General features: G+C 37.0%; 1 long non-coding RNA gene across 1 annotated transcript; it reads left to right on the top strand.

Annotated features, from left to right (window-relative positions):
• Positions 1–24,893: 24,893 nt before the first annotated feature.
• On the top strand, positions 24,894–57,043 carry LOC115835912. Its single transcript, XR_004030869.1, has 3 exons — positions 24,894–24,941; positions 55,985–56,134; positions 56,723–57,043. It is a non-coding gene; the product is annotated as an uncharacterized LOC115835912 (long non-coding RNA).
• Positions 57,044–72,089: the final 15,046 nt, after the last annotated feature.

Consider the following 72,089-nt stretch of genomic DNA (forward strand, 5'->3'; position numbering starts at 1 on the left):
AATAAAATGTGTTATATATAAATATATATATTCAAAATATATTGATGATGTGATAAATTATGTGTATACACACATACAAACACACACACACACACAATGAAGTACTATTCAGCCATAAAATGAATGAAATTCTGTCATTTGCAACAACATGGAGGACATTATATTAAATGAAATAAGTCAGGTACGGAAAGACAAATTTTGCAGGTTCTCCCTCCTAAGTGGGAGCTTAAAAAAATTGAACTCCTAGAGATAGAAAGTAGAATAATAGTCACCAGAGGCTAGGAAGGATGGTGGGGAAGGGGGGATAAAGAGGGGACAGTTAATGAGTATAAAAATACAGTTAGACAGAAGGAACAAGATCTAGTAGTCAATAGCACAATAGGGTAATTATAGTTAACGATAATTTATTGTATATTTCCAAATAACTAAATCAGTGGAATCGGAATGTCCCTAATACAAAGAAATAATAAACGCTTGAGGTGATGAATATCCCAATTACCTTGATTTGATCATTACACATTGTATGTTTGTATCAAAGTATGACATGTACCCCATAAATACACACATATTGTATCCATAAAAATTAAAAATAAAAGAATTTAAAAATCCATAAATTAATTGTTGCATGTTTTATCAGAAAACATTATTTAGAGGATCTGTCGCTTTCTGTCTGTTTCCTAACTTTCTTTTTGGGAAGTGTAACAGTGTTTCCTAGTGCCCTTAAGGCCTCCGAATTTTTCCCTCTGGCTTCTGTTGAGTAAGAGTTTACCGTGTGCCTGACTGGGAGACTTGTAAGGTCTAGATACGGAAGAGCCTCCTCAGGTGAGTGTACAGCCCTCTTTGCCTTAAGTTTGAAGGCTTTTTGGATTTGTAGTTTTATACTCCCTTAAATCATTTTTTTAGAGTATGTAGTTTAACTTTACATTTTATTCTTATTTATTCATTATAAATTTATTGAATAAATATTTATTTGGTGCTACCTATGAGCCAAACTCTGCAAGATTCTGGGAAAACAACAATGAGAATAACACCAACACTGTCCCTTGCGGCATGCCAGGGAACTGACAAGCTAGTCAAGGAGAAGATGTGATTCAAATGAATGAAGGAGACCTTGAATCAGGAGTGTTCCTGTTTTCTTCACTGTTATATTCTCAGTGCATACGAGGGTATTGAGCAGCCAAATAATTGCTATAAGTCCATGTTTACTGAATGAAAAAAGGAATAGAATAGAATTGTGTTAGAACACATTAAAAAAGAAAGAAGAGGAAGAACAGGAGGAAGAAAAAGAAAGAAGAGGAACGGGAGAAGGAAGGAGAAGAAAAGTACTTGACCTAGGAGGTTTTTGTTTTGTTTTGTTTTGTTTTTCCTGATGATTTGCAAAAGACTTTCTTGAACAAGTGACACTTGAGCTGAGATCTGAAAGACTGACAGGGGACGGGAGAGGTAGGGAAAAAGAGTACTCCAAACAGAGGGAATAGTATGTTCAAGGGCCCTGTAGCTGGAAAGGGCCTCCAACTGAATGGTGGTTGCTATGGTGAGGCTGCAGGGGGTTGGGTGAGAAGGTGCTTAATGTGGCTATAGAGATTGCCAGGGCCAGGTCATGTCAGAACTTACTGGCTGTATGTTGGAATTTTGTTTGTATCCTGAAAGCAATGAGAACAATAAAAGACTCTATTTCCTTTAACAGTTTAATAATCTGGTTGCCAGTTATTGGGTCTGGTATAGTACTTACTTCATATTTACTAATTTAGTCATATCTACCAAAGAATGTGAGGACAATTATACAATTGTGAACCCTTCAAGCTAGAAAATTTTCTCAATTGTTAAATATTTGAAAACAGAGATTGTAATAAAAGTAAAAGACATTGTCATAAAGGCAAGTAAAAGATTGTCATAAAAGACAGTGGAATCTAAATGCTTTTACTATTAACATAATTTGCCTTTCAGATTACTTTAAACAGTATTTATTAGCACCAAGTAGAAAAGCATAAGAAGCCTGATTTTCTCTTTTCACATATATTTTTAAATTACCATATATATTACACATAAAAGAACTCATCTACAATGATAGGTGTATGTTTTTCAAATGCTACAAATTTTAGAAGAGAATTGCATTTTTCAGGTCCCATCTCTTGCTTCAGTAACATTCCAATGGCCCCAGAGAAAACATGGTCAGTACTGCAGGTGACTGCTGCCTTCAGTTACAGTTCCCAAAGCTGCAGTGACTTGGCCCGTCATGCACGAGCTGTGTTTGTGCCCTTGTCTGGCAAATATCCCCAGCTCCCCCTGTTCCCTCCAGGCAGTCCCTATGGAATCGAAAGCCCCTCTATTGCTTCACTCTTCAGCACGCCGGAACGCTCCTTTGCCCCACTCCTAAAGCAGTTAGAGCCGTGCATTCCTCTTTCTCTTTCTTGCCTTTCCTGCTAATCTACAGGCTCCTGGAGGGCAGAGATGCCCGGACCTCTGTCCTGTCATTTAATTCTGTGATTTGGAGCAAGTTTTAAAGCCTCTTTTAGCCTCTGTTTCATGGTCTGTAAAATAATAACAAAAAATACTTCTATAGAACATCTATATGCCAGCAATTGTATCTGTTCCTCACAACATCGCTCTGAGGGAGGCACTGATACCATTTCCATTTCAGAGATGGAAAAATCTGACATACTGAGAGGTTATTTAATCTGCCCAAGGCTAGATAGCTAATAAGTGGTAGTTGAAAGCATGGTAGCTGGCACCAAGGCTACACTATTAACTGCTCTACTGTGCAGGTATTACCCATCATATGGTCATAAGAACCCTTCCTTTTACTGGAATTTTTTTTGGAGATGGAATCTCACCCTGTCACCCAGGCTGGAGTGCAATGGCTCACTCTCAGCTCACTGCAACCTCCACCTTCCAGGTTTTAGTGATTCTCCTGCCTCAACCTCCTGAGTAGCTGGCATTACAGGCATGAGCCACCAGGCCGGGCTAATTTTGTGTTTTTAGTAGAGACAGAGTTTCACCATGTTGGCCAGGTGGTCTCAAACTCCTGATCTCTTGATCCATCCGCCTCGGTGTCCCAAAGTGCTGGGATTACAGGCATGAAGCATTGTGCTCAGCCTTTACTGGATTTTTATGAGATTATTTTTGTGAAAAGTTTCACACGATGCCAGGCACAAAATCAACTCTCAATAACAATTATTTATATTTAATTTTCAATTAAATTTAATTTTTCCTATTTTCAGAAGAAGAGACTAGAGAATTTATAAAAAGTTTTTCTTCTGATCTGTGCCTTTTATTCCTTTTTTAGTATTTTAACCTTAATACAATTAAATAAATGAAAAGCTATATGCAGAATTATTGTGTTGTATTTTGTTTTGTTTTTCTTTAGAGCCTCACACTATTTCTATGACCGAAAACTACATTCTGTGTAAATGTAAATTTCCATTTGAATGCATTACAAGTGGAACTGACTTTTCCAATTACCTACTCAATTGACCTGGTACAAAGAAGGTTAAAGTTCCCACCTAATATATGATCATTAAACCTTTTCATGTAGCTTTTCAGACAAGGCAGTCTGGGAAAATTCAGAGACAACATCATTTTTGGTGCCAGACTGATAAAGCATTTAGCATTTGTCAGTTTTAGGAGAAAGAGACATGTTGATATATTAATTAGACATAATCCCTCTCTTTGGACAAAATGATTGGTTCTGTTTTTTTTTAAAGTCTGATAATTAAAGGTACATGTAAGCTCAGATAATCTAACAAATCTTCTAAACAATACTAGAGCTTGGAAATATATATCATGTGTACACACACACACACACACATATGTATTTGGGAAACACGCACTGACAATATTTTGCACCATCACATTGTTAATTTCATGATTGATAATTTCACCAAGGATGATTTCCAATGCCTAGTACCAGTAAAGGTAAATTAAGAAGAGAAGTTTTTGAAAAAAAACATCACTTACCTAGGAAACAACTTCTTAGCTGCCACACGCCTCTTCGACTTTGTAAACATTTTTTTTTTTTTTTTTTTGCCCATTTCCGAAATGTTGCAAAAACAAACAGTGGTAAATCCAATAATTGTTCTTCAAGATTTGGGTCTTAGTTGAAATCAATCATGTAGGCCATTTATCTCCTCTTTTTCCTTTCCTCCCCCACCACCAGACTGGTGTGGGCTGGTGATATGAATGGCGTTTAGCCACATGTGTTTCAGTTTGGGGATCCTTAACCATAATTGATGAAAGACTGTTTTCTTTTCCTTTAAGACAGATAAACAGCATGCTTTAGGAACTGTGGATCATATCAGTTTATGTGAAAAGAACTTCAAATTCCATATTTTAAATATTTTACAAGTTTTAAAACATTGAGTTCTATGCATAAGTATTCAGAGACGGCAAATATCAGTATTTCATAGTTCAGAAAAAGACTGATCCATTTTTGTCAGTTTAGAGAATTATCTACTGTAAACATAACATATATGCTTTATAGTATATTATATTATTATGTAAGACTAAAATGCTTAGGAAAGTTGCATTTCTGTTAACTTACACTTTGGTGTAAACCAAACTAGATTTGGTTTCTTAATTTATTTCCTTTGATACAAATAAAAAAGAAATTTTTGTTTGTTTGTTTGTGTCCCTGGATTTTGCTACAGAGTATCTGATTTCAGTATATATAGATGGTGGAAATTTAGGTTTAATTCCAGCAATTCAAAGTAGCTATTGTTAATACCTCTCTCTGTTTGTCCCTCCTTCTCTCTTCATCTATCTGTCAGAGAAGAAAACTGAGGCATAGAACATTTGGGAATGCATCTAAGACTACACATCTAGAATAGCAGAGGTACATTAAAACCCAAATTTCCTATCTTTGATTAACACTCTGTTTTAATTGTAAAATAATTACATATTTATTTAATTATAATTAACTTAATAATTTGAACTTATGAACAAGATACAGATTATAGCATTTCCTTGTATTTAAAATCTCCATTTAAAACACATATTGGTGCCTTTGTCGGTTACATTAGGTAGCGACATTCACATGGTAATTAGATGTAGTATTTAATTATATCGCAGAATATATAATTATTTCTCTTCATTTTGAAAGGCAAAATCTCTCTTTCTGACTTTAGAAATAGGACTTGGAAACGAGGGGCAAAATACCTTGGACTATTATCCTTGACTTTCATTAAATTTTGCAGACCTCAGGATATTGCATGCCAAAGTGCTATGAAATATTTTATTTAAAATAGTCACAGCATATGTTCATGTTCATGTTAGCTCTGTATTCATTTGTTGGAATTATACAGTGCAAATACTTGGAGAAGCTGCATATGTGCTAAACTAGCTGTGAGTCATGAATCCTCCTAACTCTTGATCTCATCAGGACTTGTCTTATCAAAGTCAGTGGGAGTAAAGATTGTGCATCCCCTCCTACATGCATTCAGACACGCAGGGCTAGCTTTCTTGGCGCTGCTGATGCCCAAGATAAGAGGTGATGGTGAAAGCTTGTGGCTATCATGTGCTTTCTGGGGAAAAACACTGTAATGTGTTACACCCAACATCCACTTCTAGTGACGTCAAGATACACAGCTTTCTGTTAGAAGCAGGCTGTTACCAGTGCAGTTCAGATCTGGTCTAAAGACTTGATCACATCACGTTCTTATTCTAATAAGAATATTTCAATTTGAATATTCTAATTCTTAGACTACTTAAAAAGAATCCTGAGACAACTCAAATGACTCAAGACTATCTCTAATGTCCCAATGTTCCACATTTTCAATTGGTTCAGTATTAGGAATTGACACCCAGCCAGAAATGTTCAATGATTAGCTCTTTGTAAACTACACTGAAAGAGATCTTCAGCTTTACTCTACATGTTTACAATGTTTTCTTTTGCCAATTGGAGGAGACACTGGAGCTTAGGATAGACTCATGCACAGGGTTTATAGGATGTCAGACAAAATGATTTTTATTGAGGAAGGGTCAAGTTGTGTTTTTCGTTGTGTCACACTATACAATATGAGGGCCATGTTATAAAAATTCAGAGCTCCCACAAGAAGGCAAAGGCTAAAAATGGTGATTTAAGACTACATTATCCTGTTTCTAATTCCTTTTCTTTCTTCCTGCGGAAATGTAATTGCAGAAGCTGGGAGAAGGGATTGGAGGGTGGGCTTCTATATCTGTCTTGAAGAGAGTCGTAAAGCCTGTTTTATGAGTCTCTCTCTAGCCTCGTTCTAGTTTTCCAAATTAAAGGAGACAATATGACAATCTCACCAAGCTCTGATTTTACATCTTAATTTGCAAACTCAGCAGCACTATCAGTACCTGGTTTAAGTGGCTCAGACAAAACAGTGTTGAAACGGACTTATCCTTAGAAATTCAGTAAAAGGTCCTCTGTACTAATGCAAAGCCATTTTTTTTTTTAAAAAAGCAACTTACAAACATTACAAAATTTATTTTTATTTTTTATTTATTATTTCCTAAAATTAACATACTTAAAGTCAATTTCTTAGTTTTACAAATGTACTGTAGTAATGTAAGATGGCAACAATGGGAGGAACTTGGTGAAAGGAACTCTATGTACTCTATTTACAACATTTCTGTAAATCTACAACTAGTCTAAAACAAATTGAGGTACTATTAATAACTATATTGTTCTTGTCCAGATAAAATTATAATGGGATAGCCTAAAGACTGGGATAAAATTTGAAGGGTTTTTGTTTTTTTTTTTCTGCTTATGAATTAACAGAGTTTTCCGGGTGTCGTGGTTTTATCCATTTCAGTGATTTTAAGAACTTAGGGCATTTTTGTTTCTTAGCATATGTCAGGCAAAGGGACTTTATGAACTTGTCTGAAGCATTTTCACCAACTGTTTGTTTATAGTCAAGCCAAATAACCCTTCACTTACTATGTGAAGTCCCCTTCACCTGCACCAACTTTGTCAGAGAATTGAGACTAAACCTTCACCGACAGTGTACCTTGAGTATAGCTTCAAAGGACCACCCACTTCTGGGGGTGAGAGGCTAATTCCGCCTCTCTGTCAGGCCCATTTTAAGCCTTAGGAAAACAAGGATTTCATTTAAACCTTCTCAAACTAGAGAGCATTTATTAACAGCTATGGTTCTAACATTTGGAACAAAGTCAAGATCAAACCTTAGTACTATCTCAGCAGAAGAAAGATTAGAATTAGTAGTTAATCTCACTGAAAATCCTTTCAGTGAGAAAAAAAAATATGTGTGAGCTTTAACTACAAAGATTCTCTGGCTAACGAGATGCCATTGATCATGTGGAGAGGAAAGTAATATCCTTTGACATATAAAACTGTATACAGTGGTTATGGAATCTAAATCTATTCCTTTGCTAGAGTGAAACATTACTAATGAAAACAAAAAAAATGCATTAACCTGTAAAAAGAAACAAATTTATTGACAAGAGTTTGCAAATCACAGTTAATTGAGTCTCAGATGAAACTTCAAATAAAGGAAATAATGTGGTAATTGGGCCCCTCATCTTATATAATATACTTGTTGGCATACATTATGGGTTTGCTATCTTTTAAGAGTATTAAATCATTGTACAAAAACATTGCCAAAAAAACTCTTCATTTCCTTTTAGTGACTTCTTACTGCCCTCAGTGGAAGTTTAATAGAAAAGGAAGGACATGATGTAGTTTTAATGACAGGAAACCCATGGCCTTTCAAATGAATAAATTCCATCACTAGCTGCCACAAAGTGTGCTAATTATTTCCTTTGATAAATTAAAAGCTGTAAAAGTCCAAAGTATATAAGCATGTGGTTTACAGTTATAATCAACTTGTCTGCATTATTGAAAGTTCATATTATCTTCATTATTTAATAAAGCATTACTTTTTTATTCCAACAAATTGTATAGAAAGCATGTATATAAAGCATTAAACTTTTGCTGATTTGACAGATGATTAAATAACTAAACTTTGTGTTTCTGACCTTTAAGATGCTAAAATCAAGTATTGATTTATTCCCCTAACACTAAACCTTGAAGATGAAGATGAAGATCATTATGAAATGAAGAAACAAACCAAATCAAAAGCCAATCATGTCCAAAATGTGTAGAGGAATTAGAATGCTATACTTGATTTTTATTATTTTATTTTTAATATCAGCTAAATCACTTGGGAGTGAAATACAGCAATTCAATCATTCAACAAAATTTATGTGCCCCATGTGCTCTGTGTGAATTAATTTGTTAATTCCACAATCATTTATTTAACATATGCCATGTGTTCTGGGGGTACAATAGTAGTAAAAAATGGACTCCATCCTTGTCTTCATAGAGCTTGCAATATAGTGAGAGAGCCGTCAATCTAGTGATTGTACAATCATCAACCTGGAAATGTGACAGGGAGGTTTACGGTTTGATGAAAGCTTACTGACCATAGGAGCACTGTCCTACTTAGTCACAGACGTTAGGCTTCCCTGATGAAAAGGGGCTCAAATTGAAATATGAATAATGAGCTAAAGAGAACAAGGAGAATTCCAGGCAGAGGTACAGGCATACGTGAAAGGCTTTGTGGTGAGACTGAGAGAAGGTCCATGTGGCAACAGTACAGGAGGTGAAGTGAGTCAGAACCCGGCTTGCCTACTCAGTGTCTCTGTGCACCTTTTTGTCAAAGTGGGTGCAGACTGCACCAGGGCACATGGATTGTTGAATAGCATGTGGGCTGTATTTCGGCCCCATCACCTCCTTGGCTGAGTGCTCAAATGCATGACCTTCGCATTGTACATGGCAGCCGCGGGGACAGTGGAGCAAGGTAATGTAACAGTAAAGAGGTTGGTAGAGCTCAGGTGATGTGAGATCTCGCAATTTTGTAGCAAATAAAAAAGAGTGGCTTCTACTAAGTTTAATCCTGTTAAAATAATCCATCTTACTTTAATTTTGTACAATTTCTAGTATTTCTCCAGTTTTAACTCTAAGCTTTTCAACTAAGAAGAATAAAACGGTTCACTGTAGTCATCCTATTTTGTGCTTTGTCACAACAGAATGATATCTGTTGTGTTCTCAGCTGTTTATTCTAACTCCATTTAGACTGGTGAAAATGAAAAAAACATTTAATGTAACTTATCAGATATATGCCGTTAAATCAAGGCTTCACACCTTACATGAAGGTACTATGGTTCTGCTAGAATTTAAGTTATTTGGTAACATTTTACAAAAGAACTGATAATGGTTTCATTCTTTCATTCCTTCCATTTTTAGAAATTCTTAAAAATCCATCCAGCATCCACTTTACCAGGTAGTCTGAGAAGGGCTTAGGAGACCCAAGGAATGCATCCAAGTCCCTGTCCTCAAGGTACTCACTCACTATGTGAGATGGTCACACTAACAGGTGATTAAGAGACAGCGACCCATGGGCAGTAGAACCCCGACAGAGTATCTTAAGTCGGGGGGCCAGAGAAGACGTGCCAGGCAGAGACTGTAAGGATCCCTAAGAGCAAGCTGAGCAAAGAAAAGAAGAGCCTTTCAGGCTGAGGGGACTACAGGAACAAAAGTAGGGGATGGGAAAAACATGTTGCTGGAGAGTAAGTGTAAGAAAGAGAGAAGCAAGAGCTGAGAGCAGAGTGTTGGGAGGGGCCAGATCAAGGGGCTTGAACATCAAGAAGCTTGGATTTAATTTTGTTGGTGAAAGAGAGCTATTGAAGACTCTTGCTTCTTTTGGAATCCACCTAGAAAGGTCTTATCTGGGGTCTAGGCATCTAATTAGAGTTTTTTTTTTTTTTTTTTACACCTGTGCCAAGCATCCAGTTGTTTCATAAATGTTTCTCAGAATAACACAATCTGAACATGGTGGGAAGACTGTTTAATAATTCAGTTTAGTAGAGATTTACAGTTTCAATATATCACTGGGATGTGTAGATGGAAGAAAAGTTTGGGAGGGCCAGAACTCCAGGCACGTATACCAATTAGGAAGCAATTGCAGTGGTTTAGGTAAGAGTCAATAAGAACAATTAAGATTCTCTCAGTGCTGGAGAGAAGACAAAAACTTTTAAGAGGAATTTAGGAGGTAACCAAAAATAAGCTTCACGCTTAATTGAACATTTGGAGGAAAGTGGGAGGAAGAAACCAGTGATGTCTCTTAGGCTTCTGGCTTGGATAATGTAATAGAATATGGAAAAATCAGAAGAGATAAAGATATTGACAGCACTAAAGCATTCATAAGTTGTTAGGAAAAAAATTTGGGTGCAACAGAAAACTTCAATAAATGTAAACTTCATTGCTGTCGACGTGAAAGGGCACTTACTGAACACATAATTGTCCAGGATGCTGGTAACAAGAAGCCTCTCTTTGGCAAAATGGTGCAACTCTCACAATGCTCAGGCGGGCAGCTTCTTGGCATTGCCCAAGATAAACTCTTCCTGGACAGACACATGCATTTTCTCTTATTCTATCTATATGTTCTTTCCTGTAATTTTAGATACTTACTAATCTCACCCAACCTCCACATCCCTGCTTTCCCTTGCTCCACTCTAAATAAACCTAATCCTTTTAACTTTTACTCAGAGACCTTAGTTTGCAAACTATGAATCATTTCGCTTCTTCTCTTGGGATTCCATCCAGGGAGCCCATACTTCATTTTTAAGGCCTCAGATCAGACACATTTCTCTATGACTGTGCCTTGAATGCAGTAGGTATGTGATAAGTTTTTTTTTTTTCAAAATGATAAAATCCCAAGGATGGTGGGAAGATGGTCTAGTAACTCCCACTTGCTAAAATCCTAGTTATTTCACTTTATTATAAACACATTTTTAAACATTAACATGGCATTGGTGACTCATGTATGATCCTCTGTAATTCTGTCTTTTGTTTATGCTGTATTTGCCTGTAACCACGTCTTTAACAGCATTTCTGTATGGTTTGCTTTTCCTTTTTTCACTTGTTCTGATTAAATTTTTATTTCCATTAATTCTGTTTATTTTTCAAGGTCATTTAAAAGTATAATTATCTTCTCTAAGTTGCTAAGCTTGGAAAAGATAATTCAGCTTGGTGCCACTAGTAACTTAATGAGCTCCTCCCAAAATTCATCTGTGTCATTAAAGATGTTACTAAATACTTCTGACCCAGGATGATGCCTTTGAAAAAGCATTCATGTCCTTTAAGCTGAAATTGTATTGTTGATAATTGACTCTTCTTGAATATTTTCTAACAAGTTTGTATTCTCATCTAGTAGCAAAGAGTTTAAATAATAGCTAATAATATAATAACATACGCCGGTGTACTATTATGCTTACAAAACTTTCTCTCACCCCATATTACTTAATTTGCTGATTAGACATCCCTGTGAGACAGGAAGAAGAGAAGTTATCTTTAGTGCTATTTCAAAGGTATGGAAGCTGAGTCTCAGGGTAAGTGACTTAACGAGGTCACTCAGCCAGCAGTTAGTAGAACATAACTCTTAAGTGTGTATCTTCTGACTTCAAAGCCATTGTCCTTGCAACTCTACCATGCTGAACTGTTCCATTTTTATATTAATATGTGGCTTCAGCTAAATTGAAACCTTTATTAAAAATTGCTGACAAATCTCTTCCAAAGTTGATTTCACCACTCCTCTAAAAAAATATTTAAAATTCTAAAAATTTTTATATTTTATTTATTTATTTTTTAAGTTCCAGGATACATGTGCAGAATGTGCAGGTTTGTTACATAGGTGTATGTTGTGCCATGGTGGTTTGCTGGACCTATCAACTCACCACCTAGGTTTTAAGCCCGTCATGCATTAGCTATTTGTCCTGATTCTCTCCCTCCCCTCACCCTCCCTCTGTTAGGCTCCAGTGTGTATTGTTTCCCTCCATGTGTCCATGTGTTCTCGTTGTTCAACTTCCACTTACGAGTGAGAACATGCGGTGTTTGGTTTTCTGTTCCTGCGTTAGTTTGCTGAGGATGATGACTTCCAACTTCATCCATGTCCCTGCAAAGAGCATGATATCATTCCTTTTTGTGGCTGCATAGTATTCCATGGCATATATGTTTCAAATTTTCTTTATCCGGTCTATGATTGACAGGCATTTGGGTTGGTTCCATGTCTTCGCTATTGTGAATAGTGCTGCAAAAACATACGTGTGCATGTATCTTTATAATAGAATGATTTACATTCCTTTGGCCATATACCCATTTATGGAATTGCTGGGTCAAATGGTATTTCTGATTCTAAATCCTTGAGGAATTGCCTCACTGTCTTCCACAATGGTTGAACTAATTTACATTCCCACCAAATAATGCAAAAGTCTTCCTATTTCTCCACAGCTTCTCCAGCATCTATTGTTTCTTGACTTTTTAATAGTTGCCATTCTGACTGGTGTGAGATGGTATATCATTGTGGTTTTGACTTGCATTTCTCTAATAATCGTGCTGTTGAGCTTTTTTTCATATGTTTGTTGGCTGCATAAATGTCTTCTTTTGAGAAGTGTCTGTTCATATCCTTTGCCCACTTTTTGATAAGGTTGTTTTTTTCTTGTAAATTTGTTTAAATTCCTTGTAAATTCTGAATATTAGACCTTTGTCTGATGAATAAACTGCAAAAATTTTCACTCATTCTGTAGGTTGTTGGTTCACTCTGTAGATAGGTTTTTTTGCTGTGCAGAAATTCCTTAGTTTAATTAGATCCCATTTGTCAATTTTAGCTTTTGTTCAATTGCTTTTGGTGATTTCATCATAAAATCTTTGCCCATGCATATGTCCTGAATGGTATTGCCTAGGTTTTCTTCTAGGGTTTTTATGGTTTTGGGTTTTAGTCTTTATCCATCTTGAGTGAAGTTTTTACAAGGTGTATGGAAGGGGTCCAGTTTCAGTTTTCTGAATAAGGCTAGCCAGTTTATTAAATAGGGAATAAGGCCAGCACCATTTATTAAATAGGGAATCCTTTCCCCATTGCTTGTTTTTATCAGGTTTGTTGAAGATCAGATCATTGTAGATATGTGGTCTTATTTCTGAGGTCTCTATTTTGTTTCATTGGTCTGTATGTCTGTTTTGGTAGCAGTACCATGCTGTTTTGATTACTGTAGGCTTGTAGTATAGTTTGAAGTCAGGTAGTGTGATGCCTCCAACTTTGTTCCTTTTGCTTAGGATTGTCTTGGCTATAGGGGCTTTTTGTTGTTGTTGTTGTTCCATATGAATTTTAAAAAAGTTCTTTCTAATTCTGTGAAGAATGTCAATGGTAGTTTGATGGGACAGCATTGAATCTATAAATTACTTTGGGCAGTATGGCCATTTTCATGATACTGATTCTTCCTATCCATAAGGATGGAATGTTTTTCTATTTGTTTGTGTCTTCTCTGATTTCCTTGAGAAGTGGTTTGTAGTTCTCCTTAAAGAGGTCCTTCACATCCCTTGTTAGCTTTATTCCTAGGTATTTTATTCTTTTTGTAGCAATCGTGAATGGGAGTTCATTCATAATTTGGCTACCTGCTTGTCTATTGGTGTATAGGAATGCTTGTGATTTTTGCACATTGGCTTTGTATCCTGAGACTTTGCTGAAGGTGCTTACCAGCTTAAGGAGTTTTGGGGCTGAGAGGATGGGGTTTTCTAAATATAGGATTATGTCAATCTGCAAACAGAGAAAATTTGACTTCCTCTCTTCCTATATGAATACCTTTTCTTTCTTTCTCTTGCCTGATTGCCCTGGCCAGAACTTCCAATACTATGTTGAATAGGAGTGGTGAGAGAGGGCATCCTTGTCTTTGTCAGTTTTCAAAGGGAATGCTTCCAGCTTTTGCCCATTCAGTATGATAATGGCTGTGGGTTTGTCATACATAGCTCTTACTATTTTGAGATATGTTCCATGAATTCCTAGTTTATTGAGAGTTTTTAGCATAAAGGGATGTTGAATTTTATTGAAGGCCTTTTCTGCATGTATTGAGATAATTATGTGGTTTTGGTCATTGGTTCTGTTTATGTGATGGATTACGTTTATTGATTTGTGAATGTTGAACCAGTCTGGCATCCCAGTGATGAAGCCGACTTGATCATGGTGGATAACCTTTTTGATGTGCTGCTGGATTTGGTTTGCCAGTATTTTCCTAAGGATTTTTGCATCAATGTTCATCAGGGATATTGGCCTGAAGTTTTCTTTTTTTGTTGTATCTGTGCCAGATTTGGGTATCAGGATGATGCTGGCTTCATAAAATTAGTTAGGGAGGAGTCTCTCCTTTTCAACTGTTTGCAATAGTTTCTGAAAGAACAGTACCAGCTCCTCTTTGTACCTCTGATAGAATTAGGCTGTGCATCCATCTGGCCCTGGGGTTTTTTTAGTCGGTTGGCTATTAATTACTGCCTCAGTTTCGGAATTTGTTATTGGTCTCTTCAGGGATTCAACTTCTTCCTGGTTTAGTCATGCGTGGGAGTATGTGTCCAGGAATTTATCTATTTATTCTAGGTTTTCTAGTTCAGTTGCATAGAGGTGTTCATAGCATTCTCTGATGGCAGTTTGTATTTCTGTGTGGTGAGTGGTGATATCCCCTTGATTATTTTTACTGTGTCTATTTGATTCTTGTCTCTTCCTTATTAATTTTTTTTCCAAAAAACCAGCTCCTGGATTCATTGATTTTCTGAAGGGTTTTTCATATCTCTATCTCCTTCAGTTCTGCTCTGATCTTAGTTAATTTTTGTCTGCTGCTAACTTTTGGATTTGTTAGCTCTTGCTTCCCTAGTTCTTTAATTGTGATATTAGGATGTCAATTTGAGATATTTCTAGCTTTCTGATGTGGGCATGTAGTGCTATAACTTTCCCTCTTAACACTGCTTTAGCTGTCTCCCAGAGATTCTGGTATGTTGTCTCTTTGTTCTTATTGGTTTCAAAGAACTGCCTGATTTCTGCCTTAATTTCATTATTTACCCAGGAGTCATTCAGGAACAGGTTGTTCAATTCCCATGTAGTTGTGTGGTTTTGAATGAGTTTTTTAATCCTGAGTTCTAATTTGATTGCACTGTGGTCTGAGAGACTGTTATAATTTCAGTTCTTTTGCATTTGCTGAGGAGTGTTTTACTTCCATTTATGTGGTTGATTTTAGAGCAAGTGCCATGTAGCACTGAGAAGAATGTATATTCTGTTGTTTTGTGGTGGAGGGTTCTGTAGATATCTATCAGGTCTACTTGATTCAGAGCTGCATTCAAATCCTGAATATCCTTGTTAATTTTCTGTCTCATTGATCTGTCTAATATTAACGGTGGGGTGTTAAAGTCTCCCACTATTATTGTGTGGGAGTCTAAGTCTCTTTGTAAGTCTCTAAGAACTTGTTTTATGAATCTGGGTGCTCCTGTATTGGGTGCCTATATATTTTGGATAGTTAGCTCTTCTTGTATAATTGATCACTTTACCATTAGGTAATGCCTTACTTTGTCTTTTTGGATCTTCGTTGGTTTAAAGTCTGTTTTGTCAGAGACTAGGATTGCAACTGCAGCTTTTTTCTGCTTTCCATTTGCTTGGTAAATTTTCCTCCATCCCTTCATTTTGAGCCCATGTGTGCCTTTGCACATGAGGTTGGTCTCTTGAATACAGCACACCAATAGGTCTTGACTTCCTTTATCCAATTTGCCAGTCTCTGTCTTTTAATTGGGGCATTTAGCTCATTTATATTTAAGGTTAATATTGTTATGTGTGAATTTGATCCTGTCATCATGATGCTAGCTGGCTATTTTGTACAATAGTTGATGCCATTTCTTCATAGTGTTATTGATCTTTATATTTTCATGTGTTTTGCAGTGGCTGCTACAGGTTTTCCTTTCCATGTTTAGTGCTTCCTTCAGGAGCTCTTGCAAGGCAGGCCTGGTGGTTATGAATTCCCTCAACATTTTCTTGTCTGAAAAAGATTTTATTTATCTTTCCCTTATGAAGCTTAGTTTGGCTGGATATGAAATTCTGGGTTGAAAATTCTTTTCTTTTTTTTTTTTTGAGACAGAGTCTCGCTGTCACCCAGGCTGGAGTTCAATGGCGCGATCTTGGCTCACTGCAGGCTCCTCCCCCTGGGGTCTTTTCTTTAAGAATGTTGAATATTGGCCCTCACTCTCTTTTGGCTTGTAGAGTTTCTGCTGAGAAATATGCTGTTAGTTTGATTGGCTTCTTTTTTTAAGTGATCTGGCTTTTCTCTCTAACATTTTTTCCTTCACTTTGACCTTGGAGAATCTGATGATTATGTTTTTTGGGGTTGATCTTCTCATGGAGTATCTTAGTGGGGTTCTCTGTATTTCCTGAATTTGAATGTTGGCTTCTGTTGCTAGCTTGGGGAAGTTCTCCTGAAAAATATCCTGAAGTATTTTTTACAACTTGGTTCTATTCTTCCAATGTCTTTCGGGTACTCACACCCATCATACGTTCATTCTTTTTACGTAGTCCCATATTTCTCAGAGGTTTTGTTCATTCCTTTTTATTCTTTTTTCTCTAATCTTGTCCATCTGTCTTATTTCAAAAAGATAATCTTCCATCTCTGCTATTCTTTCTTCTGCTTGATTGATTTGGCTATTAACACTTGTGTATGCTTCTCGAAGTTCTTGTGCTGCATTTTTCAGCTCCATCAGATCATCTATATTCCTCTCCAAATTATTTATTCTAGTTAGCCACTCCTCTAAACTTTATCAAGTTCTTAGCTTCTTTGCAGTGGGTTAGAACATGCTCCTTTACCTCAGTGAAGTTTGTTATTACTCACCTTCTGAAGCTTACTTCTGTCCATTCGTCCATCTCATCATCTGTCCAGTTTTGTGCCCTTACTGAAAAGTTGTTGTGATCATTTGGAGGAGAAGAGACACTCTGTCGTTGGGTTTTCAGCGTTTTTTCATTGATTCTTTCTCATGTTCATGAGTTCGTCTAGTTTCAATCTTTGAGGCTGCTGACACTTGGATGAGATTTTTGTGGGGACTTTTTTTGTTGATGCTATTGTTGCTTTCTCTGTGTTTGTTTTTCTTTCAATAGTCAGTTCCCTCTTCTGTAGGGTGGCTGTGGTTTGCTGGGGGTTCAATTCAGACCCTATTCATCTGGTTCGCTCCCACACCTGGAGATGTCACTTGAGGAGGCTGAATGACAGCAAAGATGGGTGCCTGTTTTTCACTCTGGGATATCTGACTTCAAGGGGCACTGAGCTGATGCCAGCAGGAACGCTCCTGTATAGAATGTCTGACAATCACTGTTGGGAATCTCACTCAGTTGGGTGGCACAGCAAGCAGGGCCTGTTTAACGAGGCACTTTGGCTGTCCCTTGCTGGAGGGGGTATGCTGAGCTGGGGGGAAACCCATTCCTCTGGGCTGTCCTGATTCCTCAGAGCTAGCAAGAGAAAAGATAAAGTCTGCTGGTCCATGGAGACTGTGGCCAGCCATCCCTCTAGGGGCTCAGGCCCAGTGAGATCAGAGTTCTGTCCCTGAGCCCCCAGCTGGAATTGGAGTTCCTACAGTGATGCCCTGCAGCCTCAGTGTTGGCTGCCTCCCCCTCCCCCAAGGAGCTCAGATGGCTTAGACCACAGGCAGCTCCAGCAGTAGTTATGGCTGCCCCTCCTCCAGGGAAGTTGGTAGGCTTAGGCTAATCTTAGCTGAGTGGGTGTTGAAAATCTATGTGGCTCTATGGTTGGGGCCCAAGACCCTGGTGGCACTGGCTCTGGAGTGGGACCTTTTGATCTGTAGGTTGCACAGTTCTGTGGAAAAAGCACTGTTTCCCAGGCTGGGTAGCATGCTCACTCACCACCTCCCTTGGCTGGGGTTGGGGGCTCCCCTGTCCCATGTGGCTCTCAGGTGGGCTGCCACACCACATTGCTCTTCCTTCCTCTCTGTGGGTCATGCTAGCTGCCTAGTGAGTCCTAATGAGAGAACCTGGATACTTTGGTTGCCAGTGCAGATTTCACACGCTGTTTTGGATCTTTTCAGTGAGAACCTCTGATGGCTGCTGCTTCTAGTCGGCCATCTTGGGCCCGCCCCCAATTCACCACTCTTTAAATTCCTAATGCATAATTGGTCTGCACAACATAATTCAATTATGTGTGTAAGGTACTGGACCTAAATACTGATGGGTACATAAAATAATTGTGACACTGTTCCTGAAGAAGGAATAATCTTCTGATATGAAGCCAAGGACCACAAAAATTGAAAAAAAAATTGTATGATGATATCTAGCACTTATTTATGTGTTGTTTTGCATTTTACTGTTCATTGCTTTAAGACAAATAACTCACTTCTTGAGGATAGATTCTATGTAGTCTACATTTGAATCCTCAACCATACCTAGCAAGTTCTCAACAAATAGTACAGACTTTTGAGTACTTGTCAACTTATTTTGCTGGCTGAACTTCAATTATTTGTTTAATTCTTGCTATGTGTCCAGTGCTGTACTAGGCATAATATGAAATGCATACCTTTGTCTTTTGCAAAGGGAACACTAACGAACAGGGCAGTTTTGGCAGACACTAAGGATACTCCTTGACTAGACTGGAGTAACAGGCATTCAGGTGAGTAGGAAAAGGGAATACATTTGGAAACATCATGTTGGTCCATATTACAGAAGACCTTGAAAGCCAAGCAAAATAGGCTAGACTTGATGTGGTAAACAGGAAGTCTGATTTCAATATCAAATGAAGCCACTATCAAGGATGAAAAGAAATGTTAAGATTATGTCATCAATTGTTTTTTTAATCATCAATTGTTTTTATTGTGTAATAATTTCATTATTTCACTTCATATTACTTGAGAAATAATAAAATGAAGAAAGAAGCCCTTCTTACCTCTTTGAAGTGAAATATTTGTATTTGTTTTCCTTAATGAAATCCTTAATCTAGCACATTCATGGCATTACTTTTTTTTTTTTTTTTTTGCTTCTCTCCCACACATATATGTCTTCTGGATATAATAGACTCTTTCAGTCATTACTTGTGTTTGTAAACAGCTGTTAAATTCATCATGTCTTAAATTTAAATAATTATTTGAGTTCCATTTTGTCCTCTAATCAATTGACTCATCCATTCATTTGACAAGAATGTAGAGGGAAAATTACATGCAAGGAATCTGCGTTCTGTAGGCAATATTAACAACAACAAAAAAAGACAGTTGAGGACCCTGAGAAGCACCTGCACTGATAATGCATTAGAGGGTGATATATGCCAAGTCTTGTATAGTCTCAAATTTAAGAGTACCATCATAGCATATTGTTTACTCCATAAAATAAAGTAACATATAATTAAAAAGATTTAATCATCTCACTCCTGTATTCATGATTCTAGGTAGAGTTAGAGTTACTTTTTTCATGATACCAAACAAAGCCATTCACATGGATGTTGGGCAGTTGGCTAGGTTCACTCAGTGGTACGACTTTTGTTCTCAAATGGCCGCTCTGTTTTAAAGATTCTGCCACAATAACTTTCAAATGACCACATGTCATGGAACATTGCTATCACTGAATATAGTAAAACCCATAAAGGTGAAAGCTGAGAATTTTTAGGTCTACTGAAGTGAGGAATAAGGTTGTACTTGCACAGAATGACCCAATTATAATGGGCTCTAAAATGCATTCCAGGAAATTCGTATATAATGGGACAAGTAATGGGGAGCTACTGCTTGAGCAGAAGTAGAACATAGTCAATACATTTGGCAATTGCAGGCTAAATATTATTGAAGTAATATAGTCAAGAAGAGCAGGAAGAAGACTAACACAGTGGTTCTGGCATGATGTGGTTAGATAGCTATCAGAATATTAGCAGAGAAAATAGTAATGCAAACATAAAACAGTTGCAGTGCTGACCCTCCAGGGGCTTACAGTCCAGTGGGAGAGACAGGCACATAAATAACCTAGTACAACAAAAGAAATGATCAGTGAGAGATATAAACTGGAGCCCCTGGGAGCATAGAGTATGGCTGAATGTGGAGTAAGGAGCTCACAAGTCATCAAAGCAGTGCATGGTACAGATAGGGGATGGGGAGCATTCTGAGCAGAAGCTGCTAGTGGAATGCCGGTAGATAAGTCTAGGTGCAAGTCCTGATGGGACTGGTGTTTTTGCTAAGTAGCTTGTCCTATAAATCGAGCCATATCACAAATTAGAATCATGTGATTCCATTTGTATTTTAGAATCATCCTGAAAGTAGTATGGAGGGAGCACTGCCGAGAGCAGCTCTGTCAGGAGACCCTAACCCAGTGGCACTAGAGGAATTAAAGACACACACACAGAAAATAGAGGTGTGGAGTGGGAAATCAGGGGTCTCACAGCCTTCAGAGCTGAGAGCTGAGATCATCGAACAGAGATTTACACACATATTTATTAATAGCAAGCCAGTAATAAGCATTGTTTCCATAGATTATAGATTAAAAGTATTCCTTATGGGAAGCAAAGGGATGGGCCAAAATAAAGGGATGGGTTTGGCTAGTTATCTGCAGCAGGAGCATGTCCTTAAGGCACAGATCGCTCATGCTATTGTTTGTGGTTTAAGAACGCCTTTAAGTGGTTTTCTGCCCTGGGTGGGCCAGGTGTTCCTTGCCCTCATTCCAGTAAACCCACAACCTTCCAGCGTGGACATCATGGTCATCATGAACATGTCACAGTGCTGCAGAGATTTTGTTTATGGCCAGTTTTGGGGCCAGTTTATGGTGAGATTTTGGGGGGCCTGTTCCCAGCAAGCACAGATGGAAGAAAGAATCAGCATGTCTAGAGGCAAGAGGACCCATGTGGAGAGAATAGCCTAGGTTGTTGGGATTCAGTAAAGTGTTGCTGCATGAAGAGCTCCAAGAACAACCTCTGGTATGTAGTAGGCTCTTAATTAATGTAGGTTCTAGATTTACTATTATTAGCAATCGATTAGTCCTATTTGTACTATTACAACAATCTTGGTGAGAAATGAGAAATTATTAGAACATGTGTCAATGTTCCAGAGGTGGTGATGGGGAGGAAATCTAGATTCTGGAACTATCAGGGTGTGGGGTGGGAGAAACTTGAATTAGGAAGATTCTGCTTAGATGATGGGGCAAGGCAGGAGGGGTCTGGGATGTGCTTTGAGACTTTGAATCATGGCCCATTAGTGGGTTGTGAAATCAATCTAGAGGGTTATGACTGGAAATTTAAAAAAAAAAGAATAGAATTTTATTTATTATTATTATTATTTTTTTTTTGAGACGGAGCCTTGCACTCCAGGCTGGAGTGCAGTGGCGCAATCTGGGCTCACTGCAAGCTCTGCCTCCCGGGTTCATGCCATTCTCCCGCCTCAGCCTCCCGAGGAGCTGGGACTACAGGCACCCGCCACTGCGCCCAGCTAATTTTTTGTATTTTTAGTAGAGACGGGGTTTCACCATGGTCTCGATCTCCTGACCTCGTGATCCGCTAGCCTCGGCCTCCCAAAGTGCTGGGATTACAGGCGTGAGCCACTGCGCCCGGCTAAGAATAGAATTTTTAAAAATTTCACAGAGTCTCACACATTTTTTTAAAACTTTTATGTGAGTGGTATATGCAAAAATATTTTTGGTGTGTCTAGAGTGTATCCAGGCACACCCAATAGGCCCAGGTCTGCATCTGCCTGGATGACTACTGTCCTCTGCAAGGCAGATGGCTCAGAGCAGACCAGAGCTCATGATCCCAGCAGTCATGCTGATTTCAAATCAGAGAATGAGGCTCAGAAGCTGAGACAAAGCATTTTATCCCTTTCTTTCAAACTTGCATATTAGACAAAGCAATCTTCTTCATAGATTATAGGTAACAAAGAGAGGATAGAATTTTTTTGTGGGAAAGTTCATATGATACCAAGAGGAACTAGGAACATGCATTCTTCTCTAATAGATAATTTATCTTTCCCTGATTTTTGATGATTAAAAGACACTAGGGCAAATTCATTGTTAAAATTTTTATTTTTATGTAGATTGGCACTAAAATGGACTTATAATGGCAGTTTTGTGAGTTCAGAAATTCAACCCAACATCACTATTCTAAAACCTTGGGACAACATTTCCTTCCATGGTGCTATGGTTTGAATGTGTGTGTCCCTCCAAAATTCATGTGCTGGAACTTAGATCTCAAGATGATGGTGTTAAGAGGTGGGGACTTTTAAGAAAGATTAAGTCACAAGCGCTCTGCCCTTAGGAATGGATTAGTGATTTTATGAAAGAGGTTGAAGGAAATACCCTAATGTCTTAGACTTCTGCCTTCTGCCATGTGAGACACCTCACATGGCACCTTTTGGAAGCAGACATCAGCCCTCACAAGACTTTGAATCTGGCCAGAAGTGATGGCTCATGCCTGTAATGCCAGCACTTTGGGAGACCAAGGCGGGTGAATCACTTGAGGTCAGGGGTTCGGGACCAGCCTGGCCAACATGGTGAAACCTCACCTCTACTAAAAGAATACAACAATAACAAAAAATTAGCTGGGTGTGGTGGCACACGCCTATAATCCTAGCTACTTGGGAAGCCGAGGCAGGAGAATCACTTGAACCCAGGAGGCAGAGGTTACAGTGAGCCAAGATTGTGCCACCGCACTCCAGCCTCGGGGACAGAGTGAGACTCTGTCTCAAAAAAAAAAAAACCCAAAAAACATTGCATCTGCTGACACCTTGGTCTTGGATTTCCCAGCCTCTAGAATTGTGAGAAATAAATTTCTGTTCTTTATAAAATACCCAGTCTTCAGTATTTTGTTATATCAGTGAAAATATACTGAGATTCATAAGGAAGTAGTATTTTGTTTAAGAGTAAGAAATCAACAGCTTGTACAACTGTTGGCTTTCCTGTTGCTAAAGATATTGGTCCAATCACCATTTTACTGTTCTGAGATCAAACATCATTATGAGACTCAAAGAATAAAAACTGAACTTAACCATTTTAAAAATAACTTATGGCCAGGTGCTGTGGCTCATGCCTATAATACCAGCAATTTGAGAGGCTGAGATAGGAGGATCACTTGAGCCCAGGAAATTTGAGACCAGCCTGGGCAAGATAGAGAGACCCCATCTCTACAAAAACAACAAATTTATAATTGTATACTGTGACAGCATTTCCATGTCAATAGTACCAATTTACAACATAAACCCAGGTTCTAACTGAGGAAAGTCCAAAACTGTAACCTCACAGAGCCAGTAGGGTACTGGAGTGGGGGAAAGGAATGAAAGGACATGAGAACTGATTGACTCTAGCAAATGATTTCCAATTTCATAACCTGTACATAGCTCCAGGATTCTTTTTTGACTCTTTCTTCTTCTTAACCCCAAATGCAGCTGGTTTCCTATTGATTCTTTCTTTGAAACACCTCTTAATTTAGTCTCATTCTTCCTCTTCACGACAACATGGAGCCTAGGCATGAATTCTCCTGCGCTTGGATCATGCCTCCACTTTCTGCCTTTTCCGGGTAGTCCTTCGTCAGACCCACAGGCCCTCTTTTCAGGGGGCTATTTCAATGAGATTCTTTGCCTTGATCAAAATTTCTCAATGAATTTCCTTTGCCCACATCTCAAACTCCTAATTCTACCTTCAAGATCCTTCACAAGCTTTCTCCTTTCAAGACTCATTTCCAACCTCTTTTCCTGAGATCTCCATTACACTCAAACTTACCATCTCTCAAGTAAACCTTGTCTTTTCCTTCCTCCAAGCTTTTAAAAGCTGATATATATGTTGCAGCTCCTGGAATACCTCCCTGGTTGCAACCACGGATAAGCCATAAATCCTGTCTGGTACAAGGGAGGACATGCATTCATTCATTTGTTTTAAAGTGCCTCCTGTTCCTTGTATTCTTTCTCTTCTACCTCATGCTTTCTCTGTTCATCATCTGTCTCTCAACCAGGCTTTTAAACTCTTTGAGGTCAGACAGCATGTGTTCCTTCTTTTTAATTCTGCGCATTTTTTTTCTAGGATGTACTTTATATAGATAATTTTGATGGATGATAGTGCAAAAAGAAAGTCTTTTCTGGATATTTTCTTGGTGTAAATGAGGTCACCCTAATAGCATCTGTAATCACTCTGAAGTCCTTCAGCCCATTTAGTTTGAAAAATGTTTTCCTAAAATGAAAGTTCTTTCTTTCTTTTCTTATTTATTTTATTTTTTTTTTTAGTGCACATCATCGTCATTCATCTCGCTTTTCCTTCTAACATCAAGGATCTATACAAGGCTGTTGATCCCCACTGCTGCATATTTCTCAGATCTATCTGAGGTCCCAGATCCCACTGCCTCTTCATCCTCACAGCCACTGCTGGGTCTGGGTCCTCATAACTTCTATCTGGAAGTTTCAATACAGTCTTTCTCGATGTGCTCCACACTGTTATGGGAATGAATTTTCAAACACCCCTGTTTTGAAGATAGGGTGCTTCCAGGGTAAAGCATAAAGTTCTCCAGGGAGGCATCAGTGCAGTTGTATACAGACAGCACAGCGTTTCATTCCTGCGAGGCCACTTACACCCGACTGAAGATGGGAAGAAGAGAAGACAAGGACGAATGTAGGAAACTGTCAGTGAAATGACAATGTATGGATGGCAAGAGAGAAAGAATAGTCAGTGATGGAAAAATAATAACAGCTTTGGGCTTTTGAGTTTGAAAATGGTGTGTAGGGTGAGACAACAATAGGAGACTTCTAATAAAGAATGAACAAGTAGTTCTACTTGCTCAATGAATGTGAATCTGGTACATACATTTGATCCTTAAAATATTCTCACTAAACTGGTATCATTTAATGGAACTGTTTAATGTTATCCTGGGTAAGTTACTCAATTTGCCTTAGCATCTCATCTACAAAATGTGGATGAGTACCTACCCCCCAGGGTTATGTCAAAAATTAGATAAGACGAAAAGTAAGTTATAGTATTAGAATGGCACCCGATACATAGTTCGGAATTTTTTTAAATGCCAGCTATTATGATGATAACCGTGGTGGCTTACAAGACCTTTGACCATCTGGCTTCCCTCTCCAAGCATGCCAAATTAATCACACTTCTTAAACACATCTCTTGACCAGGGTGTTCTCACCATGCCCTTTCTACAAACAAAAAGTAAGTACTCTTCTCATTCTTTAGAACCAATTCTAAATTCTCCCTCATATGAGAATTTCCTTATTATTCCACCTGGTATGAATGATTTCCACTTCCAGGGTCCCCAAGACTTTAATATCATTTCTGGAGCATGTGTGATTGTATTGTAATAATTATAATGATACTATTATGCCATTACATGTTATGGTATTCAATACAAAGAATTTATTGATGACAAGAAAAATGCCCATTAGAAAATTAGCCTTATTGTTTTGTTTTCTCACTATAAAATATGCTCATTGTAAAAAAAAAGTTAAAAGAAATAAAATCAACTATAATGTGATGTTCTAAAGATAATCATCCTGATCATGGATGCATTTACCTAGGGTATTACGCATTTTTACACACATTAGTATTGTGTTCCATGCACAGTTTTCATTTTAGACTTTTTTTTAAGGCTTTTTTTTGTACAGTTTTGATTCTAGGCTTTTTTGTTTGGTTTTTTTGGGGTTTTTTTTTTTGCCTTAAGATCACATCATTTAAGGGTGTATGTCATAACCATTTTGTGTTAGCCACACTATCAAAGCCCTTCTCAGTCATGAAATCTCGAGTACTCTCCTCTTATCCTCATTCCTTCCTTCCTTCATTTAAAGAGGGACTTGAGGATGTTTTCTTTCATGAATTAAAATTTATTTAACCATTATGGTGTCAAATGTTACATTTTCTTTTCTGAAATGGAACAATTCATTGTGCTCACCTAATTGGCATTTCAAATTTTACCTTGGTATCATTTATAAAAGTTCTGCTTGACAGGTTTGACAATACTTAAAATCTGAAAAATCAGGTGGGTCTGGTGTTGCCTACACATGCCACCTTCCAATCATCATTCTTCATTGGTAAGAATAATTAGAGTAATACTGAGATTGAAAGAAAATGTAGCACATTTGTTCTTGGACATAGGACAAATATGCCTGGCAATTGGCTGTTAAAATGGCTACATTTAATGTCAACTGTGTCTTCAGCAGAGTTGAATTCAAATGGAATCACACATTTCTTGTTTCCTTTAATTATTAACTTCGCTTGGGAGTTTAGCCATACCTCTGAGGTGTTCTTTGGTAAGTGTATTCTCATTCTTTATTCTGGATGGGAAAAGTATAGTATCAATATATATATTTTTTAATTTCATAAAAGTAAGGGTATTATTCTTGCCTGCATCTAATAGTTTGTTTTTGGGCTTCTGGTTCATCAAAGAAAGATGTGTGGTCATAAGAGAAATCATGAAGATTAGTTTTATGAAGAATCCTTTAGAGAAAGAGAAAAAAATACTAATATTAATAATAAATTATGAAGGGCACTCTTGTCTGTTTTTGTTTATGTGTTTTAGCAACCCACAGGCATCAGCTGCATTTTTAATTATCTGGGAATATTTTACTCTTGGCTAGCTGAATGGTAGGAATGATTGATGCAACATTTTCTAATTTCCTAGTGTACAGCTGGGGCAAATGTAAGAGCTGATGGAAGAATATCCCCTCTGTAGGATCTGCTGGAGTAGAGAGGCCTCCCTGGGACAAAATAATTTTGCACACTTATCTTAAAGTTGCCACTATCATGAGTGGAAGGCATAACAATATTATGTTAAGATATATTTCCTTTTTCAGTCAATATGGGGACAAAGGAACAGAATAGAGATGAAAGTTTCCCTGTGGCTTTTGGAGTTAACTAAAAGATAGCCCTTAAATGATTGTTTGTGGCAGTGATGTTGTTCATGCTGCTTGGTTAAGGATCTGAACTTTTTTTTTCAAATGCTTATAACTTTTTTAGAAAAATTAACTACTGTCTGAAAATTGGCAAATTATACCTTAGTGTGAGAAAAGATAAGTTTGGAGGAAAAGGAAAGAAGCAGACATGTATGGGCTTTTAGAGGAGTGAATTCTTTTTAAAGAACTTTCTTCGTGCAGGGAGAATTTCTCCATTAAAACAAAATAGGACTAACTGTTAGAATTTCATACTTGCTTGTGCTAATCATGAGATAATGTGCACAGTAAAACTTAACCAGTGTTTGGATGTTAGGGGCCAAATTGCACTAGTTTATTGGAGGAAAATACCTTTACAGTGATTTTACTAACTTACATTTAAATATTTGCTAAAAGGAGGTACCTAGAGATGTTTTAAAAGACTGGAGAAATACAAAGAAATGATCAATTCAGGGTATGACCTTTGCTCTGGATACCTTGTTTTGTTGTGGTTGTCTCTCTCTTTCTTTCTCTTTCTTTCTTTCTTCTTTCTTTCTTCTTTCTTTCTTTCTTTCTTTCTTTCTTTCTTTCTTCTTTCTGCTTTCTTTCTGCATTTTAAAGAAAAGAGTGTTTAGCTGCTGGTTAGTGGATTATACTCTCCCTCTTTTTCAGGGAGGACCAGGGCAAAGGAATTATGATGTGTGCCATATTATAAAAGGAACATTTGCTTAGAAATCTGTAGCTGACATTTTTATGCAGGATCTTGTGCTTCCAAGGCAATGAAAAGCTGAACAATGTTTTCCTTTAGAGTGTAAGGAAAATCTCAGATTAAAATGAACCATACTTACTAGTTTCTAATTATTTTAATTTTATTTATTTATTTATTTACTTTTGAGGCAGGGGTCTTGCTCTGTTGCCCAGGCTGGAGTGTACTGGCACACTCATGGCTCACTGCAGCCTCAACCTCCCAGGCTCAAGCAATCCTCCCACCTCAGCCTCCCCAGTAGCTGGAACTACAGGTGCATGCCACCACACTCGACTCTGGTTTCTGATTTAAAACGACATTTTGGGTTTCTTTCTCCCATGAGGTATTAGTTGGCTACAATTGTATGATTTACATTGCTATAGACCTGGAGTTCACACTAAACACACTCTAGGATTTGGACATACAGGCTTTCTCCCTTTTCTAGAATTTTTTTAAAACATTTCTGGCACTGTTTTAGTAAAATATGAGTAAGTGGTAAGTTTTTTGAGAATTCTGTTAACTTAGTTCCATTAGCTCATGACTCACCTGAAATTGACATGCTTATCTTTAATCTAGATGATTTTAAATTGTCTTGTTTTCTTTTTTGCTCACTAAAGAATCTTATTTTTGTTGACAAATCCAACTCTTCATGCAAGGACCTTGTGGAACTGCCCTCACGTGTTCCACTTTCAATTTTTGCTCCTGCCAGCAAAGGGTTCTGTGGGTAAATGCTGCTGTCTTTTCTCCTCCTCACCCTGGCTTGCTGGTGGGTGGACAAGCAAAGGGCATGGAAGCATGAGGCCCTCAGCTACGGCACAACCCTGCCCATTTGAAGAATATCTCTTGAGGTTAGGATCAATCATCCAACTGGAGTAGTTAGGAATAAAATTTAAATCTCTTCTAAATAGTTTCTAAACACAAATTATTTAGAAATTTCTATTCATTTACAAGTTTTAAAATAATCAAAATGGTACAGATGCTGACATGATCAGTAATTACCACTATTATGAAGAACAAATGAATGTTATAAAATGTGTTTTCATGTTGTTCAAGTTTTTTTGTGTGTGTGTAACAAAAATTTCCATTTTCAGCTGGGTGTAGTGGCTCATGCCTGTAATCCCAGCACTTTGGGAGTATGAGGTAGGCGGATCACCTGAGGTCAGGAGTTCAAGACCAGCCTAGCTAACATGGTGAAACTAAACTATTTCTACTAAAAATACAAAAATACAAAAAATAAACTGAGCGTGGTGGCACGCGCCTATAATCCCAGCTACTCGGGAGGTTGAGGCAGGAGAATCGCTTGAACCCAGGAGGCGGAGGCTGCAGTGAGCAGAGATTTTGCCATTGAACTCCAGCTTGGGCAACAAGAGCGAAATTCCATCTCAAACAAAACAAAACAAAACAAAAAATCCCTTCCATTTTCTTTGTCACAAACATATTAATACCCCAGGTAATAATAGCTCCCTCATTGAATGTTAACTCCCTATAAGCAGGGATTATTATTATTTTTTGTTCCCTTAAGTGTCTTCAATACCTAACAATCACTTATTTATTCAAAAAGCATTTATTGAGAACTTAGTATGCACCAAACCTACCAAACACTGGTAGGTAAGTCTTTAGCAAAATATGAATGACTCCTGATTTCAAGGGTATATAATTTAGTGGGATAAACAGTCATTAAACACATTACCAAAAGAACAAGCAACAAACATACAAGCATTAAGAAGGAAAAAAATGTACAAGAGATTCTGAGAGACATGGTAATTTAGTTTGAGGGAATGGTGGTCAGAGAAGGCTTCTCTATGGCAATGACATTTGAGACTAAGACTAGATAATTATTAACGATTGGTTGGAGAGAAACAGCCCAGAGTGTGGTGAGTAGAAACGTAGCATGAGAAGTGGCTGGAGAGGTGAATGGGGTAATTCATCCAACATTGGGATAAGAACTGGAATGTATCCTAAGTACTAAGAAACTTCATTAAAGATTCTTAAGCAAGGAATGATCCAAGTTGCATTTCAAGAAGATCATCTGGCTGCTGCATGGAGAATGAGTAGGAAAGCAGTAAGAGTAAAATGGGGGAGGAAAATCAAGGGGCTATCACAGTACTTCAGGCAAGAAAACTGTTGACTTACTTCCAAGGGCAGCGGCAGTGAAAATGCCAAAGATGAGAGCGGATGGGTGCCATATGTTTTGGACGTCTCGTTCACAGATCTTGGTGATGGTTTAGATGGAGGAGTTAAGCATGAAAGAGGTGTCAATGATTGCTATAAGGTTTTTAGGTAACCAGGTGGATTCTAGTGTCATTTGTAGAGAAAAGAAAGACTGAAATAGGAGTAAATATGGGGCAGATAATCCTTAGATAAGTTTTAGACATGTTAAATTTGGGATGCATATAGGACATGTAAGCAATGTTGTCAAATAGATATATAAGAGATGTCTGGATAGGATCTGTAAATTTAAACATCCTCAGAATGTAGATGATTTCTAAAACCAGAGGGATGAGTAAGATGGCCTCGTGTAGTGCTTTCAAACTTGTTGGATTGTAGGGATCCCTGGGCAATTATTTAAAATATACATTCCTAAGCTCTACCCAAGACCTACTGAGTAAAAGTTTCCAGGGTTGAGAAGTGGCAATCTGTATTGTTTTGTTTTGTTTTGCTTTGTTTTGTTTTGTTTTGTTTTGTGACCAGTATCTCATTATGTTGCTTAGGCTGGAATACAGTGGTTATTCACAGGCACGATCATAATGTGCTACCGTCTCAAACTCCTGGGCTCAAGTGACCTTTCTGCCTCAACTTCCCAAATATCTGGGACTACAGGTGCCCATTACCATGCCCATCTCAATCTGTTTTTAATAAGCACTCTAGTTGCTTCGTATGGTCAGACAGATTTGAGTAAGATTAGAATATGGACCGAATTTGAAAGAATGCCAGCATTTAAAGGTGTGGGGAGAGGAATGGTGGGGGTGTGGAGACCAAGAAGGAGGATAAGAGCAGAAAGGGAACAACAGAAATTGCAGGGTCTGAATCAAAACTGATGCACTCTGCAAGATGTCTGTTTGCATGAAACAAACAAACAAACAAACAACAACAACAAAAACTGACGCTCTCAAACCCTCTCATACAGACTTAACAGACAGCCTCACTAAACAGCTTTATATTCCCACATTTCATATTACTTTTGGAGACATTAGTATCTTTATTCCATATAAATTATACACACAAGCCTTTGCCATACATTTTACCAAACTAAAATGTATTCAACAGTTAGAATTACTTTTGCTATTTCTGTATTTAAAATATTGTCTCCCTTAAGTAAAACAGTGCCCTGTGAGCCACATAAATACATTTTAACCAATTTGAGAGGCTAGAGATAAAAAAAAATCCTAGCCTCATAAATGGAAGCAGCCCCAGAACTCTTGTACTGACATGGCATTTGACCATCAGAAAGGGATAATTTCAAATCATAAGCAGCAAGTAAGACAAAGCTATGAAGATTTCACATAGGTTGAGACATTATTTTCTGTGAAGTTTAGTATTGTTTTTCGATTTTTGTTGTGGTTTACCTTATTTGCAGCAGTCTTATTAGGAAAACCTAAAAGAGTATGATTTAAAGCTCTTGTTCCTAGCCAAGCCCAGGTCTGAAAGGGAAGAGAAAACATATTTACATTCAGTGTCACAGCCTTAGACCCCAAGTGCAAGTTAGACTAGATTTGTTGAGATCAAAAGCAATTTTTGTAGTTATTTGTTTGCAGATTTACAGTTTAAAGGAAAGAATTAAATAGTATGAACATACACACTGCACTTCCCATGTCTGCATGTTTGTTTGAAATTGCCTGAGTTTATTCTATAACGTTTGGTGGTTCTATTTTCTGCCTTCACTATCTAGTGTTTGTTAAGTGAAGGTGGGTTTAGCTGATCTGTGTTATGTCTGTGTGACATGTATCCTCCTTCTTTTTTGGCTCTAGTCTCCCTTCTGGGTCTTGACTTCTATCACTATTTTGGAAAGCCAGGAAGTCAGCCAGAATAAAATGAAGTCCAGGAGACTTTTTTTTTTTGTATAGCATTTATTTAGGACAGTAATTCCAGTGGCAGCAAGTCCACCATTAGCAAGAATATATTGGCTACTTTTATTATGTAGGTCTGAATTCCTTGTCTGTCATACCACACGTAAACCCAGAAGAAAATAGTTAGCAGATTTATGGTTTGCACTGTCTCTGAGATGTTACTTTGAATATCTGATTCATAATTCTCTGGAGGGAAATCTTACCTCCTGGAAGATCAAGAGGCCGTGATGGCATTAGAAGTGGAGTTGAGCTTCTGTGCCTTGTGAAGCTCATTTCTCCAACCATGGAAGGAGTTTGAACTCTCAAAAACATATCGAAGTATCCTGCCTTTATCATTTTGCCTGCTTAAAATCGCCAATAAAGGCAATGATTAAAAAAATTGAAATTTGAACTTAACATTGTATCGAAAAATCCACCTTTGGGCAATTCGTGGTATAGACATGGACTACTTGATTCAGAGACAGGCCAATGAGGTTTGCATTGACAAAATCTGAATATAACGACATATAGGGCTGTGTCACCATAAGCTTTAGGGAAGAGCTAGTTATCCAAAGGCATCTGGATTTCATGGCAGCAGCTGACCCTATTTAACCTTCAGCATTAACGACTAACACTTCTCATAAGGGCTATTGTACCTCCATGCATTTCATTTACATTGTTCACCTCGAGAAGAACATATGTTATTCCTAGAACTCAAATGGCATTTGTTTAATGAGTGGGGTAGCAAAAGAGGTAAAGGAAAATACTGGAGAACAGAAAGAAAAGTCTTGAATTCTAATATTGACTTTGTTTGGCTTCCTTTGAATTCCTCAGGAAGTGATGGAATGGATGGATGATGAAGCAGTGATGGAAACAGGGCTAAATTAAATTACAAAAATTTGGGGTCTAGTCCTGCCACTGATCACCTCTGAAACTTAGTTTCCATGTCTATAAAACTGAGATAGTAATCCCTCTCCTACTTATTCTACAGGGATTGTGTGAAGATCAAGTGGGATATTTTAGAAAAGAACTATAAAACTAGAAGATTTTATACAAATTTTAAAGTATTTTGACTGAGATAGCCAAGTGAACAACACTTCAAATAAATTAAGAAATTCAAATATAAATAGTAGCAGTAGTAGCGTTGTAGTAGAAATTGTGGTAGAAGAATTATGGCAGTAGTTGCCATCATTTCTTGAACATCTAATATACAGTAAAACCTATTCTAAGTGTCAGAATCCTTATATACGTTTCTTTAATAGTTATAATAACTTTGTAAAGTAGACTTTTAAAAAAACCCAATATTATAAATGAAAAAACTAGGTTTCAGAGAAAAGTGAAACAGTATGCCCAAGGCCCCTCAGCAAGTAAGTCCAGAATAGTGTCAAATCCCAGTAGACCCATTTTACATTTATCTGAGAAGAAAAAAGGATGCAGATTTTAACCACTTTTCAGTACTTTTTCTTCCTACTTGGGGTTGTTATTATTACATTCCTAATTTCATACTTCCACCTTTTGCATTAGGATCCAAGAGAATACACACAGAGACTGGACCCTCACTTCTCTCTAATTTTTTTGACATTAGCATGACTGGGAAAGACTCTTTGAAACTGCCAAGATCTTTACAAACAGCTGAGCCTATAAAGTATACAGAATACTAGTAATAAGCCTATTATATATGTTGTGTGCCTCTGTAAGTTTCCAAAATAACTTTATTGAAAATGCTTCTACCTATGTTAAATGCATTAGTGAGGCTAATGTCAGAGGAAAATAATAAGATGACTTTATAAAATGTTACCAATTGGAAAATATCAGTGAATTTGTAAGATCTTCCTTCTCTCCCAGTGAATGGAACTGAAATAAATCCTAAAATGACTAAAATTTTGAAAGATCAAGCTCGTTATCACAAGTATAAAAAAAAGTAATAAGCATACTTAAATAAGGATGCTGCCTCTGTCAGAACATTAAAACCATGTTCTTAAAAAACTATAGATATATATAATGGAAAAATACCGTATATAATCAATTGTGATATCTATTGTAAGATATTACTAAGAGAAAAAAAGTATTAAAATCAATTCAACAAAGAGTAAATTTAAAGAAATTACTCATTTCAATAAAAATAAAGATCACTATGAAGGCAATTCATAGAAAAACTTCAAACAGCCCATAAACAAATTAAAAAAAAGAACTTACAATTTGCTATCTAAACATTCAAATTAAAAAGATGAAATATTTTACCCGCCACAATGACAAAAGCTTAAAAAATTTAAATTTGATAAGGCTTTCTTTCTGTTACTGGCAGTCATATGGGCTGCTGTTCGGAGGACAGACGATGTAATCTTTATGAAAAGATACTTGAGAATATTATCAGGTAACTTCAAAACTTTCAGATTTTTCAGCCAATAATTCTATTTCTAAGCAAATAGTCAGAGTTGAAGCATAGATTAAGTATAAATACATTTTATTGTTATTTTCATAGTCAAAAGTTAGAAAAACACAGTTCAAAAATAGAGAAATACTTTAGTGAGTATACTTTCATGTGGCATTAAATAACATATTTTTAATATCATATAATATAATGGCTTATATTTGGGTAGGAAAAATAAATCTAAATGGACATACAAAGTATACACATAATTTCATTTGAAATCATACAGCAGAGGAAAAATACTAGAAAAATTTACCCCAAATTTGAGTGGAGACATAAACTTTAGTTTTTCTTTTTAAGCTTCTGCATGTCACAGTTTTATACAATGAGCATGTAGTAAAAAGCTCACATAAAATTGTTCATAAGAATATTAAATAAAGTTCGAATGAATCGAGGGATGCTGAACAATAAACCTATTTTGACTGCTAATTGCTAAAGTAAGTAATTAACTCAATAGGACATCATTTCATTTAGAAGAATAAATTATAATCTCTAAAAAGAATTTTGCATGACATTTGATTTGGTTTTAAATGGACCCTGAGATTGTTAAACGTCAAATTCTTCCATTGTTTAAAAATGAATATTATATTACAACTGCTTTTGTTTCCTGGAAGTGGAATTAACACTTTTTCTTAAGGCTACGGTTATATTTTCTCAGTTGCCTAAATAATCTATGCTCAGAGACATAATATTTTGGGAATTCATATTGCTTGTTTCTTTCTTCTTAGTTGCTTTAAAAGTAAATCCTTTAGAAGAACATTTCTTTAGCTTACTTTTTCATTATTTCCAGAGGCAAAAACTGGCAGGGCAATTTATAATTCAATTTTTGCTAAATCCATGCCACCCAATATATATGTCAGGCATTTCAACGGCAGGGTACTTTGGGGATAGGTGATAAATTGTACTGATTATAAGCTCAAGCTGTTCTTCTAAAACATCATATCTAAAAGAAGGTAAGTATTATTAGGAAAATGTAATGTATCTTTAGATTGTCCAGAACTATCAGAGATAATCACTTCATGTGAATATATTCCCCTTAGTGCTATACAGCAATATACTAAGGTTCTTACTGTGTTTTTGATAGCACTCATCTGGAGAAAGGTAAAAAAGACCCTATCAGTTCACAAACCTATCACAGGCTGGTAGTCTTTCAGCAGCCACGGAGCTCTTAGTGCTGCAATAACTCATTCCTGCCAGAAATGCCTCATTCTGAAACCCGAAACATGGCCCTAATCATTTTAGGACTATGTTGGTATATGTGAGTAGTATAAATATTATTTTATAATATAATCTCCTCTGATCTTTTTAAACATCCTTTCAGTGTTCCAGGTATTTCCCTGTGTGATATGTGTGGCTTAAGCAAAGCCACAAATTCCCTAGGTTATCTCCAAAAATTGCTGAGAAAGTGGACAATTGAAATATAAAACTCTGCTCCGGTGAGATACATGCATCTGTGTGTGCATGTGCGTGTGTGTGTGTTTCACACACACATGCTGCAGTTTAGTGTGGCATTCCATTAATGAGTGGAGTAATTAAGCAAAGCACATGGGTAGGTTACTCAGATCTAAGAATAGGGAATGGGGGATTGGAGCCTTTCACCTCCAGGTCAATGGTTTCTGTTTAATCGGGCTGTTAATGACCAAAAGTCATTGTTTCCATCTGAGAGCTGTTTGGTCTCCATATGAAGTAAGTTGGTGGTCTGCTATCAGTTTCTCATGTGCAATTGTATGGATCGTGAAATCTATGGCAGCTTTTTGCTACCCTGTTCGACAACTCAGTAAAAAACATGCTGTTTGAAGGTAATGGCAAAACAACTCTGTCTCAGACAAAGCGTACCTCCAAAAGAAATGTATTTCTAAATGGAAAAAGATACACTGAAATCGTTGACATGAAATAATAGAAGATTCATGAATTTGCTTTTACTATGTATAGTAGGCTTTATATTTGCATAGTTACTTTTACATATAATAATTTGTTTGAACCTCAGAGTTAATGAGTGTGATGTAGGCCATGCTGATAATAATATTTAAAGTTTCAGAAATCAAAGATCAAAGAGGTCAGAACTTGCTTAAGATTACAGAAGTAGTAAGTTCCTACAGCAGTGCTAGGGCAGTATGGCAAGCCTTTTGGAAGAGTGATTTGAGCAAGGCTTCTAAGTACCAGAAGAACTTGGATAGAGCAGAAAAGTAAATGATATTCCATGAAGGACATCAGCATGAGGAAATTACAAAGGTAGAAATGAGCAGTGTGTGTTCATAATAAAATATATTACATACATTTTACAGTATGTCTTCACACAAGAATACACAAGAAAAATCTTAAATAGATTTTACCGTATACACACAGTTACATTTGTGAACACCTGTATGTTCACACAGATTAAGGTTACGTTAAAAATAATGAATCGGTATTGGTGTTCTTTCCACAGGAAAAGTAGCATTAAAGATGTGTTAAGAACAAAACATGTAAATATTTATGAGGAAGCAGATGTGAAAGTGCTGCTGGAAACAGGCAAGAAGTATCAAAACTTTTTTGGGAGATATGAGCAGTGGCTGAAAGATAAAGGCTCTCGGTAATCTAACAGTAAACTAATAATATGTCTTGATTAGGAAAGAAAGGCTTCTGATAGCCTTCACCTCTAAAAGACTTTTCAGTCAAGAAAATTCCAAAACTCTCTGTGGCATCCTGCTACTGTTGTCACAGCAAACCCAGGTATTAGCTTTTCTCAAGTAGGAGCTGGACTATCCCAAGTGCAGACTTTAGAAAATGGGGATAATTTTTGGCTTTCACAATGACAAGGGCCACTAATCGACAAGGTCAGAGATGCTCGGCACCAGTCCTTCACTCTGAACCCTGTCCTGTCTCGAAGGCCAGTAGCATTCCCCCAACAAGACATACTGTTAACATTTTTCTCACCACTGTGTCTCCATATACCCAAGACTATAATTCTAAGACTGACAAATCCTAGATGAAAAAAAATCACAATTGACTATTTCAGCATTTTTATCTTTATTTCTCAACTACTTAAATTTTGTCTCCACCTTTAAAAATGATATTCCTACTAAGATTATAACTAAACTGAATGTCTACACTAATGAATACTTTTCAGTTATCTTTATTAGACACTTCCTCTTTCTGGAAACTCTATTCTGTCTTGACTTCCTCAATATCATTCTCTTCAACTTTTCAGAGCACTCCTAAGTCATCTCTCTAAGTTTCTCTGACTTCTCTAGTCCTTTTGTACCAATGTTCTCTAGCGTCCAATTCTTAACTCCCTTTTCTTAAATTTATTCCCCACACTCATGGCCTCGGCTATCACTGTTGATGATTCCTAAATCTCTGTCTCCAGCATTAATCAATCTCTTGAAAACAAGCTTCAGTGATGTGCTTCGTATCTCACCTTCATATCATACAGGCATCTCAAATTCAGATGTGGGCTTGCAAAAGGCTCAAAGTTATACCACTGCATCTTGCCCTTTCTGTCTTCATTCAAATGACAAGTTTATATTAAGTGGAGCTAAAAGGAAAAGTAGAGCGTGGAATCTGCCTTTTAGCTTACACTTGAAGAGATGAACTTAATTACAAAAAGAGGCATTTATAATTCTATAGGAGATAGAAGAGGAAGGACTGAATTCTGGAAGGGGAAATGGAGAGAGGGCAAGTAGTAGAGTCCAGGAAACATCTAAGAGTAAAGGACATTTAAGCTAGGAGTTTCCCCCATGATTAGAGCCATTCTGAACAAAAGAAGTAATGTGTGCATGTAGTTGAGAAAGATTAGGGTAAATTCTTGTACCTCTTGATAATTTGGTGTGACTTTGCAGTGCACAGGAAGAAGGAAAGTGCAATGAGAAAGAGGCAGCCACCAGATCATAAAGGCGTTTTATTTCCATCCAAAATAATATGGGCCTTATACTGTAGACAACTGGACAATTAACTAAGTTTAACTAGAGGGTGCAGGACAACATCAGTTTTGTTTTTCACATTATTCTCAGTATGGTAAAGAGGATGATCGGGGAGATGGAGCATTACACAATGAAGACAAGGACAACATAGGAGAATGTGTTAGCAGCCAGTTTAGAGATCATGAGATTCTGATTTAGGATGCTAGAATTGGAACACAGAGGAAGAACTGAAGTACATATATACTATTTTTTGAAAGTGAAATCAACAGATTTGGTAACCACTGAACCTGGAAGGTGATGGAAAGGGTAGAGTGTTGAGGGTGACCACCAGATGTCCAGGTTGGATGATGTAAGGCAGAAGCCATTGAAAATTATGGAGAATATAGGGGGATAGAAATGTTTTGGGGAAATAAAATGAGCAAACTTTTATTTTATCAGGAACTTAAAAAAAGTCACCTTGGAAATCAAAGCTGAACTAGGACCACTTTTTTTCTAGAATCTGAACTATACCAACCCTTTTCCTTCTTAGGACAATAAGTTTTGGGTTTATCCTTATTGGTAGAACAGGTACATTAAAGACAGAGAAAGTGCATTGGAGAGTATTTCACAATTATCATTCTTATCGACTTCAAATGTAATATGTAATATTAGGTATGTTAACCTTTCAGTTGCATTCTCTTATCTGCTAAAAGAGCAAAAAGATACCTACCTCACAGTGATTCTGAGAAGGTAAAATAAAATGGTGCATTTTAAAGCACAGAGGCAATATTTTTTCACTTAGAAGTCTCTTTAAAAATTATGTTCATCTTTTCCTTCTCACACTGTGGTTTTCAAATAGCTTATGAAATACACCAAGTGGCTGGTCACAGTGGCTCATACCTGTAATCCCAGCATGTTGGGAGGCCAAGGCGGAAGGATCACTTGAGCCCAGAAGTTTGAGGTTGCAGTGAGTCACAATTGCACCACTGCATTCCAGCCTGGGCTACAGAGTGAGTCCCTGTTTCAGCGCGAGACCATCCCCTTATAATTATATATGTATATATAAAAAACACCACTATACATATATATGTGTGTGTATGTGTGTGTATATATATAAAACCATATATATGTGTGTGTGTGTGTGTATATATAGAGAGAGACAGAGATCCACATTTGTATGTACACACATGCACACACACACACATATACATATATATATGGTGTGGTGGGGTCTTGCACTGAGATCTACGTATATATGTGTAAGTGTGTGTGTGTGTGTGTGTGTGTGTATGTATGTGCCAAATGTTCCCCAGACATGTCTCCTATCTTTAAAATAAAATCACGCTCCTTATAACGCCTGTATTTTAGCAACTCTCACAGAGAATAAATAATTTACTGGCATTGTTTTTCCGAGCTTGCTTGGTATATTCAGAGATTCAGCAGTCAAGACTTACCTTACTGGGATGATTTGTGTCAACTATATTTTTTTAAAAGACAGTACTTAGAGAAAACTAACCACCCTTTAAAGAACAAGCATTAAGAGTCTAAACCATTTTAATGAAAGTTCACATACATAAGAGGTGAATAACTGTAGCAGTTGGAATTTGAAAATGAAATTTTCCTTACTTTGAGGATAGAGTCGTGAGAGGTGGAATGGCGAGAGCAGAGATGGCCAAATCCTGACTTGAGATTTGGTAGGTCCAACTGATGAAATACTTTAAAACTGATGCCTAGGAGTAGAATTTGATGCAACAGAGTCCCAGGAAACCTGACAACAAAGAAATGATCATTTATAAAAAGCAAGATTGAGGAAAACTTTTGGTATAAGATCAACAGCTCTAATGAGTTAAATTGCTCTAGAATTATTCCAGCCATTGGGCTCCTTATACGATTTACACAAAATTTGGTTTAGTTGATGTGGTTATTTGAGTGATTTATGCTACTGATAATGAAAGCTTATAAATTTCTCTAAGGGAAGTATAGATCTTCGTAGTAGACTGTTTTAGTTCATTTACAGAGTTCGTTTCCACTAGCAGCAGCTTAAGCCTTTTCTATAAATTGGAAGGGCCTTCTCTTTCCAAACTCTTTTATGTACCCTTGATCAGCCATTGCAAACATGCCAGGATGAAACACAACTGGCAGAACTTTGGATCTAAACCACTGTCCCCATCTAATGTTATCTAATGTGCTCAAAGAGCCTCCAAGAAAATGGATGAAGCATTTTAATTTTTCAGCAGTTGCTTTCAACTAAATGTTTATAGCAACATGAAAAACAGAGGAGAAAAAGATCATGTTCCTGCATAAAATGAAATACATTAGAGACATAAATATTGAAGAGCTTTTATATAGGCATAAAAACAGGTGAACTGATTGACAGAGGAAAGACATAATGAGACAAGAAGGGGCCTGAATGGCCCGAATTCAGGACCCTGTGTGACTTCACAATTCAAAAACAGAATAGAGGATGATGAGTTATCAACGTTAACTGAAGCCAACAAAGGAGAATGTTTGGTTTTGAAGAGGAGATGACAAGCTGTGTCGGGGAGAAGTGGGATGAGGAGTATTTTAGAACTTGAACATATTTAAATGCTGATGGGAAGAATGTGGTAGACCTGACATGGAAAAGGAAAGAAGGAAAGTGGAATCCCAAAGCAGTCTTCTTTATTTGGGTTATATATGTATGTATCAATATCAATACTTACCATATGAGAAATCATAACTGAGCAATTATTAAAATAGGTATTTATTAATTATTTTAAAATTAGCCATAATAAATTCATTATACATAACACATCTTTATTTTAAAAACTGTATTTTCCAAAGTAAAAATAAATGAGCGATAAGAATGGCACTGTTGTACATATTTTCGAATCTCCTTAATGTTATGCTTAATAAAAGAGAGCTGGATTCTCATACCTGCCTCTTCATTCAGTCTTTTGCCATATGTTGCTTTGGTTAATGTATATGAAGAAAATCTGGCCTTACACAGATACATAGTGGGACAATGGAGAAGGTGTCAGTATGCTTCTTGGATACTACATTAAAATTCACCACGTGGTAGTTTAATGAAGATTAGCTGCAATGTGGAATCTGTAATGATATCAATGAACATTTTATATTCTAAAATCAATTTGTCTGTCTTGTGCTTTGAATCAAGTTCTGTAGCTCTTCTAAATGCTAACATTTTATCATACAATGTCAAAAAATTACACTTAATATCACTGATCTCATGAGAAACTTTTTTTTTTTTGAGATAGAGTCTCACTCTGTTGCTCAGGCTGGAGTGCAGTGGCATCATCTCAGCTCACTGCCACCTCCACCTCCCAGGTTCAAGTGATTCTCCTGCCTCAGCCTCCCAAGCAGCTGGGACTACAGGCGCATGCCACCATGCCTGGCTAATTTTTGTATTTTTAGTAGAAACCGGGTTTTACTATGTTGGGTAGATGGGTCTCCAACTCCTAACCTTGTGATCCATCTACGTCAGACTCTCAAAGTGAGAAACATCTTTAAGTACTGGGAAGCTGTCAAGTTTATGTCAAGTTTGGGCAAGATGCAACTTGCCCAAAATTTCAATATTCACTTGAAAGCCTCTATATCATTGGCAAAAAATAGTTTCAGTTGTTTTCCTTGAAGTGATAATTTCACTCCATTCATTTTCAACAAAATGTCTGCCAGATACCTAAGCCTGAATAAGTCAACCTTTCAAGTAAAATAATATTTCATAAAAAAGCTCTCAATTCAAACACATTTTTTCTCAAGACGACTATAATTCTCCACCATGCAGTAGAAGTGTTTTATGTGTACTTCCTATTATGTCACACAGCATATCAAAAAGATGTGTACTCAAGGTTCGAGGTTTAATAAAATTAATAATTTCTACTGCCTTACTTAAGTCATTCATAGGTGAAACTACCTTTATATTTAAAAGTGCAAGTGTGTGGAAATGAACAACATAATGACCATTAGCTCAGATGGTCAAACCTCCTTGATTTGTGCTAAGGCATCCACAGTTTGATCCCCATCAGTGCAAATGTCAAGACAGTGAAAATGTCAAACAATACTTTAGTATTATTATAAAAATAATTTGGACATTGCAGAACCCATGAAAATTTCTAAGGAACCCCCAGGTCCATGGAATACACTTTGAGAACTGCTACTCTAAGAATTTACTGTGAAATAAAGGTGGAATTTAAATCAGTCTGAAAAAATTTTCTGAATAAATATTTCTAGGATTACTGGAAATCTATTTGGAAGAAAAAAATTTTATTTGTACCGAATTTTATGCAAATACATTTTAATAGATTAAATAGTACATGTTTATGGTTTTATTATGTAATACTCTTAGCAAATATAGGTAGATATATATTTAATTTAGGGATGAGTAAGATTTTTCTCTGCATTATCTCAAAAGAAAAATCCATAGAAGGAAATATGGATAGATTTTTCTACAACAAACTGGAACTTTTAAAAAATATCAAACAACTTCAGTGTCTAGAGAAATAGAAACAAAATGGAAAACTGAGAAAACACTAACTGCAACATACATAAAAGATAAATAATTTTATCTTTCATACATAAGCTCTTGTGAACTAATAAGAGGAAATGAAAATATGAACACAGATAATTCTCAACAAAAGAACTACAGGTAACCATTGAACAAATGAAAACCACATTCAACCTTTCTATTAGGTAAAAGGCATTCAAAGGAAAATTAGTGAGGATGGGAAAAATGGTTGTTTGTTATCTATTTCTGTTTAACAGCTCACCCCAATTCTTAGCAGCTTACAACAAACTCTTTCTGACGGGGATGTGCATTAGGAATCTGGGGACGGCTTAGTTGGGTGGTTCTGGCTGAAGGCTTCTTGTGAAGTTGCAGTCAGCTCAAGGTTGGACTGGAGCTGCAAGTTTGTCTCCAAGCTCATGTACATGGTTGTTGGCAAGTTTGAGTTCCTCTGGGTTGTTAGGCTGAGGACTTCAGATCCTAGTGATGAGTTGTCCACCTTTTCAGTGGGCTGCCAGCAACGCAGCACTGTGCTTCCCCCAGCTCAAGTGATTTGAGAAAGAGACAGAGAGCACTTAAGACAGAAGCAGTCTTTTTATTACTGAATCTCTGATGCCATAGCCCATCATTTCTGTCATATTCTGTTCACTAGAAGCAAATTACTATGTGCAGCCCACACTGGAGAGGAGAGAATCATTGTGGACCATCTTAAAGGTTGCCTAACAATAAGAACCTCCAACATGGTGGACAGCAATGAAACAGGTGGGAGAAGGTATTGTTTCTAGCTCTCTGGAGGGCAATTTGGCAACATATACAAAACGTTTAACATCTCTTTGGTCCTTGTGGCATAGCAATGTTACCTCTAAGAAATAACGAAGGCCGGGCGCGGTGGCTCACGCTTGTAATCCCAGCACTTTGGGAGGCCGAGGCGGGCGGATCACGAGGTCAGGAGATTGGGACCATCCTGGCTAACACGGTGAAACCCCATCTCTACTAAAAAATACAAAATATTAGCCAGGCGTGGTGGTGGGCACCTGTAGTCCCAGCTACTCCGGAGGCTGAGGCAGGAGAATGGGGTGAACCCAGGAGGCGGAGCTTGCAGTCAGTCGAGATCGCACCGCTGAACTCCAGCCTGGGCGATGGAGCCAGACTCCGTCTCAAAAAAAAAAAAAAGAAAGAAAGAAATAATGAATACAAGGCATTATCAGCAGCATAAACTGTAATAGTGAAAATTTAGGGGAAACCTAAACGCCTAGTATGTAAGATAATTAAATAAATTATTGCACACTCCAGGAATACAAAATTTGTAACTGTCAAACATATTTTTGAACAACTTTTAATAACAAGGGCAATTAATTGTAATTGATAGTTTTTAAGGGGATATGTATGTTATATGATGATACGTTTTGTAAAACTTAATGCATGCATATATGCATTGAAACCAATTTTGGAAGGATAGAATCCTAAATGTTAACAGTGATTTCTTATGCATGGCAGTGTTGTGGGAACTTTTTGTTTTCATTTCAATTTTTTTCTTTATTTTCTAACTTTCCTATACTGAGCCTATATTACACAAACAGAAACTATACCCAAGAAAAGAACTATAAAAATACGTAAATAATGAATCAATTTTTTAAGAAATCAACAGAAAATGAACTTTGATAGAAATGATTTTGAAACTATCTGCCAAAATATTACATAAAATATAATAATTTTAAAACTGTTATGATTCTTTTTCTATACTCAGTATGAGAAAGCATGAGCTGAATGGTATGATTGTCCTAAGTATGCAATTATAAATGAATTTGGGCTAAGGGGAGTGGGAGGTGGTTGCAAGAAAGGATGTCAGTAGTCTAACTTTTGTTATTAAAAAATAAATTATTATTTCTTCTTGGATTCCTAAAAAGCAGACAAATCATAGGGTCCTTGATAGAGGATCACCCTTTTCAGCAGAACATGAATTAAGTGATTTAAGGGGTTGCTTCTGATCTAAATATAGTGGCTTTGACCAATTTGATTGGAATTCTATGCAGTAGTTTTATTTGTAAGAAAGAATGTTAGTTCAAGACATGTGGAGGTTGTTTAAATTCAATCTCCCAAGCCACTCTGAGTGTCTCTCCTTCTGTCAATGGCAGTGCTACACGGGGCCCAAGTGCAGCATGCCTCTTGATGACTCTCACAGTACTTTCTAAAAGCTCTTTATAATATTTTATTGCTGAGTACATACCATTTATAAGGGAGGAATTTTGAAATAGAAGATATTTTTGAGACCATCTAATATATAAGAATAAGTTGATTCAGATTTGAATTTATTAGCTTCAAGGAAGCAAAAAATGAAAAAGGAATAGAAGCAGACGAATACATTCTTTAGTAGGGACTGTGAAAAGCCCCTCAGGAAGTTCCATTATAGCATGCTCTTGTATGATACAAAGTTTAGGTTTCATCCGGCGTTCCACAATTGCCCTGTTATGACGGCTTTTAGTAGCTGCCCTACTGTAATGTATCTTTGGAGAGTGTTTATTATATTTTAAAATTTGGATCTGAATCCATCTCCAAACTAAATGCTGACATTCACAAGGGCTTGATTGGCTCTCTCTCAGTCTGGAGAAAGCTCTTATTGTGGTCAACTCAACTGAGCCAACTATTAGCAATGTCAGAATACCATTCTGCAAAGCAGGGCAATACTTAGTTAAAGTGATTCATATTAGCTGAGCATGAGCAAAGAAATCTGAACAGGCTGTTTCAGAGTCCTGGACTGCCAATGAATCCATTGCTCTTGTGAACACAGTGGGAAAAAAATCAGGGTTCATGCTCCTAAGGCTGTTCAGACTTCTTAGTAAACGTTTCACTGTGTCCCAAGGAGAAGACAGAGTGTTTTAATGTGGGGAATGGAACCTTTTGTACTGTCTGTTCTGGAGAAAAGAATGTGGTTTCTAAAATATTACTTTTTGAACTTCCTGTACTGTATTTACACAATTCTGCCTCTTTAAAAGGCTAAATTGTGTTATGACTAAACTAGTCACTGATAGACCCAACTTGCTCTGTGAGAGAAGCGTTCTTTACCATCTCAGCGCTGTTTCCTTTGTGTGGTGCATTCCTTCCTGAGTCTGTCACTCAGCAAGAGCCGTGGGAGCCATTTGTCCACTGCCCAGGCCACACAATTTTTGTTCCACCTGCGAACGTGTTTATGGGTTAGTGGTGAAAAGCCTGGGCATGGAGTGAGACAAAACTGGAATCTAGCCCTGGCTTTGAGTTCACTTCTCTGAGACTTAGTTTCCTCATTGTAACATAAAGAGCATAAGCAACACCTCTTGAGGCAGTTGTGAAGAATAGAGTGTGTGGATAGCATAATGTCTCATAATTGGTAATGGCTCAAAAATTATAATATGTGATCAGACAGTCAGAATATTTTCTTTCATTTGGAAAATGTGCTCAGTTGATTAAAATGCATCAGTAAATTTTTGAACATTGGCGTATGTTTAAGGCCATCCCCATATACGTTTTGTGAACTCAAAAATAGAAAAAGATGTCAGTGAGAATAGAAAGAACAGATAATGCAATATTTCTCTTTAAAAAACAAAACAAAATGCTAACCCCTAGAAGGAAATACATTTTACAGTGTGACCTAGTTTGCAATACACATATAGGCCATATGTATAACTGAAATTAAAATTGAAAGAAAACTTTCTTCTTTGTGTAATATACTCTGATACTTTATCTTCTCTTCCCTTCCCTTCTAGTCAGAATCAGCTACGTTGATTTTACACCCACTAACAGTGTGTAAAGAACAACTTGGAAAAGATATTGACTCAAATGAGAGTAAATGAATTTATTAAATATTTGTTTCACATCAGCTATTAAGTCTCATTTTACTTTGATATTTCATAATTTTTAATTCCATTAATGAATGCCTTAGGGAAAGGTGAAAGAAACATAATTCGTAAGTATACACTGGGTGTCAGATATTACCTATGCTGTTCTACATATATCTCCTCTTTTAACAGTCACAATAATCCTACTGTTACCCCATTTTACAGATAAAGAAATGAAAGTTGAAAGACATAAAGTATCTTACCCAAGAATTCAATCCCATCTATTTTTTATTGTCCCTGAATGCAAGAGGCTAAATAACCATAAACATCGATAACACTGACATATCTGTCAGCTTTTACCTCTGGGCTGTTGTACCAAATAGTCATCCCTTTAAACTAAATTATGCATTTTTGACCACTTCGGAACAGAATTTGGGTTTAAATTACAACTCAAAAATAGGTGGGGGAAGATCACATATTCATTCTACAGAATTAATGAAACAGAACTCCTTGTTATGTGACTATTTTATTCTGTGAGTCTAATAGTTTTTTTTTAATTTATCCTTAAAATACTTTTAAAAAATACAATACAGGAACCTATATTCTCTTTTAGTTAAAAATAAACCAAACTTTGATAGTACAATTATAAACCTAGAAGAATTTTAGTTTGATCCCAGTGTTTGAAAGCATGATCAAACTCCAAGTTTATTTTTTCATAGTTTTTTTTCTCCTACAGATTCTTCTCCGCAATGGATTAACCACAGACATTTGAAGTCATACTGTTTAAATATCTTTGAATTATTTTTGTTTAAAAATGTCAATGGGTACGATAGGAAAAGTACATTTTTTTCCCTGTAACTTCAAAACAACTGAACAGAACCTTTGGACTTAAACCAAGAATTGAATGTTTTAGCTTTAAGATTTTCTTCTCTGAAAAGTAATGAATGAGTCTCTTTGCAAGTTTAACTATTTCAAGTATCAACTCTCTGACTTTCAGCATTCTTTGGTATTAAAAAAATGTTTCATGTATAAATAAACGTAGGTTTTTTTCTCAGCTATCTCTCAAATCTCAAGTTATGTAAACTTCAGATACACATAAAACGTTGATACAGATGAATTGCATAATGTTTTTAAATGTTTAAAATGTAGTGTTCCATTTTGTTAATGGCTTCTTTCAAGTTTGCATTAGTGAATGACAACCCTTAAGAATAGCCTGCAATGACCAGAGGAATGGGAAGGATGTCATTTTCTACTTGCTCTCCATGGAAACTGAGAAGAGATCCATTACCGTGATACCCCTGGGGGAGCAGAGAAGTGTCCAGGAACTTTAAGTGTAGTAGATTACCAAAAAGTCACGTACAGGCTGTGGGAAACACTGGAGGCTGACTGAGATCCAGAGTTTCTGAACTTAGTGTTGGGGCAGTTGACACCTGGGGTCTCCATTCAGATCCTGAGAGGAATATGAGGCAGACAGATCCATGTGTGTCCTCTGTTTTGGGTGTCAGATCTCACAGGGGTTTCCCAGGGGCTGTGCCGTGGCTCCCAGGACACAAGGCTTCCCAAACTATAGAGGCTGTCACTGAGAGCAGCACAAGTCACTAAAGTGCACACACTCCTTGGGCCACAGTGCCTGGGAGGAAGACTTCTCAAATTTCATTTGTGAAAAACATGAACTAAGGGAGGATGTAAAATTTGTAAATGCAGATTTTAAATGGAAATGACTTTATAAAATCATTCTTAAAATTTGTAAGTATATACTGGCTCATTTTTTTTCAAACTGTCTCTTTTTTGATATAGTCAATATCTGTAGATGGTATGTAAGAACACAATACATTTCTTTTGTATTTCCATTCAAAACTAGTTCTATCTACAAGACAAATGGACTCGTTTTTTGTGAAGGAAATTTGTAGAGATAAGATGAAGGGGTAACTATCACTAAGAGTTAAATGGTGACTAAGTTGATAGGTGAAGGTTATCAGAAGGAAAATATAGAATGATGGAAGGAATCACTTTGTTTTCTTATTTTCTGAAGCACTCTTTGAACTCTCTGATAAAACCAAATTTGTGACAAAGTGCCAAAATCTAAAAAAATATATAATAATATCAACTTGGTGGGGAAGGAAATATATTTTACTTACGTATTTTATTATCTCCTAAGTGATTTAGTCAGTATGTGTAATAAAGTGAGATGAAAATAACATTATTTCAATATAAAAGCCTTTTATTTTTATTGCTCATAATTGACTATTGTATGATTACATAGAAATAAAGAAGCAGCCTGCAGAGGATTGTACTTTAGGAGTGCTAATCTGGCATCACCTGTGCTAAGAAACGAGAGGGACTGGGAGTGGAAAAAGGCATTTTATTTTTAGTGATAAATATTGTGTTTCTAAAAATTGGATATTCAGCCTTAAATGTATTATAGGAAGATAGTTATATGGTGGAGTGAAAAGACAATAGGAGATAAAGACATCAGAGTTCTAGCTTGAATTTACTCTCTAATTAGAATGTTGCAGTCACTATCCCATGCTGAAATTTAGCTTCATGATCTATAAAATAAAAATTATGCCAGCCATACTGTCTTTTTATGCTCTGAAACAAAAATTTTGGGAAAAAATTTACTATTTCATCAAAAACCAAGAACTTCAGGACTTAGATAAAGTTGCCTTTTGTGCTACCCAGTGTCAGGGCTCCCTTCTACAGTGGAAAAGTGTGAAGCAGCAGCTGGTAAGCAGGCCCCGTGCATAGTATGAGCCCTCCCAGCTCATCGACTTTCCCTTTCTTCTTCCCCTCTCTGAACTCTGCTTCAGCCATTCTCTGCTGGTGACTGCGCCATGAAAATATCATGCTCTCTTCCTTCTCTGGGTTGTTTTTTTCTTTCCCCACTAATCTCTATATTCCTGCTCTAACTACTGTCCTCATTGTTGGGGTAATTTTTTATCCTTCAGTTCTCAGTTTCATCTTGAGAAGGTACATAAAACATCTAGAGTCAGAGCACCTAGGTTCAAATTCTATCAATCATTTTAAATAATAGGTAGCTTGGGGCAAGCTATTAAGTCTGTTTTTTCATTGGTAAAATGGGAACAAGGACCTACTCCTTAGGGATTGCTAAGAGGTTTAAATGCGATGTTACATGTACAATGCTGGATCTGTGCCTGCCATATAGCAAACATTTTTTTTTTTTTTAAAAGATAGGGTCTCGCTCTGTTGACCAGGCTAGAGTGGTGGGGATATTCACAGGAGTGACCATGGCTCACTACAACCTCCAACTCTTACGCTCAAGAGATCCTCCCTTTTCAGCTTCCCAAGTAGCTGGGACTACAAGCATACACCACAGTGCCTGGCAGCAAACACTCTTAAAGTGCTGAACCGTATTATAAATCGCAGAGCCATCTGTGTCTCCCTGAATGGTAGCATCTATCTCCTTCTTTTGGAAGTGCGTATTTAAGCCGTTGTCTTCTTACATACACCCAATGTTGTCCCCACATCCCAATTACACCACACAGTTCCCGAGAGTAGAAACTGAGTCTCCTTTACTGCTATATCCTCAATGTCTAAAAATTAGCCCGTTTCATGGTGGAGGCCCAATGAATATAGAATGAATACATAGTTATTCCACTTCGCAATCTAATAAGGGAAAGAATCAGACAGCAATTCTAATCCAGAGATAAAATCTATAGTCAACAAAAATGATTTAGGGATTTGCTTTTTAGCAGCCCGGAACTGTTGGCACATTTTAAAGTATTTATTTTAATATTTTGGTCATGTGAGGCAGATGACTAAGCAGGTTTGAATTCCCTCACCAGGGAACTACGCTCTTTGATGATTTGTTCTTTGGAGACCAAATCCTGTGCAATTGCATATTGATAAAATGAGCTAACAATATGACCAGGTATTCTTTATTTTGGATCTCACTGATGAAGGTAACATAAGTTGATAATCAGATTTTCCTTTTGCTAAAATAGCCAAGAAAATATTCTGTTAGGCCAGGTGCGGTGGCTCACGCCTGTAATCCCAGCACTTTGGGAGGCTGAGGCGGGCCAAGGTCAAGAGATCAAGACCATGGTGAAACCCCGTTTCTACTAAAAATGCAAAAAATTAGCTGGGCGTGGTGGTGGGTGCCTGTAGTCCCAGCTACTCGGGAGGCTGAGGCAGGAGAATGGCATGAACCCAGGAGGCAGAGCTTGCAGTGAGCCGAGATCGTGCCACTGCACTCTAGCCTGGGCGACAAAGCGAGACTCCGTCTCAAAAAAAAAAAGAGAAAGAAAGTATTCTGTTATTTGCTTTCTAAAGTCTCACAAATAATTTAGGAGTGAGAAGGCAACATGTGGGAAATTCCATAATAAAACATAAATATTTTTTCTTTACAAAAATGACAGATGCTTATAGCGATTCATATCTGGGGCACCAAGGTTTTCAACCGAATATAACCATTCTCATTTTATGAAGAACCAAAAGGAAAAAAGAGTGATTCATTTGCTCACTGGGACTTTAATCCCAGGTTTCTTGTCTCCCATTATCTTCTTTATACTGTACACTTTTGCCCAAGCCTGCTGTCTTCCTGTACTGCCCACGGGCTAATCTCATCATATCCCCTAGGTCCTACAAGAGTTGGAGTCATCGTCCCCTCATCTTCTACTTTCTGCCTTCTTCTGGGACATGCTATTGATCACCAGGTATCTTATCCTTGAAAAATCTCCTCTCTTCAACTCCAGTACTACTGCAGAAAGCAGCAACTTGGCGGCCTTTTATGGATGGGTGTTACTGAAGTTAGGACAAACCCATAATAAGTTCATTTCCTCTAAGATGTCTATCCTGAAGGATAATACTTAATTGGGCACGTATACTCTATTGGATCTATATGCTTATGACTTTGTAAGTAGGCATTCTGCATGTATGTGCAAAACAAAATAGAACTTAGGAGGATAAACATCCTGTAAAATGTGGGACTTAAGACTGTATCAAAGAAAGGAGAAGAAAAGAAAAATATAAAATCTGATTTTTAAAATTATTACTACTGGAGTGTGCAGAAGTTTCCAAATGACTTGTTGGTGAATTGTAAATCTATAAAATGTGCGAAGCCATTTTATAATGAAAAACAATGCTTATAATTTTTTACCCATTAATGATTTAAAAATAGAAGAGATCACCACCTACCCTGATTCTTTAAACAAGCATTTGCTTGCTTCAGTGATTGTGGGTTAGCTAGATGATCTTGGAGTTCTTTCTGTGATTTAGTCAGTGATATTGAACAGGCTCTACAGCAAGGAAAGAAGGGGAACTGTATAAAGTAAATAAACTTAACAAAGCAGAAGATACATGTACCCAGAGAGTTCAACAATTTAGAATATTTGCCTGATTTTTTTAAAGTCCAAAAGTAATCTGTATTGATTATAACAGGAAGCTACTTTTCCAGGTTAGAAAATGTAGGTGTGTGGTCAAAGCCCTCTTTAAAACAAATGCATTGAAAAATTTAAAAGGTCCTTTGTGTAAATCACAAGTCCCTATGTTGTATCTTCATTAAGTCTCTGAAAATATTTTAGTCAATTTATACAGTCCTTTAAAAAAGGTAGTATGTGCAAAAATATGCTCTGATACCTAACTACAAAATTATTTTTCACATCACAAAACTATATACATGACTGTCATGGATGAAACATGCTAACAGTCTTTATTTATTTTTATTAGTTATTAATTTATTAACAATTTTTAATTTGTTTGTTTTTATTATTTTATGCCTTCATTGATGAAGATAACATACATTAGTAACCAGTTTTTCATTTGGGTAGGCTGTTCAAGAAAATACCCTGTTCTCCATTTTCTAAATGCTATGAAAGTCACAAAGTAATTAAAAGACCTCAGTATCATGACAACACCATCATCCTTCTGGTCAACACATTTCAGTGATGCCGAGTGTATTGTGACAGCCTGCAGGTGACAAAAAACAATCTACATTATCATCAAATTTCATGTCTATACTAATAATAATTTTTCACTGAATGTAGCAACACCTTTTCTGGCTGGGGTTGGGCCGAGGACAGAAGTGCTGTTGAGAGAGAAAAAAAGAGAGAAAAAAGAATGCAAGCTGGCAACTAGTTAATGAAAATCATAATGATATCAGTCTTTTTCCGTTGGAAATATGCACTCCATCGTGCTCAAATGGTGGGGAGAGCAGATCTCTGATAAGATTAGGGGACTGTGGTCGGGGTTAGGTCGAAGGCATAAAATGCCTTCGCACACATGAATGCTTACCACGTGTGACCAAGTGGGAGGAAACTGTGGTGAGACAGGGAAGGAGAGAAATAACTCACTTAGTGTCTGGCATGATGATGTTGAATCCCTTCAGTAACAATTTCTGTGTTGTGTGTGGGTTATGGGAGTTTGATATTGCTTTATGCCTGCTGCAAAGAAATGCCTTCTGGCTCAGATTAGGTTGTGATCACTTCAATTCGGCACCTAGTTACCAGTGTCAGTATTTACAGTCCATTCCCAGCCATGGGTGCAGTAAGTCCCTGAGATCTCAAAAGCTGTAGGATGCGACCCACATTGCCTTCTGGCCTTGGAGGACCATGCCAAATTCCTTAAAGCAATGACAACTAAGGGCCATAAGACGGCACCGATTCTACCTATGACCCAGTTTATTACACTGCGTCAGTGGCAGCTCTTGCAAATTAATTTTGTTCATTACAGCAGAAAATGAATCAGGAAGACAGAATAGGACAGAATGCTTCCACCAAAATTTTATAAGGTATTTAAATCAGAAGAAGGGAAAAATCCCTGGCTTTTTCCCAGACACGAAAGAGAAAGAAAGGAGGCAGCTGAGGTAGAAATTCTTATACATTATGCAGATTATTATGATTAAAACCTCCTAAGTAAACTGTGCTGCTGAGTATCCTTTAGATTTTGTTTTTGCAAAATCCCCAATGCTTTTGAAATTTGAAAATTCAAACTACTAGCCTATGAAACCCTAGAGAACCTGCAGACCAGAAAAGGAAACCTGGCATAATAAGAATAAACAATGATTCTGCTTAAGATGGATGTGAATTGTCAAAAGCAAAGCCCAAGGCAGACAAATTTCAGTCTCTCCAGACCCTTTTCAAACCTTTTCTTCTGACAGCCCCCTAGAGATTTCTGAGGTCTTTCTTGAACAGGTCTGGCAGCTGAGCCCTCTTCATCAGGAGTTCTCAATGGCCCCCAAGGTGTCTTTGTTTTCCCAAGGGCTTTTCATAGCATCCTCACCTGTGGTAAGAATAATTAGAATTTCTCTTTAAAACCTATAAAAGTCCAAATTACGTGTCTTTTAAACATTTTTCTGTTGCTTTATTTTATATTTCTGTTCTTGTTTTTAAGGAAGGCAATGTATCGCATCCTGTATTACCTTCCCCTGACCTCATAGCTTCCGAAAACAGGAGCAATCATGGGCTTTGAAGGTAGGCCACATTGGTGTCACCAGTTTCTATGGCCCTCAGCAAGTCATTTAATCTTTCCAGGCTTCCATTTTCTCATTTGCGAGATAGGGATTTTCTTACTGTGTGGTTATGTAATCAATGAATTATGTAATGCCTAATAGATATTCACTATTAATTTTTTAAAACACTCTTGTTCTTGTAAAGAAGTTAGGAACTGGGAGAAGCAATTTAAAAAAAAATCTACAGAATTGTTTACCACAGCCATATTTGTCACCAATATAACAATTTTAAGATTAGATGAAAGAGGTAATTTTAATCTGAGTCTTCTCATCGGTCTACACCAATTAAATCAGACTTTCTCAGCTTTGGCCATTCCCCAAGTTGCACTTGGAATTCACATTTCAATTCTGTATTTATAGGTGAAAGATATTAATTATATAAATAAAAATAATCTCTTCATTATCCTTCCTTCTTGCCTTCTGTTAACGTGCATGCTGTTTTCATTTCCCAAAAGGAAGTATCTCTCCAAGCCAAAACGTTACTGGCCTTGGTTAATATTCTTTTTAAATGGTACCTTTCATTCAGTAACTCCAAATTAACTCTTCATTCATAACCCACAGTTTGTGATTATTTGCGCTACTGGATTATTTAATCCTTCATATGTTTCTCCAGTCACTTTATGTTTTTAATCTGACCTGTGAGTTCTAGGATGTGAACCAAGGGTTCCGATGAAAACTCTTTCTGAAACCAATGTTTTGCTGTTGTGGTCATTGTTTCTCGGCCTAAGATAGAGAGCTTATTACAATGAAAATTGGGAAGGGCAGTGGGGAGGAGAGATAAAAAGGCATAGTTAATGAGTACAAAAATACAGTTAGATAGACGGAATAAGAGATAGTGTTCAATAGTACCACGGGGTGACTATAATTAGGAAAAACTCATAGATTTTTTTTTTTTATGGAGTCTCACTCTGTTGCCCAGGCTGGAGTGTGGTGGCACAATCTCGGCTCACTGCAACCTCTGCCTCCCGGGTTCAAGCAATTCTCCTGCCTCAGCCTCCCGAGTAGCTAGGATTGCAGGCATGCACCACCATGCCCGACTAATTTTTGTATTTTTAACAGAGACAGGGTTTCACCATGTTGGCCAGGGTTGTCTCAGACTCCTGACCTTAAGTGATCTGCCCGCCTTGACCTCCCAAAGTGCTGGGATTATGGGTATGAGCCACTGTAACCTGCCTGAATTTTTCAAAATAACTAAAAGTGTAGAATTGGATTCTTCCTAACACAAATAAATGATAAATGCTTGAGGTGATGGATATCCCAATTACCCTTACACATTGTACGCTTGTTTCAAAATATCACATGCACAACTATTATGTATCCATAGAAATTAAAAATTAAAAAATTAAAAAAACTTTACCACCATGATTCCTTGGTTCCTTGAAATAAACATGACTCAAGTTTCTTTGAATAGTTATTTTAATCCCGGTTCTCTACTACTGTGGTCTCCAAAGTGCAATGCACAAAACAATCCACCGGGGGACAATAATTCTTGAACTTCTTTCTGTACTTATTTTTTAATCTAAAAAAGGAAAGCCAATTGCAGTGGCTCACACCTGTAATCTCAGAACTTTGTGAGGCTGAGGCAGAAGGATTGTTTGAGGCCAGGAGTTTGAGGCCAGCCTGGGCAATATAGCAAGACCCTGTCTCTAAAATATAAAAATAAAAAAAATTAGCCAGGCATGGTGGCACATGCCTATAATCCTGGCACTTTTTGAGACAGAGGCAGAAGGATTACTTGAGCCCAGAAGTTCAAGACCAGCCTGGGCAACAATAGTGAGACCGCTATCTCTGCAAAAAAAAAAAAAAAAAGGTGGTGTGTACCTGTAGTTCAAGCTACTCAGGAGGCTGAGGTGAAAGGATTGATTGAGCCTGGGAGATCGAGGCTGCAGTGAGCCAAGGTCATGCCATTGCACTCCAGACTGGGTGACAGAATGAGATCCTATCACTAAAAAAAGGAAAGAAAAAGAATGACTTAACTTATGAAAAGATGGTGTTCTTAGTTTGTTTTTAAAATTATCTCTACATCTATCGTTACTTCTAGACTGTATACTTTACCTATTTTCTTTGACTCATAGTTCTTCATTGATTAATCACACTGTATAAAGAGTTCACATGTGGTAATTTATGACCACAAATCCATGACATTGAAATTATGTGCTCCATTAAATTCAATTCACATTTATTCAGTTCTACCTCCTTTGAGTTCTATATCAGAATACTTATGAGATGTGCAAACAAGTCCTTGTATTTAAGGAATTTGTACTTACTATAATTTTGTAAGCTTAAAGTTATATATGTATATATGTATTTTATTTTTGGTATGAGGTTTCTTTTTGGAAATAGATATAAAATAATATAATTAGAATCCAGTTTGAAAGTCTAGAAATATCCTTCCAAAACCATAGACAATTTTTTCGAATGAAAATATGTTATCGATACAAGTAAAGAATGAAGATGTGGAGACTTGGAGACAGGTGGCACCTCGTGCTTCCTCCGAAGGGAGAGCCCATTTCATAACAGCTGGATCAAAGGCATGAAATGAACATGGAGCTCCTGAAGATGAAGAGAAGGCATGGCTGCCAGGGAGAAATTGTACAGTTAGTGTCACTCCAGGATCCCAAATATTAGAAACGATTTCCTGTATTCTAGTTGAGAAATTGTTTCCCTAATTAAGAAGACATAATACTTCTTAAGAGAAGCTGCTATTACCATGACATCCAAGTCTTTCTCTGGCAGTTCAGTGTTTCACCTTTCTCTTCACCCTCCACCTCCAAACACACACACACACACACAGACACACACACACACACACACACACACAGAGCTCCCTCCACTGAGGCATCTGTCACAACTAATCATCTTCAATTCCTTTGATTCACAAAAGGAACTGAGAGGTTACTGGTGACCATATTAGATTGTGTTTGGATGGAATGTAGAAACATTGTTAATTGTTCACTTAATTATTCATTCATTATTTCAGCAATGAACATTGATTAAGCACCTACTATATCAGAAGCTGCTTAATTAGCCCACATATGCAATTTCCCCTTCTTATTAGTAATAGAACTCTTTGAACTTTCTATGGGACACTAGTCCCCCAGCTGGATGCTTGCTGCTGGGTTATGTGTGCAACATTTCCTTAGAAGGAAAACGTCTTACCTTCCACCTTCTTTCTCCTTATGCAGTTACAGGAATGCAGATGTGATTCCGGCGACTTAGCTTCAACCCTGTGGATGAGGGTAACCTAGAGGCTAGAAGAACAATAGGACAGAAGAAGCCTGGGTCCCTGAACAACCCTGTGGAGCATAGACACCTACCTGGCCTGGACTGCCAGCTCACAGTGGGCCTCTCCGTGAGAGAGAAGGAAACTTCCGTCTTGTTTAAGCAACTGTACTTTTGAGAATCTCTTGGTCTATACCCTAATGAATAGGCCATCATAAATGGATATCAAAGTAAGGAAATTTGTGTAAATGATTTAATAAAACATTACTTTAGGTATGAAATAATTCTACCTTTTACCTTGAAAACATCAGGTATTATTCATGCCCTTTTCTCTCCCTGTAATGTCCCTTATCCAGGGGTAGAAATTATATTTTCCATCCAAGGTTTGCTCAAATAGTATCTACTTAAGTAGCTCTTACCAATTTTGCCTGTCCTCCTGTGCTGACCCTATGCCTTCTATGCTGTTCCAGGTAATATTAATCTCTTCCTTTGTGCCTCTTTCACAGAACATACTTTTTTGTCTAATGCAATAACTATATGCATATGTGTATGGATTCCACTAGGGGCTTCAGAACAGAAACTATCATCTTATTAATTTTTTTTCTCCCTGATATCTAGGGCAATGTCTTATATATAATAGGCCCTTAGTAATCCCATAAATGTTTGTGGGATATTCACTGACTATAAGCCATACTCTGTATTTATTTAGCTAAAATAGACGTCTTTCATATTTAGTCAGCAGAAAATGCTCACATTTACTCCTTTCGTATTTACCAAATGAAAGGGTAATTGTTTTTTCACTGATTGCACTAGAAGAGTGTCTTTTCTCTCTTTTTAAAATAGACTGTCTTTAAAACATGTGACAGGAAAAGTGACTATTGTTAGGATAAGATAATTACGATTATAACAGCTAGTTTAAAAGAAATGTCAGTTGCTCCTGTTTTATTTTTCACAGGATAGAGCTGTGGCCTGTCTCAGTATGATGTTTTCAGGATCTGGTATATATTTTTATTTTCCTACATGAATCTTTCATCCTTTTACTGACATTTATTCATTTTATCTAATTATCCTAAAAGGAAAGCTCTGGCCAGGCAAATTGGTTGTCGTCTGCCTCTGAAGAGACATTCATATCGCGTCGCTTAGCTTTCAAGTTTTGTGATCAGGAACCCTCAGGCCCATTTTTAAGGAGGTTTCAGGCTAGCTGAGCTTCACTGTCTCCCAAAATGTACAAAATGAGATTACATGATGGACAAGATCAATTTACTGGAAGGTACTTAAGCAGTAAATCTGGAGCTTTTTGTCCAGTCACTATTGCTTTCAAGCTTTGTGGCAGAAAATTAAGCCACAAGAGCTTTGACAAATTAGATATTACTACCTCTAATTGTGTATGTTTAAGCTTATCACACTGAATTGCAGCATTGTAACTGACTATTATGCCAACAAGGCCTTCGTTTAATCAGCGCAGTGCCATTTAATAGCAATTAATCACTCAATTAAATGTCATATTAAGGCCACAGAAACTTGAAGGGCCAAAAGAAAAGAGAACATTAAAGTCAGCTGATAGAGGAAAAGAGCATAGTGTGCCAAGGGAAGTTCTGAGCACTCTTTTTCATTTGAAGTTGGTAGAACATTTAATGAGAATTCAGTCTTAACTTTCAGCTGAGATCAGAACAACGTGCCTCACTTGGTTAAGCAGGAGGCTATTCTGCCCATTTTTAGTGGCCTTCTGTCTGTAAATAGGACACTCCTGCCCACAGAATACCTGAAATTTTACAGATTCATGATTTTTATTTGTATTATTCTTTGGCTTTCTGGCATTTTCCTGTTTCCTATTACTTTTAAGAAGGAAAGAAATCAGATATGATATGGTACTGAAGACAAGATGAAATAAATAGCATCATTTTGCACAGTCACTTACAAGATATTTGTACAAAGGAACAATTGGATTCACTTGTTTGCCAGGAAGATTTTATTTCCCAGAAAACTTGTCAAATCGAATGTTATAGTACAAAAAGAAAATGACTGAAGACTTTTTTTTTTTAATTTTAATACTCAAGGAGTACTATGCCAGTCTGAAAGATCCCTGTTAGCCCCTCACAGGACAAAACTTGTGAGAAGTAATTTCACCCGGAGGACCAGGACTCTGTCACTCACGGCTCACTCCTTATGCTTTAACCCTGCCTAGCCCTAAGAAATACTGTTCCACTAACTGACTGACTCTGAAAACAGAGCCGTGGTAAAGTGTATACAGACAAAAGGATACTCAAGGTCTTTCTTTGTTAAGGAGTAGTAGGTAATTGTATTTTATTTTATTTTATTTTATTTATTTGTTTATTATACTTTAAGTTCTAGGGTACATGTGCACAACGTGCAGGTTTGTTACATATGTATACATGTGCCATGTTGGTGTGCTGCACCCATTGACTTTTTCAGCAATGTGGATGGAACTGGAGGCCATTATGTTAAGTGAAATAAGCCAAGCCCAGGGGGACAGATATTGCATGTTCTCACTCATATGTGGGTGCAAAAAAAGTGGATCTTAGAAGACAAAAATTAGAGTGGTAGTTACCAGAGGCCAGGAAGTCTAGGGGGAAAGAAGATGAAGGAGAAAAAATAATATAAATGTATTTATTATCATGAACTGTACGCTTAAAATGGTAAAGATGGTAAAATGTGTACATGCATCTCCACAGTAATAAATAGTTTTTTTAAAAACTGACTATAATGACCACTCTTCAAAGTTGCAATAAATAGCACAGACACTGGAAATAATGCCCACCTCCGATAGGAAAAATGAATTTCAGTTTTCATATCCACTGAGCCTGTGAAGCTCGGTAAACAAGATGTCTGTGTTTGAGCAAGGCTCGCTCAGTTTCCTGCAGACCCGTGTGGAACAGTGCTGTCCACTAGCCACATGAGGCTACTGAGCACGTGAAATGTGACTAGTATAAATTGACATGCACTGCAAAGATGAAATACACACTAAATTTCAAAGAGTGAGTATAAAAAAAGAATGCAAACTCATTAATAATTTTTTGTTGATTACATGGTGAAATACTAATTTTGGAGTATACTGAGTTAAACAAAATATGTTATTAAAATTAATTTCATCTGTTTCTTTTCACTCTTTTCAATGTGGCTACTAGGACGTTTAAAATTATGTGTATAGCTCATATCATATTTCTATTGGACAGTGTTTGTATAGACCAATGAGAAGAGTCACTTACATTGGTATCACCATTGACCTGGACCAGATGTGATCCAGTAACCCAGAGGAGAAACACTCCTGACCTATTCTAATCCTCTAAGCCAAACAGGCTCTTAATCAAAGAGCTAGTGTTGTTACAATATCAAATGGAAAATAAATATAATAACCTCCATAGTACACTTGAAAAAATGAAGGATTACTTTTAGAAAGACAGGAATTGGCATTATTCGGATTGAAAGAAAAAATAACAAGGCGAAATTTAATAAATATCTCCTGGGGACATATGAGACAGGTTAAGATTGCAGCATGAAGGTTGGAGGTTAACTTAAATGATTTCTTAAGAGTCAGGGTTGTTTAACACTTGATACAGGTTGTGACTCTTCTTTTCCTGGAGGGCAATGATAATAAGGCAAGGCCTCCTCTGAAGTCCTAGATAAGCATAAGATTGGAGAAGACAATTTAAGATAGCTATGCCGTATCAGCACTTATTCAGATACTCTGAGTGCCTCTGAAAGTTGGTGATGAGACGGGACTAGATTACCAGCCCTTTCAAACACACTGAGCCTCAGTTGGAGGCATCTTTAATTTCTCTCCTTAGGTGTTAATAAAATGCATCTTAAAATTTATCACTTTATGGTATCTCAACATTCTCTTACAAAATTTGCATTTAAAAGCTTATCAAAATCTTATACCTGGAAATTGATTGGAAGCACTTTACAAGCTGAAACAGTGTCTTTATTTATAACAGTAAAAATTATCTTTTTATTATAATACACCCTTGTATGCATGTAACTATATCATACGTGTTATATAACTAAATGTGTATGTGGACTATAGAATATAGTAGCCATTCAAAAACACTTGATGAGTGAATATATGTTGACTCACAGTTGAAAAAAAAAACCAAATGTCTGCATTTCCACAGCTGAGGTAGAGAAGGCAGCTGAAGTGTGGCAGAAAGCCCAGCCTCTCCAGTTCTGGTCCAGTGCATTTATATTGCAAAACTTTGATAAGCAAATGCTGCACATGGGTATAATAAAGTTTGGAAATTTTACCAATGAGATTTAGTGTTAGAACAATTGTATGCCTTGGTAAATTATCAATAACTTCTCTAAAAATATCGATGTTTTAAAATCTCTTGCAAGATCACTTCCTCAGAGAGCATGGCTTTATATTAGTAAGTAAAGGAATAGTCACTACATTGGTCAATATGAGAAAACCACATGGAACCACAAATCTCTTTCTAAAAATTCTACCTAAATAAAAGTTCCTGATCAAGTTAAAAGCCTAGTTTATAACACATGATGCTTTGTCTGATCTACATCCAAGGTAACTTCTCGAGTGGAAGCCTTTGGGCTTTTTTAGACAAAGGTTTCTGGCCTCCATTTTTATAAAGCCTACTTAATTTATATGCTGAGGTCCTTGGTGGATCACAGGTGTGTTTTCTCTATATTTATAACCACACATCAATTTTTAAATGGAAACATCTGAGCTTTCAGTGGCTATGAGCCAGTCTTGAGTGAGGAAGCCATACTCACACAAAACTTGGTATAATAACCAGGTGTAGCCAAAAGAAGGCACATCCATATGCATGTCGAGTTTCTGCCACATAAGGAATTTATAGTAGAGTTTATCACTTATCAGAATGTATTTGGGCTTATACTGACTCTATTACCGAGGAAACGCAATTTTAACGAGGCTTTCCTGTAAGGAATCTATTGTTTCTTCTTCCTAAACTATCAACTTCACCTGAAAATACTTTTAAAAATGAGAAAAATAGTTAATTTTCAGCCATTGACTCTACCTTTGGCTGGATGTATTCCTTTAATTTCAGTGCCAACGCATAACTATTTGGCCTTTTATAAAGCTTGCATATTTTTCTCCTGAGTAGAGTTGCCCTAACTATGTCAGAAAACATGCATATGTACTCTTCGAAATGAGGGGAGGGCCTTATAGCTTCACTGATGATGAGCCCAGAGTGAGTCACTCAGGATGTTGATATTGTTTTTTGAAAACAACAAAAAAAATACTGGTATCTGTATAGAAAATGCTTTATTCCTTCCAGGTATCAACAAATTACTTTGCTAGTCAGAGTATCAATGTTGGATGGTGTTGTGAGGTTTACATCCATGTCTAGAAAACCACATTGACGCTGCAAGCAAGCTATTATAAAAAGACGAAAAATAATATATTTTTAAAGGACTTTCCAACAAGTTATTGGAACTGTTCCTTTAAATAATAGGAAAGCACTCCAACTAGTATACCTATTATACTACCTGGTAAAAATTAAAGTAACTACTACACGCTTTTTTTTGGAAGACCCCAGTGATATTTCCAAGCGTCCTAAAAAAAAAATTCTTCTTCCTCATCTCAATCCCCATCCTCTTCTGAATGAACAGCCATTGTTTGAGCCAGGCAATTTAATTCTTAGGACTTTTATCAACATGACAGGTCTCAGCCTAAACCAGGGAACTTTTTTTCTTTTTATTTGTTTTCTTTTCAAGATATAGATGATATGCCCCTATCCAATGTACAGTTTAGTGAGATGGATGACACTTCACTCACTGGCAGTTCAAGGAAGTCTTAGCCTAGCTTGTTTACATGAACACGTTTTAGAACAGCCATATAGCTTCCAGCCAGCTCTACCCTGCTGCCCAGCAGTAAGGGAGAAAGCAGGCAGTGAGCCCATAGGTCGCTGATAAACTAACTCCCCATTTGGCAAGCAGGGAAGGGAATGATAAGGGCTCTGATTTATGTTTTATCTGTCGCTAAGTTTTCAGCCAGCCTGAAATGACTTGGTTCTGTTATCACCTCAGATGCCACAGGTTTCTTAAGTGAGGCAGATTCTTTGGCGACTTTTAAAAAGAACTTTATTTCACCTCTTGCAGAAGGTTAGCTTAGCGATGGATGCTGCTTTAAAACACTCCCGTCTGGCTTCGTAAACTGTGAGGCTATAAACCAGCTTGTGGGCTCTATTCCATGGTTAATTCTTGACATCACCTGCATATAACTATGCTACCCTTTTGGAAACACAAAGCTGGGCTTGATGCTTATAATGACAGGGATGCTTGAATCTTTTTTAAAAATTACATACCTAAAAATGTGTTAATATGAAAATTGCATACATCATCCTACCCAAACTTATCTAAAAAGAAAACTTTCTACAAATTAATTTTCTGTCAACACAGGTTGACTTCAGATAATAAAAAGAAATGAAGAAGAAAAATCTGTCTTGAGGGAGAAAAAGAGTGTCAGTGGATACAATTAGAAAGCAAAAAAAAAAAAAAAGACACTGTTTTCTGTGATGGATGCTGCAGGACAGCTCTGGGGGTCAGTGGGAGATTAGCTGACATAAAAGCAAGGGAGTGTATCCTTATCTAGTAAACTAACACAAGTCAGTAAATGAAAGCCCTCGGTCCCCAGCCTATTTCAAGTTGTTTCCCCCTAAGTTTAAATTGGCTTGTCGTTTTACAAGGATGGATGGGTATTATTTTTAAGCCTTTATTTTACAATGGAAGAATGTGAGTGTTTCACAAGTGAAATGTTCCCATGGAGAAGGGAATAGCAATGAATCATAAACAGTGTAAACACTCCCAAGCTTCTTATATATGTAAGGTTATGTGCTAATATCTCCTCTCCCAGTAGTGTTTTCTTTCCAAACACCGTAAGAAGAGAAGTAGCAGCCAGGGAGAGGCCTTTGGAGCTATCTTTTGAAAACAATGGGAGTCTATCTCCTCTATTCTCAACTGTGTAATCTTTTTGTTATCTGACATGAACTCATAGAAACTGACTATGTATTTCCCCTCAGTAATATCCTTCTGTGACCTCCTCTCCACCCACCTTCCTTCAGGATAAAATCTAAACTTCCTAGCAAGCTGGGACCTTCCTAAACTAGACCTTTAGGATTGGCCACTGTTTACCCATCTGGCCTCCTCCGTTGTCACTTTCCCACAGGCACTTTTTACAGAAGGCACACTAAAGCACCTGAAATTCCTTGATTATTTGGCGCCTTTATACTTTATTGATTTTACCCTTGTCCAGAAGAGCAAGGAGTTTTAAAATATCAGTTTTGATCACTACTATACTTCCAAAGCCTAAAACTGCTCCTAGAACTTGCTAAGCATCAAATAATGTTTTGTTCACCACATAATGTACACATGCTCCTCCCTGGATTTGTAAAACCCTCCTCCTTTCTTCCCCTGCCCTAATTTTTACTTCGATTTCAAAATTGTGTCACTTTGTGGATGTCTTCTACCTCCCATATGCAGAACTGGAAAAAACATCATCTTCACAGGGTCTTATAGCACCCACTGCACTCCTTCAACATTTTCTACATTGCATTTTTGTCGTTTGTATCCACTAGCAGAGAACCTCTTACAGGTGGGGATTATTTTCCAGTTCTGTGTGCCCTGTGTCTAGGTGAGCATATAATGAATTCAACTAATGCCCAAGTTCCCTCCACGCCCAAAGGCCTAGACAATCTGTTCCCTAATTAACCTTTCAGACCACTTCTCCTACTTCTCCCCACTCTCCCTCCCCCTAATCTAGTCACACAGATTTCCTTGCCTTTCCTCCACATGCAATGCAAATCTTCATCCCCTCCCACTGTGGTCCTTCTGGCTGCATCACTCCTCCTCCTGAAAGCATTCTGCCCATAACTCTTACATCATTTTTGTGCAAATTGTCACCTGCTTAATGAGGTCTGCCTTGCACACCCTCCCTGAACTGCAATCATACCCACCCTCATTCCTACCCCCTTTTCCCTTCTTACCTCCTGACACACAATATGGTGATTTGTAGGTGCATTGTCTTTGTGTGCCCTCCATTTAATCTCAAGTTTCAGGAAAGCAAAGGTCTTTGTTTTATTCATTGAAGTATCTTGTATCTTAATGCCTGGAATACAGTCAGCAATCAATAAATATTTGCTGAATAAAATACTGAATACATATTTACTGTTTAAATATATATAAATATATTTTTATATAATCAATTACATAGTTGAATAGGGCCATTATCTACCTTAACACATGTCCTTTCTTTGCCTCAATAAAAGCTATAGAGTTTTTCACTGCTTCTTTTGAAACTCCAATACACAGCCTAATTGAATTCACAGTTCAGTTCTTCATGCCTCATTTAAATTTTCCTTTTAAATTGAATTACTTGCCTTCATAAAGAATACTTTCTTTGGCTCAAACTTTTCACAAACTTGCAATCTTGCCTCGTAAGCCACAGTTTTCAGCCCCTGTTTAAAATCATGGTTGATTTTTAAATCAGCCTTCTCCACTTTTGATGACTTCCATAAAAATCAGTTTGTAAGCTCTTAAATTCCTTAGTGTATTCACTCTACACATCGGGCAGCTGAGAAAAATAGGCCAGGAGCTGGACTGGGGCTCCTGGAACCTCAGCTTCCGAAGCTTCCTGTTGCTGTACAATTGACTATAAAAGAGTTCATTTTCCCTATAAAAATATTTTCACTTTATTTATGTTCCCACTTTTTTTTACCACAATTTTAAAAAACCACTAAAAGCACAACATAAAAATATTTATACTTGTTTTCTCATCACTACACTGGCATATGATCCCTGGCACTAAGCATGGAAAAGAGACATCACTGGAAGTCCTGTGTACAAAATATTATTCTCTGCATAGTGCTGTCATTAGAGAATAGGGACATACAACCTCTACTGAAATGTAGCAATCAGATATTTTTCTTGAGCTTATATATGGGTGGTTGAACAACGGTTTTAAGAAATAAGATCATCATTTTGTTTTTGTTGTTGTTTTTTGGTTTTCCCTTTTCTTTAAATCTTGCTATGCCTTTTCTAGTGTATTTCTTCCTTTTTACTTTTTTGTGTTTTTTTGCAGTTACGTAAGTAGGTTATCTCAGATTAGCATCCTCGTTTTAAATTTATTTTATATCTACTTACATTTGTATTAGTATAATTAGATAATCCTGTTACACAGTTCCTTTTTCCTCATTCAAGGATATCTCACGCCCATGGCATTATCTTAGGTATAAATGTTGTCTTCTGGATTCATGTCTACTTAATAACACACAAGTCATTTGGCATGGACTAACTTTATGTTAGTTATAACATGAATAATAATACAAACAGTACATATAATGAATCAATATTCTTAAATAACTGCATGATTTATAACTTTTGCATGTACTCTGTTAAGAGGCTTTATCAGAAAGGGTCTTAATTATTTTGAAAGTGTTTTCCATGTCTTAAAAATATTGTGCTGAGAAACAAGATATATGGGACTTATGTACAATAAGACAATAGTTTATTTGCGTGGAACATGGCCAAACACAGGCTCAACCAAATAGTATCATTTTTTTTTTAAACATTTACTGAGTATCTTCTGCCCATATTAGGCAAAGGCTTGGTGCTGACTTTATATTTGAGCAACACTTATGATGTTCCATGCATTAAATTTAACCTCCATAGCCCTCTGAGGTTAGGTGTCTTAAAAAAAAAAAACTTTATTCAAAGTCATTGATTTTGTTTAGTGGCTCTATATTACCATATTCACATTCATGAAATTAGTCATGTACTGCATTTCACCAGCTGGTGCATAAGACTTTCCTGGAGGCAAGAATGGTACATTCTTAGAGAACTGGGGGAAAAGTTATTGAAAATCTCACGGGTTAGGATATATCCAGGATGGCCAAGCCCAGTAGATTGCCAAGATTGAAGACAGCGGTTGAGTTGGGATGGCTGGAGGGCCTGAGGACTAGATATCTACTTCACATGGTGCAGCTGTGACAACAAATCTTTAGAGTGGGAAGTATTCTATTTTTATAAAATGTATGGTAGTATAAAATGTTAAGGTAATAATTATAACAACTGTTTCACTGTCCCCCAAGCTTTGCCTTCAATGTACATAGATAGTGAGGTTCTCAGCTCCACTTGGCTTGGCTTGACTGTCACTCAGTACTTCAATATAGAATACCAGGAGACTGAGCCTTGGTCCACATGAAAGAGAGCAAGGGTCTGAGGGTTAGGGTTTTTCATACTATCAGACTCCTGGGCTTGGGAAGGGAGTTGGGGGAGTGACAGGTAAATGGGAACTGGACTGAACCTCAGAGATCAGCCTGAGCAGGAGATCAGGAACATTTTGTCACCAGCAGCCAAAAGCCCCACGGGAGTCCAGAGATTATCCAAGCTCCGTTCATGTACCCAGTGGACATCCCCTGACTCTCTTGGGGTTCATAGGGGTGAAAGCTGTCCTTCCCTCTATTTGTTACCCCTCTTTGAACTTTGAACAGGTGGTTCAGCTCATACATTACAAGGAAAAAGTGACCCATCACAGACACAGAGACTTTCTCTACTCTTAAAAAACGCACACTCTCTGACAGTATATGCCCAAATTAAAGTCTATCAAAGGCACAGGATGAACTGGAGGTTAAAAATTACCCTATATATTTATAAGAGAGTTAGCTAGCCAAGCATAAAGTGAAAGATGCATTTGTTTCCACTTATTCTTGAATAGCTTTGGTACTTCACAACAAAGCAGGATTTGTGTTTTAGCTGTTTGGATAAACTAAAGCTGGATAATGGTAGTATAATTCCTGAATTCAAATAATCAAGACTCTAAATGGAGTCTATGACTTTATAAAAAATCATGTTAAATGGACTATACGATATTACCTCTCTCTTTGTGTTTGTGTGAGATAGAGATATATTTAGTTTGTCTCAGGTGTATACTACTGAACTCCAGGAAATTGCAGTGAAACATTTGTTCACTTTTAGGATTTGAGTTATAAATCAGCCAAGTAAAGATATATCCTAATACAAGTGTCAAAATGATGAATGATATCAGTATCATACCACGTGCTGACACCAGACGTCACTGCTGTTGACAAGCTTGTGGTTGTTTCACTAACAGACTGTGTCTTTCCGAGAATGGGTTTAGTACTTGGAGCTAGCCCTTCCTTGGATAAAAGCTTGTACAGCTGTCATCCAGGAGAACCTCAGAGCTTCTAGAAGCTGCCATTTTAGTAGAAAATGTAATAAACAATTCGTCCTCCCATAGTTGTGAATCTGAAGTGAGAGGTTGTGTTCTTACTGCCTCACTCCTCATTTTTGTCTAAGGATGTCACTGCTTCTGATCCCAAAGTTTGGAGAGAGATTTTGAAATCTGTTATTATGGATTTATACGCTGTCCCAGAACGCCTCACCAAGAGCTTAATGCTCTTTCCATCAACTTTATTTTTAAAGGAAACTGTTCAGAATATGTGTTCATTTGTTGCCAAAGATATTAGCGATAAAATACCTAAAATATGTATAGCTTAAGTCATATGGTTGCCTAATAAATTAGTACCAAAAAAGCATAAAAACCTCAAAAACAGTTAATAATGACCCAATATTGTATTACACTGTGGCAGTAAAAAAATAACCTGGAAATCTTTCTAGAAAACTCATGGGTCCATTTTGCATGCTTTTTAGTATTATGAGTATCCAGATGTGTGAAACGTATTCTGAGATGCAGAATGAAGACATTCGAGGTCATCACTGTGACCCTGTCTATTTTTAAAAAATTCAAGTGTAAACAATGATACAGACAACCCTACAATGTACTTCCCTACCCCTTACTGAGTTTCAGTGGTGATCCCATTTTATCCTTAGACACCTCTCAACAACATTTTTTCAGGAGTATTAAAAAAATTCCAGACATGTCATTTCACCTGTAAATATTTTCAGCATACACTCCAAATGCTACGAACTTTTTTCTATTAACCACCATGCTCCCATGCCAACAAAACTAACAGTTGCTAAGTATAATCTATATTCATATTTCCAATCTGTATTCAAATTACCCTGATTGTCTTAAAAATGTCTTTCTACAGCTAGTGTGTTCCAATAAGGACTCGTATAAGATCAATACACTGTGCTTTATTGTTAGTCAATTAAGTTTATTTTATTTTGTAATAGTCCTTCTTCGCCCTACTGGCTTTGCATCATTGTTTTGATAAAGAGATTAGAATTCCCTGTGTTCTGGGTATGGCCAGTTGCTTCCTATTGGTTTTGGTTTTGGGGTTTTTCTTATAAATTGGTGCTTAGATCAAGAAGCTTGATTACATTCAGCTTCACTTATTCAAACATGGTGTTGAGTACTTGGTGCTCTTAGTATTGCTAAGATTGATCAGTGGGGTCAGATGAGGTCAGCCCAGTTCTCCATTATAATGATCCCCATCACACTTTCACTTAATTATTTTTTTAGCATATATTGACTATGGCTACACATAGCCATTATTTTACTGGAGTTTGCAAAATAATGATTCCCTAATTCTGTCATTTCTGAAATTTTCTATAATAGGAATTTTACCTTATGAATTATTTAGTTACTCTGAAATACAGATCATCTGAGACAGTCACTTCTGTTTTTCTTTATTTATTGATGCTCAAGGTAATGTGTTATGGTACTAGTAACCCCCATCCCAAAGATGCTGAAAGTGTATTTTGTTTTCAGTTTTAAAATTATCATAATGAATGCATAGAGTTTTATATATGTGATGTGTTTTAATTGATTGCAGTTTTGTTTTTATACTGAAACTCTCCCATCTTAGGCCGGTGGAATCCTCTTCAAGTTGTCTCCCCTGTCCCTTTGACATGATTGAATTTCTTTTTAATAGATTTTTAGTTTCTTCCAGCCTCATCTTATATATTTCCTGGACCTACTATCAGCCATTTCTCTAAGAAATCCCGGTTCTTATTAGTGGGAAATCTGACCACCAAAATTTGACTTTTCTGAGAAATATTGCCCTTGAGTCATGGGCATAAACATGGCACATAGTATCATTCTCTCTTTCTTTTTTTTCAAATTTCCCAAAGTGTTTGAAAATGCTAGACATTGTAGAACCTTCAAATGGAACTTTCAAAGTTTAGCAAGCCAATCTGTTACCTCTGTAATAACTTAAAATTTTTACATAATGTGTGGATAGCATGCAGAAGTCTTTTCATCTTATGTTTTTACCAATTTTATTTAAAAAATAATACTGCAGTTTTCTGAAACAGGAGCCATGTACGCCAGTGTTCATCCACCAATCTCAAAATGTAAGTGCAATATAGTTTAAGGAATGATGTTTTTAATTATATAATTATTTTTTCTCACTTTTAATTATAAAAATCATTTGTGAATATGCTCTTCTTACACTAGTGTTTCTATAATGGCATTTTCAGTGCTCAGCTCCCAGGTGTAAGTTTGAAGTACGTTTTTAGCTAAAATTTGGAGAAATCAAATCCATTTGTATAAAAACAATTTGAAATCCAGATTTATTGCCTACAATCTGAAATGCAACATATGGGGCACAGCTCCCACTTCTCTGTTGCTACGTGTGCGTTCTTCATTCTCTTGAAAAAGACCCCATAGGGTGCAGAAAGCAGAGGGACACAGAGGAAAGACTCCATTTCATCTACTGCCTGAACTTCTTTGTGGTTCTATGCTATGATTAGGATCAGAGAGATAAGGCTTTTGTAACAAAGAAGGAATTTCTTAGCTAAATTGTCTTCAGAAAATCCCTGGGCCTGGCATGCGAAGATTTCTATTCTTTCTGGATGTCTTTCAAAACAGTGCAATCCCTTAATCAAAAGCTCTGGAAATTTCTCTACAATTAGAATCTTCTGAAATTCCTAAGTTCTAATCACTGTCCAAGGTGCATACGTCTCCACATAACTCTGTCTTTTGGTTGTTGTTGTTGCTGCCTTACTTATTTTGATGACTTGAGCCTCAATAGGTACATTTCTAGAGTTTGTGCTATTTGAGCCCTTGGGAATTTGTGAACTATTATTTTAGAATAAAAATGAGCACATTCAGCATTAGAAGATATCAATGGGTGAGACCTGATTTAGAAAGGAGAAGAGGCAGTGGTCTATGGTCTTCTCTACATTTAATTTTGGCTCTGGGGTACTATCAGGTCCATGAAAGCCAGTAGTCCTGAAATTGGCCTAACTGTGCATGCTCCCACCTCATTGTCCTTTGAAAAAGATTCATATAAGTCTTTCATTTTTACATTTTACGTGCAGAACTTTTCATTATCACAGAGTGTCTTGCGGCCTTCTGAAAATACTTTTCAAATTAGAGGAAGTTTGTTGTTACTTTTCTCTTATGAAATAACAAACTCTTATCACACACAACACTTATTCTGTGTGACAGACACAGTCCTAAGCACTTTGCATAGATCGCTCCACAATAGCCCTGTGACAAGGATACGGTTATCAGTCTCATTTTATAGATAAGAAAATTGCGATGCCTAGAGGTGAAGTAACAGGCTCAGCATCACACAAACAATTAGGGGCAGGGATGTGATTTCAACCCAAGCAATGTGGCTCCCACTAGTCTCAGAGCCACTCAAAGTGAGTTAGATATATAATTAACTTCTGTGATCTGGTACCCTGAGGGGTCAGAAAGACCTGGGGCTTTGTATTCCAATTGTCTGGAGTTTAATTTTGGAACTGTGGTAATACTATAAAGCCATTTTCAGTTACTATAATGGAAAGAACTCCTTTCAAAAGTAAACCAAGCAACATATATCTACATCTGTGATAAATAAAATTGATATTGTAGGTTTCCTTGAAGGTAAATAAAGTGGAAAAATATATATCATAGTATCATTTTAGCAACTGTATTTTGTATCAGTTAAAGTTTCTGAGCTTTCATTTGAAAGAATGACAAAATAAGGATTTGGAAGCCTGAATCAAAGGAATGGCATTCATATTAGAAAGTATGCATTAGAATCTGGACTAATTACAATGAAGTATGAATTAGAATCTGGACTAATTAATTTTAATATGTAAAAATATTCTAAATGAAAAACATACATCCAAGAGTACCATGGCCCATACAGAAAAGTTGATCTACTATCCCCACCAGCACCCGGCCCTCTACAAATTATTATCTACAAAAGTGGATGTCACTGAAGTCAAAATAGAAAGTCAAAAGATCTGAAACCATGGTGATGCAGGAAAATGATGAGTCGTTCCCCATAATCCTGTGCCTTCTTGAGGTCAAGGTAATATTGCTCCCAAATGTCATTCAGTTCTGTGGCATCAAAAGGTACCTGCTATGCACTAGGCAGAGACCACCAACCTCTGGATGGGCTTGGAATCCAGGTC

The sequence above is a fragment of the Nomascus leucogenys genome, chromosome 7b, assembly GCF_006542625.1.
Source record: "Nomascus leucogenys isolate Asia chromosome 7b, Asia_NLE_v1, whole genome shotgun sequence".
NCBI classification, from domain to species: Eukaryota; Metazoa; Chordata; class Mammalia; order Primates; family Hylobatidae; genus Nomascus; species Nomascus leucogenys.